Below are 67,534 nucleotides of genomic sequence, written 5' to 3' on the forward strand. Positions count from 1 at the left end.
ATGACAGGTGTTTTTAGAGACAAGAAAGGAGATGCTTTCTGTTTGTAAACTCAAACCAAAACACCATTGCATTGTCAAGTATCCTGCTTCGATACACAAGTTTGGCCCACTAATAAGATTGTGAACAATGAGATTTGAAAGCAAGCATTCCTATTTTAAAAGATGTGTGAGAAGACCAGTGAAAACAACTGTGGTAGATGACAGGACATCTTTTCCAGGTAAAGAAAAAAAAAAAACATTTACAACTGGCCAAATCACAAACACCCGCCAGGGCATAGGTGTGTCTGTGTCTGTCACAATCTACAATTAAAATGCATACTTTGGTTTACTACCAGATGCAAATGGAAATATTAAAAATTGGAAGTGCTAGAATTGGCTAAATATATCTAAAAACAAAACACAATGATTGTGGTCAATCATTAGGCAAGCAAAATATATATTTTTTGTGTGTATGATTTCTATTGCCAGATTCTTTGAAATGATCTGATGCTATGTTGATGAACAAATCATAATTTCCAAAACAATCCTGTTTAAGATATTTATCTGCTTAGAATTTTGGTATAGGATTAAATCTCACAATGTGCGCCACACAGAGCCCTGACCTCAACCACACTAAAATTCTTTTGAAGAAATTGTAATGTGTCCCAGACCTCCTTATAAAACCTCAGTGCTCAACCTCAGCAGTGATCTGTGGCTTAATAGACAAAAAATCTTCAAAGCAATGCTGCAAAATCTAGTGAAAAGTGTTCATAGAAAAGTTGAGGTTGGTGCAACAGTGAAGATGCAGTGTAGTAGTTTTATTTTAAGAATGGACAGTACAGTTTTTGCATTTTATTAAGAGCTAAAATAGCTTTTATTTCCTTAAAGTGTAGAAACAAGAAACTTTAATGGACTCATTTAGAACAAAAATTATGTTCTTATATAAAATATTCCATGTTATTTAGGTGAACCACAAAGGGATTTTTGTATCACTCTTTGTCCATCTTCACTCAGATCATTCAGTGCAGATTTGAGCAGGAAGTAAGAGGCTACAAATGAAATACCACCCGCAATAACATAGCCAAGAATTGGGACCCTGCTCTCCAGCTCTTTAGCCAAGAATTGATGTCCTGAGGCTACCTGATGTAGCAAGTCTTGCACTGCATTTGCTGACAGCTCTCTGCCAACTGTGGAGGTTATCTCACTCTGAAGCTTCTGTAGAAAGACATAGTGTGGGAAATTGTAAGAAATTTAAATTACTGGTGAAATATAGACATGTAAATAGATATTCAAAGTAACACCTGTTATTTGGGTTTATTTAGCTTGCTTATTCATCTAGAACAACTTACAATTGAGATGCAACTAAAATAAAAACTAACTGTGGAACCTTGTAAAAATCTGGCAGATTTTCCTCTAAATGTGATGCAGTAGCCAATACCCCAAACCACTTCTTTCTCATACAGTAACCCACTGCATTTTGTTGCTTGCACTAATTATCTTTTAAGAACTAAAATCGAAATAAATAAAAATATAATTCAAAGTACTGTACCTCAAATGATATGCCTGTTATATTCGCTAATCGATGAAGAGAATTTGCATCTAGACAGAATGCTTGCTGATAATATTTTAAAGTCTCCATCAGTTTGGGAACAATAGAATTGGTTGAAGCTCCCCCTGTGACAGTGCTCAAGCACACCACAATTGCTTTCTTCCAAACATCTTGAGCAAGTGCTTCCTGTTTGCTTTGTATAATCGATGCACTAAGGTTGGGTAGTGACAAGAGCAGAGCATGTCTCTTATGTCCCTCCAGTTGCTCTAGCAAAGTCATCTGGAGTGCAGGGAAGTCATAGCACTGTGGACGAAAGCAGGAGAGCAGAAAAACCTGTGGTTGTTCTATTTGACCATTTCTTAGATTCTTTTCACAGTCTACACGGAGTAGGTTCAAGACGTCATCATCAGACAAACCTCTCTGACTCCTGCGTCTAGCATTTGCCTTCAAATCTCGATCCACTTTGTTCCTGATTAAATAAAACTTCTTTTGAGCTTTCATAATATATTTAGCCAGTGAAGAATGACATTCTTGAAATCTATCAGATGTGACAATGATGAAGAAGTCATATTTTAGCAGATCAACATCCTCCAGATAGGTTCCAGGCTGAAAAGAGGGGGTCCCAATCCCTGGTAGGTCCCACAGCAAGACATTACTAGCAGTGGGATGTGAGTATGGTAAAGCATTCTGAGTGGTTTCTGTTACACCTGTCTCTGCTGCTTCAGGGTCATCATCAGAAACCCCACGGAAAGCATTGATAAAAGAGGACTTGCCTGCACCGGACTCTCCTGTAACTGCAATGTTTAGAGTAACAGATTTCATCTCTAAAATCATGCCTTCAACCTGTGCCACAACATCCGTGACCCCACGGGAGTGCATTAAGCTGTTCATCTCATTGATCTCCACTTCACTTATTGTACCCTGGGATGCCATGATAATGCTGAGTGGATAAAACCTGCCAAATAAAAAGGTAAATAAATGTAAACAACAGAATGGTCCCAGTTTATTATACATTCTTATATATATATATATATATATATATATATATATATATATATATATATATATATATATATATATATATATATATATATATATATATATATATATATATATATATATATATATATATATATATATATATATATATATATATATATATATGCATTCCACTTTTAGTCCAATTTTGCTTCCCTTCACTCTTCTGGGAAGTTGTTTCACTAGATCTTGAAGTGTGCTAATGGATATTTGTGTTCATCAGCCACAAGCTATTATGAAAGGCAGGTGCTGACGTAGGTGAAGACGCCTGGGGCGCAGTCAGCATTCCAGTTAATCGCAAAGGTGTTCAGTAGAGATTAAATCAGAGCTGTATAGCAGACCACTCAAGGTCTTCCTCTCCAAAGCCTGTAAACCATATTTTCATGAAGCGCACTTTGTGCCCAGGGGCAGTGCCATGCTGGAACAGGTTTGGGTTTCAAAGTTCAAGTGAATGCATAATGTATGCTTTCTCTATGCAAGACTCAAAGCACTTTTGTACGTCGATCTGGATAAGGGCGTCTGCTAAATGCCGCAAATGTAAATGTAATGTTATTATACCACAAAGACGTCCTGTACAATTGAGTGCCTTCAGCTTTGTGGTAACCGATTGGAAATGAACCACATATAGCAGGGAATGGTCAGGTGACAGAATACTTTTGGCAATATAGTGTGTGTGTGTGTGTGTGTGTGTGTGTGTGTGTGTGTGTGTGTGTGTGTGTGTGTGATCATTGGCTTGGCCGTTTTGCCTCTACTAATGAAACTGAAAATACCAATAACCGATTATTTTCTTTCATTTTCTTTCTGTCACACAGATTTCCCGTTTGTCTCCTGTATCCTGTTTTGTGTTTTGAGCTTTTAAATTGTTCGAGTTGCATTGCGTGTTATTGGTTACTGCGTTTGTTCTGCGTTAAAATAATTGTTAGTTTTATTTAAATAGAGTGTCGCATTACTCAAACCAATAACAAATAGACTTAAAAATACGTTTTAATATATGAACTAGTACCAAAAATTATAGTTCTATCCTACCTCTACACTGGAGAACAAATACGGAAGAATGCGTCTCCGACAAGTGAGAAATTCTCTCTCTCTCTCTCTCTCTCTCTCTCTCTCTATCTATCTCACTGACACACAAAGAGAAAGCGAAAGTTGCAGGGAGAAGAGGTGATGAAGTTGGAGGAGTTCCTGGTTTGGAGACCGCTGTGGCGACCCCTAACGGGAGAAGCCGAAAGAAGAAGAAGTAGAAGACTGTATTGTATATATTAATAATTTAACAGTTTAGATTGGTTAAATAGCATAAAACATTGACCCCTCTGCATAAGACCACTCAATTTAAACCTAAATTAAGATAAGATAAGATAAGATAAGATAAGATAAGATAAGATAAACCTTTATTCGTCCCACAGTGGGGAAATTTCTTTGTTACAGCAGCATGAAAAAAATAATAAAAATAAATGCAAATATATAAAAGAACAGACGAATAAGACATACTATAATATACAACTATATACACGACACAATGTATAAATACAGATGAGGGAAAGTACGTATTGCAGGTTGTATTGAACACAGGTGGTATTGCACGTATTGCAGGTAATATTGCACGTATTTCAGGTGATATTGCACATATTGCAGGTAATATTGCACTTATTGCAGGTAATATTGCACACAGGTAGTATTATTAAATAGTAAAACAGTAAAAAACAGTAAAAAAACGGTAACTATTACACCATTGAACAGTAATAGCAGTGTGTATTTTGGTTAATGGTTCACTGGGAGCAGCTTTTATTGTACAGTCTAATAGCAGCAGGGGGAAAAGACCTTTCTTTATCGCTCCTTCAGACACTTAGGATGTAACAGTCTGTCACTGAAGGAGCTGCTCAACGAGGTAACAGTTTCATACAGGGGGTGGGAGGCATTCTACAGTAATGATGATAGTTTTGCCACCATCCTCCTTTCTCCCACCTTCTGTACAGTGTCCAGGGGAATCCCCAGGACTGAGCTGGCCTTCCTGATCAGCTTGTCCAGTCTTTTCCTGTCTGCAGTAGAGATGCTGCTACCCCAGCAGACCACTCCATAGAATATGGCTGATGCCACAACCGAGTCAAAAAAGGTCTTCAGTAGCTCTCCCTGCACTCCAAAAGACCTTAGTCTCCTCAGCAGAAAGAGTCTGCTCTGCCCTTTCTTATAGATTGCCTCAGTGTTGTCAGTCCAGTCCAGTTTGTTGTTTAGGTGAACACCCAGGTATTTGTGAGAGTCCACTCTCACAATGTCCTTTCCCTGAATGTTTACCAATGGAAGTGATGAAGTGTGTTTGTGTCTGTAGGTGACAGGTTGCTGAGCTAAACATGAAGTCTGCAGTGTAGATGGTGAAGAGAAACGGGGCAAGAACCGTTCCCTGCGGGGCTCCAGTGTTGCAGACAATAATGTCAGACTCACAGACACGAGTCCTCACATACTGTGGTCGGTCTGTGAGGTAGTCCAGTATCCAGGCTGACAGATGATGGTCCACTCCCATGTACACCATCTTATCCCTCAGGAGCACAGGTTGGATGGTGTTAAAAGTACTAGAGAAGTAAAAAAAACATGACTCTCACAGTGCTCCCAGCCTTTTCCAGGTGTGAAGTAGCCCGATTTAGGAGAAAGATGACTGCGTCTTCCACTCCAATGCCAGGTTGGTAGGCAAACTGAAGTGGATCCATTGATGGGCTCACCAGAGGTCGGAGATGAGTGAGCACCAGCCTCTCCAATGTCTTCATCAGATGGGAGGTCAGTGCTACTGGTCGGTAGTCCCCAAAGTCTTTTGGGCGCGACATCTTTGGAACAGGCACCACGCAGGATGTTTTCCATAGCTGTGGCACCTTTCCCAGCTTCAGGCTCAGGTCAAACATGTACAGCAATATGCCACACAGCTGGTCTGCACAGGTCATTAGTAGCCTGGAACTGATGCCGTCTGGGCCCATAGCCTTCCTCGCTTTGATCTTCCTCAGCTCCATTCTTACCTGGGCTTCTGTAAGGGGCAGTGTGTATTGGATGGAGTGTTGGCTGGAGGGAATCGGCAGGGGGGGGAAGTTAGGTGAAATAACTTGTAAATTCAGTTACATTTTGTGGCTGATCACTGTTTTTCAATCTGGACTTCCAAACCTCACAGCTGATGAGTGGTTTGCGTCTCTATTTTTGCTCCATGCCTTCTTTGAACGTTGGATTGTTGGAACGTTACCTTCAACCCTGCGCCGTGGAGGTTGCTGGTGATGTGTGACTTGCTGACTTTTGTTTTGGGAGTTATCTCCTCACAATGTATCTGTGATGATGCATGTGGTGTCTGTCGTGTTTTTTCTTATTATTAGATTTTTTTAGAACATTCTAAGCTGTTATTGGTTTTGCCCTATCTCTGTGCCATAACATGCCATAACTCAGATTGAGTTTACTTCTTTTCACAACTTTAAAATAGCTGTTTTTTCTTCCAAAGACAGCTCGCTGTTCTTCAAGTTGGCTTATGCCTTTTCAAAAGTAGTAGATGTTCATAGTTAAAAAACACCTGTTAGTTTCAGAGGGAACTGTACATAATTTTATGCAGTCTACTACTATATTCCAAAAGGTGGCAGCCTAAGCTCATATATACATTTGTTGGCAAGAACGCAACCACAGGTGGTGACATGGTTTTAGTAGTCTAAACATTATTGATAACAGTAGTACAATGAGAGTGAACTATTTATCAACCATGTATCATTAAGTTGTATTAATGAAACTTAAAAATAGATTTAAAAATTTATTAACAAATACAGTATTTCTTTTACTAACTAAACAATTAACATTAATCTATTTTTAATATAATCTAAATTCAGTCAAGTTTATTTAAGTCAAGTTTATTTCAAGTCAAGTTTATTTCTATAGCGCTTTTCACAACAGACATTGTCTCAAAGCAAATTAAAGTGTAAACTATCAGAAACTAACATTTAATTTTAAACAATCTAAAGATATGAATAATATGCACTATATTCATCATCAACAACTTCTTTTTCTTCTACTTTATGTCCTTTTTAATTGTGATCAGGGTCACAGTAGATCCAGGTGTTAATTTAATTTCAATATATTATTTATTCAAATAATTTTTTAAACACTGCAATAAGCTGGCATCATGCCCATACAGTATTTCCCCCTTTACACCAGATCCACTGCAACCCCAAGCAAGGTAGCTTTATCTTGTAGATTATTTAATAATTATCTTTCCATAAGGGCACCACGTTTGTTGCAGCAGGCAGCATTTCAGTCACACAGATCAAGGAGCAACAGTTGCTGGAGATGAATGCCTAAATTACATTTCCACAACAAGAACTGAGTGCTGTAACTGGGGACCATTTTCTTTCCTAATCATGGTCATTCTTGAGCAGAATTTTTTCTTAGCTGTTATCTTAGCTGAGTTGGTATTTAGGAAATAAATCTATTTGTAAATGTACCATAGTTAAATTACATTATTTGTTTGTGTGTGAGTATCTTTGCATGTATTTGCATGAGTATAGATGAGGTGTGATTAGTAGTGCTGATGAGTCATAAAAAGTCAGATGACTTGGCAGGAAGTGATAGAGAACTATAATGATGACACACAAACATGCTCATGCACACATGCATGTTGAGATTGGAGCAGCTTTTTATTCTACTAAATTGTTATGCTGTTGATTATATCACAGATAATAAGGTGTAATTACAGTATATTGTCAGTATTATCAGACAAGTGATCACAGATAGAGACCACTTCCTACTACTCTCTGTTCACTTAATCTATGCACAGAGCTGAGAGAGTACTATAGTTAATCTATATTGCATCCTTATTCAGTATGTCATCCAAATGGGTAAGAAGGAAGCATTTGTTTGAATTTAGGGATAAATTTGATCAAGCAAGTATTATTGCACACATACATATACACACCCACACAAACAGAAATTATTAACACCTGGTGTAAAAAAAATAAAATGAACTGTCTATTCACAGACAGAATCAATAGTTGAAAACAGTGAACACCTTTGGCAACACCTTGGCTGTCAGTAGGTTGGTACCTATGTTCATTTGGAGGAACATGAAAAAGCATATAAGGGCTAAAACTTTAACACTGCTTTGTAAAATTATCAATTGTTACAAATGCTATACAAATCTAATTGAATACATTTGAATTGAATATTCCTCCATCACCTTACATTATTCATGGCCAATAAATAGGAATGACCTAAAACTTAAATGAGTGTACAATTTAGCTATTCATACAATATATTACTTATAACCCAGCCATTAGGGTTGCACAGTGCAGTCTTATTGCCAGTTACAAGCCCAGATAAATGGGGAGTGTTGTGTTAGGAAGGGCATCCAGCATAAAACGTGCCAAATCAAATATGTGGATCACAAATCATATTTTCGAGACCTGGGTTACCAACGACCGCCACAGGTATTGTTAGCCAACAGGGTACCGGTGGAAATTGGGCTGCTGGCTGAAAGAGGAGAAGGAGAGGAGAAAGACGTCTACAGAGACAGCAGGAAAAGAAGAAGTGTAGGAGAGTGGAGGTTCGGGTTGGTACTTTAAATGTTGGAACTATGACTGGTAAAGAGAGAGAGTTAACTGATATGATGGGGAGGAGAAAGGTAGATATGTGTGTGTTCAGGAGACCAAGTAGAAAGGGAGTAAGGCCAGGAACATTGAAGATGGCTTTAAACTGTTCTTTTATGGTGTGGATGGAAAGAGAAATGGTGTAGGGGTGATTCTGAAGGAGGAGTTTAGTAAGAGTGTAGAGAAGGGCAAGAGTGTTTCTGATAGGGAGATGAACGTGGAGCTGGAAGTTGAAGGGGTGATGATAAATGTCATCAGTGCTTATCCTCCACAAGTGGGCTGTGAGATGAAGGAGAATGAAAATTCTGGAGTGAGTTAGATGAAGTGGTAGAAGGTGAACCTGGGAAAGAAAGACTGGTGATTGGGGCAGATTTAAATCGCCACGTAGGTGAAGGGAGCAGGGGTAATGAGGAGGTGATGGGTAGGTATGGTCTTAGGGAGAGAAATGTGGAAAGGCAGATGGTGGTATATTTTGCTAAAAGGATAAATATAGCAGCGGTAAATACTTATTTTTAGAAGAAGTTGTATGGTTTAGAGACAGTGGCATTGAGTAAAAGACAGGAGGTGGAGCTGGAGGTAGCAGAGCTGAAGATGTTGAGATTTTAATTGGGAGTAATGAGGATGGACAAGATTAGAAATTAGTTTATTAGAGGGACAGCGCATGTAGGACATTTTGGGGATAAAGTGAGAGAGGCCCTATTGAGATGGTTTGGACATGTGCAGAAGAGGGGTATGGGGTATAGCGGTAGGAGAATGCTGAGGATGGAGTCGCCAGGAAGGTAAAGAGGAAGGTCAAAGAGGAGGTTCATGGATGTATGCAAGTTTGCAGGTATGACATGCAGGTAGTTGGTTTGAAAGAGGCAGATGTAAAGGACAGAGGGGTATGGAGTCGGATGATCCGCTGTGGCGATCCCTAATGGGAGAAGCCGAAAGAAGAAGAAGATAATATATCACTTATCACTGTATAAAGATCTATGCCATTTTAATTAGTTTTATTATTGGCACAATAATATAATGTTATTGGATACCAAGTATAGTAAAGATGCAGTATTTATGAAAATAAATATAATAGCTAAGGATGTTTTTGTCTGTGAGTTCATAAAAACACAAATAAATTAAACAGATATTTAAAAAAGTTTTGTGTGCTATTATGATTTATGCAGAAAAACTAATCATAATTTATAACTTGATCCCACTGAGAATTCTTTGATTCTGAAAGAGGTCACATGGCAAGATTACAGTTGGTTAGACTTTAGTGATTGTGTCAGTTAACTTATTCTGGTAAAACCAGTCTGAGTGTGACTATTCCTAACAGCATTATACATGTAGCTCACGCTGATTTGCTCAGAGCATAAAACAAGCCTTTAAACTTGAATGTTCTTCTTAACTTATAGCCTTGAGCAATGCCACAAAAAAACACACACACACCACGTTTAAAAATTGCCATGTAATTCCCCTGGGGTGCACACGGTGCCTTTGTGAAGTGCTGATATGCCCTACAAAAGTAGCTCAGGCTCACATTGTGTTGTGCTTTTGGCTTTTAAGTATAATTTTGTTTGATTTACCAGGGTGAGTGCTATTTCTGTTTTGACATATTTTTCCACTGCTTTTAAAACTTTTCTTAAAAATACTCAGCCCCTAATTCTGTTTAGTGGCTAGAATGTGTGAGTTTTATTTTGGTGTTTGCTTGCTCTGTGATTTGTGTGTTAATTGCAGCACAGTGTCTCTGAGAGGCACTATAATTATGCACGCTGCTGGGCATCTAAAAGCACATTGCTGGGAGCTGCAGAAAGAGTGATATGCACTGGTATGTGTAGGTGTTTTAGATGATTGTGAAGGTTATACAGGGTAATGTTGTGTGGAAGAGATTTCCTTGGTACTGATAACAAGGGTCTATTTTTTTTTACATATATTTTCAAGGATAAATTTAAATAAGTGTATAAAATTGATTTAGTACAATACTTACTGCTGCCCTATATAGTGTTCTATATAGCACAGTTTAGATAATAAAGAATGAGTAATGGAGTGAATTCAAACACAGCAGAAGATCTTGCAACCTGCTGTCCTCTTTCCTCCATTCCCTCAATAAATTCCAGCACACATACTGACATTCCTGTCTCTGTTCTTTCAGGTCTTTTATCCCCCCACCCTTCCCCCTGTTCCTCTGATGCTTTTTCTTCACCACAATCCTGTGGTCACTCAGTGTGAACACTACAGACACAACTCCCCCTTTTTCTGTGTGTTAAACTCTCAGGGTTCTTAAAGGAATGTGGTTTTGTTTTGCTCCCATTCATCTAACTATGACCCTCAATGCCCAAAACACTCTTACCCAGGGAGATGCTGGAATTAAAAAAAACACACAAATATTGAACCTGTCAGCATCATAAATGCCAGCATCTGCTATGCAGAGGTTGACTGTTTTTTAAATTACACACCTGCCTGACCCCACTGTTATTTTTTTATTGTACCCACACATTATGCTCCCGAGTGAGGATATGTGCACACTGAATATGCATTCTCCTTGTGATATTTCATGGCCATACATGTACAAAATACACAAGAGACTGTGAGAGGGCAAGTGGTGAGAAAGAGACATGCAGGCCAAAAAGTTAAACTTCATGCAATTTAGAAGAAGCAAAGTGATGTTGGCCAATCGTTTCACAGTAAACAAAGTAGACAAACCTAGATGTTTAAACATTATCTTATTATTTATATTTAGTCTAATATTTGCTCTTATATTAAGGTTATTCTAGGTTGTATAATGCATCTGCAATCGTGAAACAAGGCAAGTCATGCAAGTCAGGGACATGACAGATTACGCTCTAAGATGTCAAGGCACTGCTGTACACTGGTAATGTCTTTGTCATTCCTTTTTCGCTCTCTTCACAGAGAAGCCTGCGGAGAAAGCGCTGATACACACCAGAGAATAATGTAATATTGTCCTTTTTTCCTCCCTAACAAACCAGACCTTGAGCTCTTGTTGCTTAGTCTTGGAGGTGAACCAAAACAACCTACGCTTTCACAAACAAGTCAAACAATGGTAGGACTATTCTGTTTCTTTGCTGGCTTCACTATGGGGTGATTTGAACTCTTAATACTGTATCAGCTGTGTAGTCAAACTGTCCTGTGTTGTGTTGTTTTGATTTGGCTTGGCTTGGCACTGCCAACTATAGAATCTAAGCAGCCCGCTATGTAAATAATCAATGCTGCATCACATGATTGTGATGATAGTCACAATGGTAATTGATAACACAGGAAGTGACTGGCATATGACTTATTATTGAAGTAGATGTATTCAGGAAGTGTTAGGAAATTGTAAAGATACCCAGTTATCTGTCATCTTCCTTTTCTAGTTTAATCTTTTTCCTCCCTTTAAATATTACTCTCTAACTGTTTGTTATAGAGAGACACTGTGTTTGTTCTTAGAAGTGGTTTAGCAAGAAATGAATCCATGTTCAATTTCCAAAAACTCTGAGGCAAGATGTTAATTCCTAGACATAGCAAAAATATTTAACACCCATATGAAACAGTCTTGCATACTTTAGCTCTATGGTAACCCCTTTCAGCCACTGTCTTAAGAAATTTTGTTTCATATACAATATCTATTTCATTCAAAATGCTTTTTTCCACCCCTATACCCCTCCTACACACTCTCACTTTCTGTAAAGGAAATGCATATTTCACTCACAACAGGCAAAGAGACATGCAAAGTTGTACTAAACTGTACCAGATGTTCCTTTCATTGAAAACAGTGGATGTCCATACTCAGACAGAACAACAGCTTACACAAGCCGAACATTACACAACACACAAAACCTTATTTAACAACCCACATACACAGAATGCCATATTTTGTGAAAACTTCTTTTAGCATCGGTCTCATGGAAATTGAAAAACAACACTCATTCACTTGTGTATTTTTTTGTCTTTTTAATGGATTTATAACTATTTTGTGTTTAAGTGTGTATGGACATGATTTTATACACAAGAAGTCCACATTATGATGCATGACATAATGACAGTTTAGATCTTTTATTTTTTAAGTTGCAGAATTCAAATTTACTGATATGTAAATCCTACAAAAGATGATTCTGTTCTTCATAGACACCCTTTATTAAGCTAAGGGTCCTTAAATATCAAAAAATATTTTGAAACTTATTGTAATACAAAATGCAGAAGAAACACCTTGGGAAGCTTGTACCAAAAATTTGTGTGGAGAGGAAAGAGAATGAGAGTATGTGAGAGAGAGAGAGAGAGAGAGAGAGAGAGAGAGAGAGAGGGGGATTTCCATTTCATTTATTAAAAATTAGCCCAGTAACATTTACAGTAGTTGTTGTCTTCCATTATTAAATGCATTCAGTGCTATGTAAGTTTACCACAGGGTTTTTTTTTCTGACACCACAAATATGCTACCTCAAAAATAAAATGAAGTAAAATAGAAACAAGACCGTGTGAGATTGTGTGTTTATATGTCTCATGAGGCATGCACAGGAAATGGGATTGGGTGTGGTGATAATGTAGGGTTTTAAGAAGCAGAAAAAGTTCCAAATTCTCAAACTTTACAACACAGCCTAAGAAACAATAAGCACTAATTTTCCCAGAGCAGCACAAATAACTCTATCTGTACATATTTCAACTTTCACTAACACTATTATCCAGAGAGCATGATACGGCACCCCTGGGGCACAGAGGGTTAAGAGCCTTGCTCAAGGGCCCAAGGGTGGCAGCTTGGCAATACCGGGGCTTGAACCCCAGACCTTCCATTCAGTAACCCAGAGCCTTAACCACTGATATACACACTGAATTACAAACTGATGCTTAGTCTATAAGCGTTTCAGTTGGATGCAAAAGAGATCTGCAGATAAAGTATTGTTCATGTTTAACTTTTAAATAGTATCATATCGGTAGAACTTATCCAAGATACAAGAAAATACAGTTTGCATGCAAAATTCTTGGACACACAAGAAAAGTTCACACTGGATCCTGCACTCTACCACACTACAATGCTTTATTTAAGGCCAAGCTGCATATTGTAGTTTCCTGCTCATCAACTCAGGGCAGCCTTTTAAATTTCCAGTTCCAATCTCGTTTATGGATTGGCATCTTTTTGACATTGACATGGATTGACATTCTCTATTTTAAATTAGTTAATAACAGTACTGGCTTTAAAGGAGTTTATATACAGACAAAAGTCTTGGTTAAATCTATAACACTTATCATACTAACTGCTGTTTTGAGAAGGCAATCAATAACAATTGAAAGCATCAGTAACCAGTTAGCCTGTTGTTAAGTCACTCACTATTGGGCACCAGTGGTGAAAAGAGTACTGAAATATGATACTCAAGTAAAAGTACTATTACTTTCCATAGACTGTAGTGTGAGTAGAGTAAAAGTACATAAGTTCTAAAGAATAGTGAGTAGTAAGTATTATACTGTGAATATTATTATAGCCTTAAAAAAAATGTAGCTTACATCAGTGTCATTTTCTTTTACGGATGTTTCTCTGTAAAAAGAAAACCCACAATATTTCTTCAACAGTTATATGACTTCAAGCATTTAAAAAATCCAGGCATGTCATATTTGAAAAGGCAATCAATAACCAGGTAATATTTTGTGACTACAATTATGTGCAGGGCTTCACCTGTTTCCTATGCCCCATGATGCTTTGGGCGAACTGTGGGTGGAACTTCCGTTACAATGTAAACAATCATTTGCTGCAGTGTCGCTACTAATTAATTCAGAGCAAGATGTGGAATTACATGCTGACAGAAAAGGACATAAGCATACCCGTCCCTTCCTTAATTGAGGAATGGGAGGACGATTTAAAAAAGTAGGCATGCATAACCTACTGTAGCAGTTTTAGCTTCTCTGTTGATGCTTGTGAAAGTAAGGCGATGAGCAAGGTGTAAAGCCTTCAAAGTAATAAAGTAGGTTGTGTGCTATTTAATGATAGTAGGAAATGATTTTGTGTACTTGAAAGCTGTTGCAAAGCCTGAATGTGTCACACAATAAAGCTTGGGTTTTAGCGTCAACATCAAGTATCATCCAGATGGCAGGCTGCTCATGTATTGCAGGACAAGAGCACTCATCTAGTCATGTAGCTGCAATACTGTGGAAGGTCAGTAAATTAAGTAAATATTATGATGATGAGGAGGACCCACTTTAAATAAAGTATGTTTACTGACTATCTAATAACATTTTAATTAATTATTTGATGCAACACATTGTGCATTGTGTAAATATGTATTTACATTGTATTTATATTTACCTGCATGTAATTACATCCAAAATTACACATCTGACCATACTTCTTAAACCTACCCACACCATGAAACCTGTGCCAGCCTTACCCATATCACACTTCATTGACATCAAGTGTTTAGCAATACATGAACTCAATTAGTAAATATCATAGAACCTAACATGTTATTTTTTATATAATATATATAATTATTTATATATTTTTTAATGAATGATTTCTGCTGGAAGTTATACCTATAATCATTTTTACAGCATTGGTGGATAAAGTAGTAACGGCAGTTTGAGAGAATGTAGTGCATTAAAATTACTGTTACAGCACAAATAATGTACAAATTTACTGTTTTTTCATCTAGTCAAGTTTTATCTCTATAGCACTTTTCACAACAGGCATTGTCTCAAAGCAGAATGGTTTTAAACTACTTAATAAAGTACAATTCCTGAAAAAAAAATACTATATTATTTATTTGTATTGCAATTTATTTACAAAATAATGCATGAATGGTTGACATTCACTTAAATAAAATAGTAACCACCAACATCTGTAGCTCTCAAAGTAAGTTTAAATATCTTTATGGGTTTTATGAGCTCCAAAAGCTCAAACAATAGTGAAACTTTTGTGCCTTTTCTTTTTTATCACTATGCACATTAAATGTCCCGAGGTGGGAAATTACATTATTACAATTTGCAAATGACAAGGTACCACAAACGCAACTTAGGGTCTGCCTCAACACGCTGTATTGATTTAAGCTTCCTGGAAACTAGCTAGGAAACTGTATTCAATGTGCACAAGGAAACTGACAATGTTTTATCAATTATTTTGCAATACCATAGTTACAATATAAAAATTTTTAGCTTCTGACTTTGGTTGTTTAGAAGTGGGTAGAGATTATTAACTGTAAAGGAACCAGTGTATCTTGTTCACGTGTTCAGACATGTCCAAGCGTTTCAAAACTATTTTCCTTAGTATACACACACACACACACACACACACACACACACACACACACACACACACACACACAGTTAGTCACACTAAAAGTTAGAGCCATGGTGTACTATGAATTTAGACAGTTATACAATGACAAATGCAATATGCTCAGACTTGCCCATAATGACTCAAAAACTTAAAGGGAGCATATGACCATGTGGTTACAGGTGCCTGCAGAGGAATTATGCTAAGAGGCACACACAGATCCAAAAACATGTGATAACATCAGAAATTACTTTTAGATTTCAACAACAACAACAAAAATTCCATGACTCAGGCCACTGTTTTGCTCCACCCCTTTTGACTTGCTCTGCCTCCACAGCCTCACTTGCTATGTCCTCAAATAACAATCTATCAATGCTAACCCTAATTAAATTCTGATCCATCTTAAATAAACAAATATCTATTTTCACAAGATAGCTCCAGGTTACTTTACACCTGTGTCTCTTTGTATGTGATATTCCAGATCCACATAGAGAATTTATCATCATAATTAATTCCCTCTGTTTTCATGTGGGAACAGCCTATAAAAATATTGAAAAATATATTTTGTCTTAGTACAGTGTTTCTAATGAGGCGTCACTCCTTCTCTTTTACATCTAGGAGATTTCTTAATGCTGGGGAGTGGTGGCTATGTAAAGTAGGACGATTAAACTAGGGAAGGTAACTTTGAAACAGGTTTGGATCTCTGCATGTGGGAATTGATTTAATTTCTGCAGAATGCTGATGCTTTTGTCCTCTATAGAGATAATATGAATAGAGCAGTGTCCAATAAGAGCAGAAAAAGCCATTTCGCACTCTATTATCTAAATAACATAACAGCACAGTACCTTGCAAATAAAGATATCACATGTACAGTATGTACTGAATAAAACACAACTGGTGTGCTGTTACAGGAAAATAATAAATGACAGAGTGGTGTAATAGGGTGTTACCAAACTGAAATTGCTAATCTTTTAATAACTGCAGGTACTCATGTGTTTAAATTCTTTTATACCAGAGCAATTGGCTAAGAATCTAATTAATTTTATTTCTTAAAAAGTTACATTGTACTGTGTTCCATTTATAGTTATCACCTGTGTTATAATATTCATAAAAATTTGTTCCTTTTCTCCTCTCTCTCTCTCAAAAATAAGACAAAAGACAGCTTTTCGTGTTACAATGAAAGTCTCATGTCTGTGCAAGTGAATTTGCTGTGGTAGAAATACATAAATTGTGTTCATACAGAAAAAAACTGATTGTCTATCATATGAAAGGACATTTAAACAAACACCTTCACAAAACACAAAAAATTATAGTTACAGTCAGGACTATTGCCAGAGCCATGCTCTTATAGACATTTTCAAAAATAAACAGCACTTCAGTATTCTAAAGACCATTAGATTTGTAGATGACAGGAGAAAGATGATGCAATAATAGGGATGCACCTCAAATTTGTATGCAAAAAAAAATACAACAACAAAAAGCCTCTGGATTGAAATCACACCATCCCTGTTCTGTAGGCATTTTATTTACAACTGCTGATTGTATTTTTTAGATTCTGAACAAACTTTTCAAAAGGCAAAACAACACCAGTTTGTATTTGAATACAAAACCCCATTTACAACCACATACACCATACAAAAGTTCTTTAAGGCTGTGATTTATTTTCAGTTCATTCTTTTTTCCCTCTTTCCTTCCTTTCATTCCACTCACACAGAAAGAAGTGCTGGGTGCGTCAGTTACCTCCACCCTTCTTCTCCCGCTCTACAATTAGTGTAAGTATAGCACTGCAGCTGTGTGTATATATGTGTGTTAACAAGGAGTACCCTGCAGTGGAAGGTTGCACTGAGACACTGAGGTGATGTAATGTGGAGCCCTAGAGGTTCTAATGGCACAAGATGATGATGTAACTGAGGAATTGTTGTTAGAAGCTAAGCAGATATATAGTACACACTCACAGTGCATATGCATAAAGACAATTTTTGCAGTTTGAGATCAAAGATTTTTTTGTACACATTTACATTAGTACTATTAGGTATTATTTATACTAAAATAACACCTCTATCTCATAAAGACTACTACATATACTGTACATACGCACACTTGCAAACACGGAAATAAAGGATGGCTTATAAACTTAGCTTTGTTTACATTTACATTTACATCTGCGGCATTTCGCAGACACCCTTATCCAGAGCGAAGTAAAAAAGTGCTTTAATACATACTTACATGACTCCTCACAAAACCTGGGAATAGGAGTGTGTCTTTGTATTTGTGTGCAATATATTTTAGTTTATATGAGAATACATTGAAATACACTGCTGCCAAATTATTTATTTGGGACCCACTGTCTCACTCTAACAGATATTCTACTAACTTGACTAGTATTTTTTTTCTCAGCTTTACTCTCTTTACACATCTTTTACTCTCCAAACTATGAGCAACTGCATATCGAAACTCAAACACAAATTTTGTCAATTATTAACTTTCTTGCTTTTTTTCATCTGTTTGTACTCCATCATGTTCACATGATGACACCATACTGAATCACATTCCTATGGAAAGAACATTTAAATGACCTTCTTACTGTTATATACTTCAATATCCCAATACCAACAATTGAAAAATACATTTATTTTTCAGTTTAGAAATTTTCGGAAAGAAGAATGGTACAATATTTGGTATAATTAATATCAATTCTACAAATGTATGAGTCAAGATAATTCATTATTGCTTTTTCCCCTTTTAAGAGTTAAGAATAAAGTGTAGATTTAAAGAATACGATGCATTACTGCAAGTCAGAAAAAAAACGCTGTCTAAGCGCTGCTCGTTCATTTTTACCCACATATTTAGCATTAGGACTTCAGAAGTTGCTTATATTGCCATTAAAAACACCAATCATTCATAATTCCCCCAGGTTTTAGTTAAGAGCTCTAGATTGTAGGTATGGATATTTAAGTCTTAAATCTACCACTGACAAAAAGCAATACTTTGTATTACAACGGTTCTAACATTTGAAATCATGTTGACAGGGTTTTTAATTATTGTCCCAGAATGACAAATACCAACATGGAACTGAAGAACACTAAAGAATCTCACTTTTTATATAGTTACTGGACTGCATTGCCACATGCTGGATGCCTGTGTTCCCCTCTGAAATTATCGAATGACAAAGCCAGTTATTTGTTTTTGTTATGTACTGAATTAATTTGGGTTTGAAAAAAAAAGCTTAATAGGAGACAACTGATAATAATTTAGACTTGAATAAATAATTAAACACTTTTCTATACTAGCTTCATCTGTGTATCCCTCCTAATTAGCAGCAAAAGTATGATGATGATATACTGTAAAGCATGGTACATTTCTAGCTTCTCTGTATGTCAGAGCACTATGGATCAGTGTTTACTCTTTGCGGCTCTGTGGAGTCTCATGCCTCTATCTGGTTGGCCTTACTGATAATTGCCATTGCTGATAACTCATGGAAGGTTTAAAAGCATGAAGATCTAAACAACAGCTGCATAAACATGGGTCTTATCAAACAATTTCTTCTGTCTAGAAAGCTGGTAGATGTGTTCAGTAACTGAATCCATTGTGTATATGTGTATTCATTGTGCATGTTGTGTTTTATCAATTTTTTCACTCTTTGCTGGTGCCTGACAGGTTTATAATGCTGCACAATACAGTGGAGGTCAGGCCAAACAAACACATGTGATGAGTGAGCTCAGTAAGCCCTGGGAGTAGCTGCAGGGTTTGGCAAACAAGTGTGATCTCTGGTTTTATTTGTCATGTCCCTCTAATCTAACCACATATACTAGAATGAGATTGCATGCTTCTGTCTTAGTTTTTGAATGTGTGCATGTACTCCCTTTTGCTACTTTTCAAAACAGATATTTATACCTTCACAGGGTTGTGACCTGGAATTGTCTCATTTAGTTTGTTTATTTTCCATTAGTTCCTATTTCCACCCCTCCTCCAACCCTCTACCCATCCACCACTCTCTTCCCTCAGGGTGTAGCCTTAATCTTTTACCATCTGTCCTGCAAAGATCTCTGAGGACCCCATTAAACCCAGTTGGGTGCAGTTGAGCGATGTTTAGTGATGTGTGCTTATGTATTTGGGTACAGTATATTTGACAATGTGGGAATTTGCACTCCAGGGTTTGTGTGAATGAAGTTTTCTGGGGCCTCATATCTCTGCTGTGGTTACCTCCCTATGAGATTGTAAAGGGAATAGCAATGTTCTACTACTGTATTATGATGGTAACAATATGCTTAATCTGGCTCAGCAATGTAGTGCTATGAACTGAGAATAATTAATTTGTACCTGTAAAACTGAATGTTATACAATATTCAAATTATTTTGAAAAGAGTTGAAGAGTTCCACTAATGTATTGTATAGTGTATACAAAATGCTTTTAGCTTGATCTACAAATTTCTATGCTCAGATAATTTTTTAGATTGGAATTTTAGTATAACATTAAAAATGTATGTGCCATTTAATTTAATCAGTATTTATTGAATAATGGCCTTCATCCATTTACATGTTCTTCTCCTCATGGTGGAGGCTGTGACCGCTAGCATCCATGAGCATCAACACTGTTCCATATGCCATTACCAACACACAAATGATCAGATGTCCCCTGAGTCTGCACATCAGACTCATTTGCTTTCCTTTGAAATGTGATCCACAATTTTAGCAGGTTAGCTTTGAACAACTAAAGGAAGTATGCTTCATGCTATCTTTCTAAGGCTTTTAGCTCTACACTGAAATAGAACTGCTCTCTGGGGTGTTTTCAAAGACGGAGGGATGGAGGGAGCTTACACCTGTGCATTTTCAGCAAGATCAGCAAGCACAGACTTCAGCAAAATTTACAGATTAGCTTTTGTGTCCTATATTGATGTTTTAAAACAACATTTATGTGCCCTCTATGCAGTCTAGGTAAAGGCCCTGTTGGTCAAAGGACAGTTATCTGCTTATATTATCTAAGATAAATATAATATCACTAATAAGCATCAGTTGGTCACTATTATGACAATATGGCAAATACATATTTTTAATCATTTCCATTTAAAATATTTTTTTTTGCACTACACAAAACTGAGATGGGATTGCTCACACTTGCAAATTAATGCAAATTTACACCACATTTCCTGACCAATTAAAACATATTTACACTTGCTTATTAATCCAAGCAACCAATCATATTGTCACAGTGCAATGCAAAGAACTGTGTAAAGACTGGTCAAGAGCTTTATTTTAAATGGGCAATAGTGCAAAAGAATAATGTAGAAAAGCAAAAATCATCCAGCGAGTGGCAGTTCTGTGGGTGGAAACATCCTGTTTATGAAAGGAGCCAGTTTGGACTAACAGGAAGGCTATGATAACTCTTACAACTATAGTGTGCCATAGAGAACATCTCAGAACACACAATATATCAAACCTTGAGGGAAGACTGGCTGCAACAACAGAAGGCCATATATATATATATATATATATATATATATATATATATATATATATATATATATATATGTGTACACATACACACACATCACATCACTCGAGTGTGTATAAATGTGTCTCTTGTGATTGCCTGCACTAAGTATATACCATCAGCAACGTTTTTGGCGAACTCCCCGAGAATCCAAGCCAACACGACACAACCTACTATTTAAGCGTGAGGATGACCGAAAATCTCAAAACTTTACTTCTGCGTTTACACACCCTATGAAACAAAATCAACTGATCAAATCCTCGGCTTGTCCCTGCAGTCTGTCCGAGCCCACACTGCTCTCGCTCGGAAGGCGCCATGTCTCCCCAAAATCAGCGCCGCGTTGCTCCATTCGGGACGAATGGAATGACAAGCAGCCGTGGACTCTACCACAGTGCGCTATTTGGGGGAGGATGGGAGAGTGCTCACATGCCCCTGCTGGCTTTTAAAGTGCTTAACGCAAACAACAACAAAACAGTCTTACTATTTAAAGACCACACGTGGAAATATGGTCTAAGATTCCATCCCGGTATTTCAGTCTATATTTTGTCTCCCTTTCCCCGTGGACTTGGCACATTCCGCTGAGCAGCTCCACATGTATCGTAACTTGTTACCTCTCCTCAGCTCACTGTGCCCTTCCTCACCCCTGGTGTGTTACTCTTCTCCGTAAAGAAGAAACGGCGGAGGGTTTGATCTTACTTGGGATTATTGCGGATAAATCACTGTTACGGGATTGTTTAGCCCGATGTTACAGGAAAGAGGGGTGAGTTTGAACACTGCTGAATGTCCTTGTATGTTTTATACTATTTGCTTCCATACTGCAGTATGTGTAATGGGGAAGAAGAAGAAGAAGAAGGAGGAGCAGGGGGGCAGCCTGAGCGACGCTGGAACAGTTGTTTCCCCACATCTGAACATTCAACGTGGCAATGTTTAGACCCCACTGCGTGGATTTTTATTAAATAGACTATTATTTTTGGCAGTGATGAACTCTTTAGATGGGTGAGTCTGAGCATCTTCATGATGCAGTAATAAACCCAAGGCCAACTCTGCGTTAACTCCAGTTGGGTTCAGAACAGTAAACCGACACTTTCCATGCAAATATGGCCTTTTCGGGTTGGAAGACTTGAGAGCTTGTCGTGAAAGCGAGTGCACTGGTTTTCAGCATGCACCTGAAAATTACATTGTTTCTGCCCGTTTCTGAAAACCAGTCTTTCTTCTCTTAGAAACGTGAGACGCGCTGTGTGCTCTCTGTTCTCTACACCTGCGCGGCTCTTCTTCATCCACATCAAACTCTTTAAGTTATTTATACACTTCTCTTATAACTGGTTCCGATATTGACCTTTACATTGTTGATTTATTATTAGGTAAATTTATTGTTCATCACAGTTTCACACATCATTCAGATGAAGAGCTTTACATTGTTTTGTTTGATTGTGTATTTGTCCTTTGAAGATCAGACTCTAAATGACTTAGTACTACTATAAAACTGGCACAAACCTAATTTCCCAGTGTTGCCATTATTTCTCATTCTGGGCTTTAGATCTAATCTCTGGCTTGAGTCTCGTCCTGTGCAGCCAAATGGCTTCAGGAATGTTCACCATTTCCTCCTGAAATCCCAATACTTAACAAACAGAAAATCTCAACCCTGCTCTCTAAAGGCCCTCATTGATTTCATCTTAGGCCTTCAATGTTTAAACTGTAAACACATCACCATTTACATGTGGGTGAGTTTCTAATGCCGTAAACGTTTTTTTTAAGCTTCTTGGTTGCCAGGGGCCGGATCTTGCAGCTGAGTAATCATCATATGTATTAGAATTAACCGTGACATCCTCATCACGTCATCATCCTTGATCTCCTTCCAAGCTGAGATGGTCCTGTTTAATGAAATTGTTGTCCTCACATTAACTCAGGATATCCTGAATTTAACTTCACACCAGCCAATAATATTCCTGTAATTGATTTTTTTTTCTTGTTTGTGATCACACTGTGATTGAGTTAATGTTGATTGGGATTAAACTAGTATATTATATACATTTTTGTTGGTTTTGTGTACTGAGGTAGTCTAAGAGCACTGTGATCTTAGCAAAAGCATGTGGAGGTTCTCTTGGTTTCAGGAAGTTTTTGAGTGTGTTGTCGTTTGAGGAAACTGGAGGAGAGAGAGTGTGTAATTTTTGATTGAATGTGTTGACTAAGGAAGCAGTGTTATGTCTGCCATGGGAAAAATAGCATGAACCTTTGCTCAGTGATTTAACCTTGACTTTAGATTGGTGTTAGAGTGTAGTGCTCCCTGACTTGTCTGGGTGAGAAAGAAGGGGTCTGTATGGATGTTAGGTTACAAGTAAACAGAAGTATGGATTCAGTTTGGTACAGTACATAGCGTTGTATATCATATGTATGTTTGTGTTCTCAATTGAATGTGCTGTAATTCTTTGTGTGTGTGTGCATGCACCATGATCGCCACCTGTGTAAGAAACTATGCAGGAAGTGGGTCACTCTCCATCCCTTCTCCTGTTTTCCTTTTTTTTTTTTTCTCGTTTCCATTTTTTTTTTTTTAGCCACAGGATGTTTTTCTTTGTTGCACAGGCCTCCTTTTGTGTTTGAAAATTCTTTGTGTATGTGCGAGTATGTATGTGTGCACATGCACACATTATGTGTATTATATGTTTGGTCATCATGTCTCATCCAACAAGGAATCTTAAGCCCAGCAGTGTTTAAAAGAAAACGCATGCAGATTTGGACCAATCAGGTGGCTTGTATCGGGTGAAGGGATTTAAACCAACACAGGCTGTGTTTAGCTTAAATGGGGCGTAACAAACTGTTTTGTTGCTGGTGTTTCAGAATGTGGCACTGTGGTGTGGTTCAAGATAATTTCCTAGATGTTGGAGCTCATTGGTAGACACAAGCATGTTTAAATGTTTTCTAGTATATGTATCAAATCATTGTATATGTCCTAATGATTATATACCATAATTATATAATTATTTTCATCCTTAGAATGAGTTTTATCCATGTTAAACTGTGTAACAGGATTATCCTGTTTAACTGAATGGCAATCAATAGGAACATGTATAGCACTATTTTTACATATTAGGAATAAGCAGCCTCAGCAGTAAGCACATAAACATCTTCATACATTGAACTCTGTAGGTAAAGCTCTCTGATATTTAAAGTTCACTGATATTGTTTTTCAGGATCCATTTAATAAAAGAATCTCTCTAGAGCAGTGGCCAAATTGTGCTGTTTAAAACATGCAAAAAGAAATGAGCTTTTTCGTGCCACTGCCTCCCCCATTAGCACAGTTTAATACTATGCCTGGTATAGTTCCCCTCTGTTTTCCAGTCACACACAATCACCTGTGTCTAATTAAATCCTACAGTAGACGCTGGCTGTGGCGAGTCAAGTTTCACTTTGTGATTGGTTAAGAGAGTTGGTTTGGTTGGTGGGTTTAAGACTGGTGTTTCATTTGCCGCATTTGTTATTGCTAATTGCATGTGTAGCATGTCTGAACTGAAAGCCAAACAGGAAATCTTATGATCGCTCAACAAAAAAAGGAAGGCATTGCTGTTACTGCTATCCTGTTATTCTTCTTTATGACTGGAGAAACAACTTTAAAGCATGTATGTATGTATGGGAACAATTTAGACAGCTGTATTCTTATTATCGGCAAACCACTTTGCTTATTTCTAGTATATTCGTGGCATACCGTTCCATAATTCATGGCAGAAGTCTAGTGGACAGGGTAAGGTTTAGTAAAATTACTAGAATAGCTGTTTAACAGTAACTTGGGATTGGCAATATTATGATGTGTAATTCATGTAACGATAAACTATTCCACAATAGAAACGATGCGTTTTTTTTAGAATATTGTGGATCTTGTGACGTGACCTCAGAGTAAGAGTTTGGATATTAAAGTCTGTTTTTATATAATTCTTCAAATATTCACCATCCAAAAAAATGTAGTTTTTGAAAATGCATTTGTGTATTAGGGTGTGATTTACCATTACCAAAAAATGTGCAGCTTGAAGCATCTTTTCGATCACTGAGAATTTAGGGTTGTATCTTTTTTTTTTATTGAAAAGGTAAGTGCTATAGTGGGAATGGCCAAACCTGTGTGTATACATTTGTGGAATTTTCGGGGGGGGGCTGCTTGGGAAGGGAACCACAGGGTGTCATTTATGGTGTGTTCGTTTAAAAAAAAAAAAAAAAAAAAAAAAAGCATGTTGGGACGTGTTGTTTCAACTTGCACGTTATTTCCATTTTTCCTCCTCCCTCCCTCTATCCCTCACCCTCTTTCTCTTTGCCGTCTACTCCACATGGTTGCCAGATGTCTTTGTATTAAGTCACATGCTCATACTTGGCTCCTTTATTGTTAGCAGAAGAGCGGAGAGAGCTGCAAATAAAATGTCCCAAATAGTCTGTCTCATCTGTGGCACTGGTTTCCATCTGTGTTCACTGTGGTTTGTTCTGTTCTGTAACTTATTCTAGTCTTGCATTTAAATGAGTATGTAAAGTTCTTTAGTAAATAAGCAAAATGTTAACGGTGATGACAGAATTTACATTGCTGACTGCATAATCAGCAATGAGGGTTTACGCAGTACGGCAGAAAGTAAATGTGGTTAATTTGTGGATTTCTTAGGTATGGTTTTCAAATAATTGTTTTTTCTATAATGTTTTTAATCCATGCTAATACACCTCATGCACATTTTTATTTTGTGCTAAACAGTGCTGTTTCAAGGTTTCAAGGTAACCTAACCTATTTCAAGGTAATTGTGTTCACATTACATGTAAATGTATTCAGTTTGTCCACTGATTTGACATTGGATACAAGGATAGAAACAGATATTATACCTTTACACTTTGTATAGTGCATTATTGGACAGAGCTTGTATCTGTTGAAATCTGGTGCGGTGGTTACGTTCATTTTATTTTTATTAATAAATGTCATTATTTCAACATAAAACTCCATAAAAACTATTCCCCAACATGCTATCTGTGAGAGACCGGGAAAATAAGCTAAACTAATTAGTTACGTGGCAAATGCAATTCCTTGATAAACCGGGGGCGTGATATTCGAACTACAATACAGAGGGTGATTAATGTATAAGCTAAATGATTAAATAATGTTTTACATTATTAACTCAATCAAGTTCAGTTATTATTTTATTCTTGACAAGGACATAGTGTTTCAAAGCCTGTGAGCACTGGGCATGAGGTGACCGACCATACAGACTCAGTGAGATGCCTGGCCAAATTTCTAGCCTAATTTTATAAAGGGATTTAGATACAAGACACCATGCACATCAGAGATAAATAGATTGCTGTTTAGGGGAAGGTCAGCCAGCAATAATCAGAGAACATACTATGATTGTGACTTAAACCTGAGAAATACACCCACACCAGCAGCAGAATGAATATTAACAAACAAATGCTTCCTGAGGTTTGAGTATTGGCTAATACCAGCCTTATGCTGACTTCTTTACAGACACAAAGCCACAGTCAGCAAGCAAGTTTTTGAATCAGCAAGCAATGTATTTGAAACATCATGGATATTGTATCAGCATTTTTAATGACAATTCAGTAGATGAATGTGTCTGTAAATATAAGCCCAGATACTGAACAGTGATTGGTGCTTTGCTCAGCAGTTCTTTGAAAAGGTACATATTTCTCCTGCTGTCAAATAACTTCCAGTGCAAAAGTGTTTACTTGGTTAAAAATGTGTTTATTCTAAAGCTGAGGATCCAGTGATGGAGAATGTGAGTGATGTTATTTCGTCGACAAAAGCAGCTTAAGACAACAATTTTAAAGATGAGAACAGTGTGAAATTTTGCATATTTTTGTTTGAAACATTTAAATATTATTTTTTGAAGGAAAGAAAAAAAAAATCACAATCTGGAATCAATAGCCTACAGGTTTCTGGCCATAAGGATGTTCAAGATATTTCACCATTGTATTCTATGCAGACCAGCCAGTCTTTGTTTGGTTTCATTTAATTTTTTTGTTGGTGGTGATTTAGAGAATGTGGAAAGGGGTTGCCAAAAAAAAGAGTAAAGTTTTATTAGTAGATTCAGCAAAATGGTTAATAAAAATGTACCTGTTATTTCTAAAATGGGGAGGGGTCCACAAACATTGAGAAAGCATATTTGTGGATATAGTCTAGAGAGGTTATAAAGGTCAACAGAACATAGCTTTCTTTATTTAGATACATGATCAGAATTAAAAACACAAAGACGTGGCTACAAGTCATTTTGTGCATAAATATTAAACTGTAGGTTTGTTCTGGTTGATCGATTAAGACTTTAAAATCAGGTTTACACTTGGCATGCCAAAAGTAATAAAAAAAAAAAGTACTATTTTCTAAAATTGTGTTTATTTTAATGTTTAGCATTATAAAACTTCTAGTTCTTATTGTGTAATGATGAGGCCAAAACCTGGTGTAAACCTAGAACAAATCTCAAAGCTTAGGGGTTCTTAAAACCATCATTGGGTTTTGGTCCACACCCCTGAAATGTGAGTCAGTGCTGGAACCACTTGGGTTAAAGAGCAAAAAAGAAAAACACAGGATTAATGAGGCCAGTAGGAGATTAAAGTGAACCACAGGTTTATATATTGCTTACATATCCAAATTTTGTCAGCTCTAGGCCTCTTTCTACTGCTCAAAGCAATGAAACCATTTTTGTACCAAACTTTAGGGTCAGGTTATTTATTTTGTTGCCTTTACAAAGTAGGTATGTTCTGATAACGTAAAAGCACAGTTGTTGTCATGGAAACATGCTTTGTCAAATATGCATCTGAGAAAAGTACGAGGTAAAATATTACACATTAGGGAAGTTTATGTAAATTAGGTGCATGTTCAGTTCAAATAAACAAGTTAATTCTTTTGACTATCAGTTGTTGGTGAACAGTGGAATCTGACTCATATTTTTAAAGAAAGTTCATTTAAAAAGAGGAAAAAAAGAATATTAATATTCTCTATTACTGATACTCTGGTGCTGCTAATCAGATTAAATAAATCCATGATTGTAAAGCATCCAGTGAAACTTATCTACAACTGTGTTGTTGGCACAGCATCTTGATTTCCACGCCAGTTCTAGTGACAAACTTCAACAATCTGTGTTCGAGCCTCATCTGTGTGTGACTGACTTCACTGCTGCGTGTTCTGACCTGTAGGGTATTGTCGAGGTTGATGGCTATCAGAATGAAGGTATGGTGTTTTTCAAATTGTGCAGACACAACAAGAGCAATATTATTAACTGTTTAGCCTGTTTACTCTGCGTCAATGCAAATACATAGCTGACTTTAATATTGATTAAACACTGCACAATGTTACAATGCTAATGCTTTTGTGCAGATAGTAAAGGAAGTTGTCTATTGCCTTTATTGCTCAGGCACAACAGATCTAATTGGTTTGAAGTAAACCGAGCAAAGGATTTGAGTTAAAAGAAACAACTTTTATGTGTGAGCTAAGCAGATTTCTCAATAACACATCCCATTGCTAGAACATAACTGGAAGTTGAATAACTGTGAATTACTAAAATGCCTATTGAAGGAATATCAATAACAAATTACAGATGCTTTACTGATTTGTCCAGCAGCATAAAAATGTTGCTGCTCAGTTTCCTTTGACAGCAGTATTTCATTAAACATTTATTATATTGTTCTATTTATTATATGATAAATATCTTGTTTAAATAAGATGAAGGAACTTTGCTATTTCTTGAGCTCTATAGTGCTTAGTAAAGGGTTGATGTTCTTGTGTTCGAACAATGATCTGCAACACAATCAAATTATGCACTGTGCATAAAGTTGCTAGCATAGCTATACCAGCATGTAGCATTGCCACCTAACAGCTTTAGGTTCCCTGGTTTGATTTTGATCTTCGATTACTGTCAGTGTGGGGTTTTGCATGCTCTGTTTGTGTCCATGTGGGTCTGTGTTTTCTAGTCTTTCAAAACCTGCCAGGACATGGTTTACTTTGAAAATGTGCGTATTGTGTTCATGCTACACTTTGAGCAACCTATGTCTCATCCAGGGAGTGTTCATGCTTCACCAGAGTAGGTTCTGAAACCACAGTGCAAGATAAATCAGTTATTAGTCATATATAATGAGTTATCATAGTTATATTTTAGTTTTTACTAATTTGATGAGTGAACTAAGAATCCCCAGATGATGTATTATATTTGTGAACAAAGAAATGTACGTGCTATGTGTTAAACTGTGCTAAAACCATTAAGAATCTGAAGTGCTGGTATGTGGCATAAACATCCTGGCTGGGGATTTGCTAACAAAGCAGGACGTGCTGCAAAAGCTTCAGTTCGCAATTAGCCATGTATTGCATTCAGTGAACAGTGTTACTATCTGTACAAGTTGGCTGTACAATACTGCCCAAATAAGGCATATGGAATTATTTTATGTTTTAATGTAAGCTAGCACAGTCTTGAGAATCTCCAGCATGTTCTGCACATACAAATTCATGCAAAGGCACACATTGTTGGAATGAGAAGCAGATGTCGGGTTGGAATTCTCCTGACTGCAGCAGTTCTCTCTTTCATTCACTCTCTCTCGCTTTCTCTCTCACAGCTTTCACCACAGCGACTGTCATTTTTCTCCATTTTTTTTTCTTCCTTCTTTCTTTATTATTTGTATTTTTTTGAAACTGTTAAATGCATCATAAACTCCTCAATATCATTTAAAACTGAAACATACATATTTTTATTGCAGGTTATTCACACTTACTTAGTACATCCTGGCCATGGCGTTACACAGATGTCATGAACTTGTTAGAATATGTGTGTAATTTTCCTACTGAACCTACACGGTAAAATTGAAATGACTGTCCGTGTGTGTGTTCTGCCACGTTGTCAGAATGGCTGAAACGTAGGAAGTGACTCAGGCTCAGTCCATTTTAACATTGCTGCCCCTCTTTTTCTCTGTCTCACTTTTACTTTTTTTTTCATGCAGTGTGATGTATTTCTAGAAAGTCATCTGCAATCAATTGAATAACAAAGAATGTTGTTTTTAATGTGTATATAAATATGAAACTGTTGCTTGTTGTGCATGTCAGTGAGGTTGGTGTCTGGAAGGCAGATGTTCAGATTGTCCGTCGCAAGCAAAACATTCTTAGCTGATGAGATCAGGGCAGCGGGACAAAATGTGTGTGCCTGTGATTATTTGTAACAACCGTATTTTGAATGCATTAAATGAAAGTCTCTTGTTTCTTTCTTTCTCTTTTTCTAGGGCGTGGATGTGTTGTGAATCAACTAAGTCTGTGTGTGAGAGACAGAAAGACTGTATATGTGTGAATTTACTAAACCCAGTACAGTGAGAGTGTAAACGTGAAGGCGCTCTTGGGGGCGGAGCTCCACAAAGGGGCAGAGTTTCCAGGAGGAAGCCAGACAAACATGAGCAAATTGACGTTCCACAACAACAAGACCATGCAGGATCGCCGTTGTGTGTGTGTGTTTCTCCCAAACGATGAAACACTCAACGTCATTGTCAGTGTAAGTTAATCACAATTCCAAAGCACTCACTCATACACTCATTTGCCACTTCCTGGCGTTCTTTCGGCTGGAATATTCCAGTATTCCCCATCTTCAGCCTTTATGATTAGATTTAGGTGTGCTGAGGTTTGCATATGGATTTGAACTGAACAAGAGTCAGTGCTGTATAAATGACATTTCTTAATCATTTACAGCATGATAAATGATGTGCTAGTGGGTGATGTATGTAACTTTTTTGTCATTATGCCAGTATATTTGCTGTGACTGCTTTTAGCTACTGATCACCCCGAGAGGCAGAACTAGAGTTTAAATGGCAAAAGAATTAAACAAAATAGTATCATTGCTGAAAGTGCAGTACTTCCACAAGCTCATAACGTCCTTTGTTGAAACAGCTATGAGCAGAACCAATGTCAGGGCATCAACAGAGATTGCAGCAATGGCAATAGAGGTGCATATTATTAGGATGAAACGCAGACGGGGCAGGTCTCGGCACAAAGGACGGGTTTAGGAATTCACACTCACACCTTCTTTTGCTTCAAAGTTTTTCTTTGATGTATGCTGCCACTTTTTGTTTTTGGGCATCATCTATGTTGACATCTGTTGAAAACTTACAAGACATGTTTATAAGCTTTAAGACAAGTTGTGTCCGATTCCCATCGTTAGTGAAATCTGAATATATATACACTCACTAATGGCTAAAAAGGTGTATGTTTATCTTCTGTCAATCAGGTGAAGACTTTGTGTCAGGAATTGTTGGAGCAAGTGTGTGATCTTCTCCGTCTTAAAGATTGTCACCTATTCGGCCTCAGTGTTGTTCAGAGTAAGACACGTTCAGAGTATTCACATGTTCAGACAATGCTTTTTTTATTTTTATAATTCCATATTTTATGTCTTTTTACATATGATGTATTCTTTTTCTATAGATAATGAGCACATCTATATGGAACTGGGACAGAAGCTGTCCAAATACTGCCCTAGGGAGTGGAAACGAGAAGCCAGCAGGGTAAAACTCACCCAACATACTTGCAAAAACACTCACATTTAGTAAAAGGCATATAAATCCATATTAACTGATGCTTATCTATGCAAAATCACTTTAGGGTACTTCCAAAAAGGATCTTTAATTCTTAATAATGAGTGAAAGCTAAATCATGTTAATGTATGTTTAACACAGGGAATTGATCAGTTTGGGCCTCCAATGATTGTACACTTCAGAGCTCAGTACTATGTGGAGAATGGCAGACTTATCAGGTATATTTTTTGCATATGTTTTTAACATAATATTTATGTGTTTATAATGTCGTTTTGTTGGTTTTTACCAATATTCATATTATTTACCAACATTTGTAATCTGTCTCGCTCAGTGATCGTATGGCAAGGTATTATTATTACTGGCATTTGAGGAAGCAAGTGATGCAGTCCCAATGTGTCCAGCGGGAGGAGGCCTATTTCTTGCTAGCTGCATTTGCTCTTCAGGCTGACCTGGGAAATTACAAGCGAAACAAACACTTTAGCTCCTACTTCCAGCCCGAGTCGTACTTTCCTTCATGGGTAAATTCTAAAGCCTTTTTGTACCTTAATGTTAGGTCTGTTAGCACTGCAAGATTAAAATTAAAATTACTTTTTACTCTTTGTATTCATCTATTTATCTCTCTCCTCTCCAGGTCATCACTAAGAGGGGGAGAGACTACATTCTCCGACATATTCCGAATATGCATAAGGAACAGTTTGCTCTCACCGCATCAGAAGCTCAGCTGAAATACATCAAACAAGCAGCACTTCTGGACGATGTCACTGTCCACTACTACCGCCTTTATAAGGTTAGGGAGAAAGTGTTAATTTGTGCATGTCTGTAAGTGAGCTTGGCTATAACATCAGGAGCGAATTATCTCGCAGCTAACCTGCTGTAAAATATTTTTTCAGGATAAAAAGGAAGTGGAAGCATCTTTAACCCTTGGGCTTACTCTGCGTGGTATCCAGATCTTTCAGGTGTGTTTGTCTGTCTTGTGTTTTTATCTCTTTCACTGCTAAAATGTTATTGATCTCATTACTAGCCCTTAATGTTGGAATAAATCAAAGCAGGCATCACCAAGTTGTGCTCATTTTCATCAGTGTTTTACACTATTTACAATAAGATATTTAGGAAGCCTCATTTAAATGCAAATAATGCAAATACCAAATGTTCAAATTGTGTATCTTTATAATAAAAATGGTTGTATATTAAACTGCATTATTCTCATTATTCCGCAGAATGTAGGCAGTGTCCGGCAGCTTCTATACGATTTTCCCTGGACCAATGTGGGCAAACTTGTATTTGTGGTCAGTAGTATTATAACAGCAGAACAATTCAAAAAGTGTCTTAATTGGACATGGTGTTAAATAAATAAAATGTATTTAATTTATTAAACTTTATTTAGTTAGTTAATACTTACACTTCACATACATTGCTACATGGTCTCTACCTTACATAATTATAGAAAATCACATTTAAAAAATGGCTTTAAATAGGGTTTGACATTAATCCTGCATGATGGCCTGTGTCTAAGATTCTATTGATGTTCTTTCTCTCACTCTCTTGCGCTCAGGGGAAGAGGTTTGAGATCTTGCCCGACGGCTTGCCCTCTGCCAGAAAGCTCACCTACTACACTGGCTGTCCGCTGCGTTCCCGCCATCTCCTACAGTTGCTTAGCAACAGTCACCGCCTATACATGAACCTTCAGCCTGTGCTTAAGCAAGTCCGACGCCTGGAGGAGAACGAAGGTACTTCTAAGTTTGTGTACATATTAATGATTTGACGGCAATGAAACCTTGATTACAAAACTACAGAAAGGACTGTGTGATCACACCCAAAGCAATACAGTGGTAGGAAACTGAAGTAAACAGTTTGAGTAAATAATATAAATAACAAAACTGCAGAATCTATAACCATCAAAAATCTTTGTTTAGCACCAATTTATTTTGAATAGATTTAGAATGTTACACATTTAACATCAATTCCACTTTATTTTGTGTCTTTAGACTGTGTCTACATGTAGATTTTCAGCTCCTTTTCCCATATGAGTCTGTTTAGTTTAACATTACCGTGAATTAGTTTTCTTTGCCATTCTCCCTCCACACTGGTGAAAATCCTAGCTTTGAAGAAGGTCTTAAGTCTTGACTCATTTTTAGATTATTTTTATATCACTATAAATGCTGCTTTGCTTTATTATAATGTAACTATTAGTTAAATACAACTAAATTGCTCATATTATCCATAACTCGTAACAATAAGTAACTCAATTTTGTCTATTCAATTTCATGATCTTGAGAATATGCATGTTTTGTAGAGAAGAAGCAGTATCGGGAGTCATATATAAGTGATGCACTGGAGTTGGACATGGAACAGCTGGAGCAGCGATCTCGTGCTAGTGGAAGCAGCATGGGTAGTGTTTCACGCCAGAAACGATTCTCGCGTCACTCTACAACCAGCCACAGCAGCTCTCACACTTCAGGCATCGAAACCGACAGCTTTCGTACCCCAGCACACACACCGCACCGGCCACTTCGCTCACACTCCTCCTCCAACACCAGCCATGCCAGTACACGCACCTCTGGCATTGAGAGCAGTGGCAAGGAGCGAGGTCTGGATGATGATGGTATGAAACACCTGCGCCCACACACAGACTTCATAATCTCTAGATATTTATTAGGCTGTTGTTTTGTAACACTGAATATGTAAATATGCAGCTGTGTAATCTGCATGGTTTATTTTATATATACTGTTTGTTTACCATTTGTGTTTCTGCAGAGATTGAGATGTTGGTTGATGACCCTAAAGACTATGAAGAACTCACTGATTTAGCATTGGAGCTTAGTCAAGACCTCTGCATTCACATCACCGAGGACATGTTAACATCTGCCCAAAGCAATGGCTACTCAGGTACAAATATACACATGAGCAAGTTTTTACGTGATTCTTGTTTGGATTTTCATGTTGTGGTGAAAAGGAATACTGTTCATGATCAATATGTTAAGACTTTGTCATTACCGTAATTTCCGGACTATTAAGCGCACCCAAATATAAGCTGCACACACTGAATTTTACAAAGATTTTTATTTTGAACATAAATACGCCGCACCTGTCTATAAGCCGCAGGTGTCTACACTGAAACTAATGAACTTTACACAGGCTTTAATAAAAGACAGTGTCTGTTACACGACTTGTATCTAAACAGTAGCCTACCAAGAAAGTCATTGTTCACTGTCTTCCTTCTTCCTTTCACAACAATTTCTCTCGGGAGTTTATCTTTTGGCATCGTCGTGCCTTTAAAAATCACCATCTGTGAATCTTTTCTTCCGATGCCGTGCAGCTCAGAACACAGGTGAAGTGCGTTTTTTCATGCCCGGTTGTTTTCAGCGTGATGAATGATTCACATTTCCTGTTGCCAGTCCGAGTGAGAGGCAGGTCAAACATCAGAGGAACATCATCCATATTTATGATGTGGTGCGGCTCGATTCAGTGAGAGCGCGATTTAATATAAAGAGTTTCATTGGTTCACCTGAACCCGTTCGGCAGTTTCATTGGTCTAATGTTATGGGGCTCAGTTTTTTGGTTTGAAGTTTGTGAAACCGGGAAAACCCAAGGAAAAATCCATAAATTAGCCGCTTCATTGTTTAAGCCTCGGGGTTCAAATCGTGGGGAAAAAAGTAGCGGCTTATAGTCCGGAAAATATGGTATATATTATCCAAATTTGCAATTGTGATTACTGAAAAACACATTAAAATGAACAATAATTGCTAGTGGTGGAAATATAAATACACAAGAGTTCAACAAATAATGCAATGAATAATAGTCTTTCTTTTGACTTGTATTAAATAATAACAATGCTGCCGATGTGCACCCAGGCTTAGTTGTAAAGGAAGTAAGCTCATCAACATCCAGTTCATCTGAGACCGTCGTGAAGATGAAAGGCCAAAGCATTGAATCACTTCCTCAGGTCACACCCACATTCACACTCTGGCATAATTTTATCCTCTAACAAATGCAGAACGTATTGTTCTTTTAAACTAGATTCTTATTTTTATATTTTTATGTGTATTTATTATTTAGATGGTGTCTGGCAGGAAGTCTCAAAACTCAACGGACCGGCATAGCCAATCACTGGATGATATCCGTCTATTCCAGAGGAATTCCCTGGAGTGGGTAGAGCCCTGTCAGGACTCTGCCCACAGTTACACATTTGGTTGTGTGGAGGAACTTAGCAATGGTTACCAGGGAGTTATGGAACAGAGGGCTGGTATCTGTGATGAGCAACACCCTTTTCCCATCAAAAGAACCAACAAGTACTTCTCCCTGGACCTGACCACAGAGGAGGTGCCTGAGTTTGTGGTGTAAGCGAGAAGGATAATAAGAAAAAGCTTAAAGACACGACTGAGGACCTTTATTTGTATGTGTATGCGTGTACGTGTGTGCTTATGTTAGTGTGTGTTTAAGGTTCATAAAGAAGCTGCTGAATTTGGGACAAGAAAAGAAAGGGAAACTGCTTCAGTCTGGCTCAGCTGCTCAGCTGCTGCGTGTCTGTGTGTCTTTCTGTGTCTGTGTCTGTCTGTGTGTGAGAGAGAGAGTGAGTAAGAAAAATATGTGTTTTAAACATACAGTATGAGCTATTGACCAAAGATTAGCAGTCTTCAGTGTTCAATAAGCAACTGAACATACAAGCCATATCATAATACTCAATGGACAGGCTTGGTACTAGTATTTCCATTACCAGGAAAAGTTTGGACACCCTAGAAGTTTTTTTCAAAGTTTTGAAGACATTGTGATTACTGCTATTGGTTATAACTGTTGTACAAGACCCATGTAAAAAGTAAGGTTAATGCCTGTTAAATTTTTTTTTATTTTTTTATTTTTATTTTTTAAATACTTCCCCAAACAAATACCTTTTCTTTAGAACATTTGAGAAACAACAAATATGTGCTCAGCTTAGCTAGAGAATTCTTGGTGATTTTTTTAAACAATAAACCTGGTGATAAAAATACAGTGTGTAAATGATCTGGATACTGTTGAGAATCTAAAATGTTTAGGTTTTTTTTGTTGCCACTGCATATTTTCATACATGACAATGGTAATGACTTTCTATTGTACAAAGAAACATATGATAAAAACCCTTCTGTTAGGTGTGTCCAAACTTTTGACTGGTATTGTGTGCACTTGTGTGTAATCTGTGCTTTGTGGTGCCGGCTGCTCTAATTGAACCGCCTGTGCCTTTGTTACACTATGCAAATATGAGACCCTGTCACTGGGATTCTCCAAAGTCTCTCATCTGTGCACCAAGTACATTTTTACCATCTATGCCAATTAAACAAGCAGAGATGGTTAGTGTCTGGTTGGTCACACAGCTTGAGCAGTTTCTTATATCCAACCAAACCAAGTTATGGTGAGTTGCACAAATGCAATCATAATTTGTCTTTATCCCTCTGCAGAATAATCAAATCACAGGGTTCTTGTGTTTTAAGCCAGGGAGGACAGTATAATGATGTCATATATATGTAGAATACTGGACCTCCAAATTAAGTCCTCCAAATACAAACATGGAGCACAAAGGTTGTTTTTGCAATAGCCATAGTTTGGTGTTTACACTTGACCAGCTGTCAGACAAAGTTAAAAAAAAAAAAAAAAAGGAAAATAAAAAATGGCTAAAGCTGGAGTTTTAGCCACAGGTGTTATAGTGGGAAGGATCATAAAAAAAAAGCCAAATTGGGGTTTTCCAAGCCATTGCAACCCATGTAGAAACCCACTAATGAGATCTTTCCTGCTAATCTGTATTTACCATAAAGTCTCATACGCTTTATGTTTGTCTTTTTTTGGCTAAGTGTTGGTGATGTTTCTTTTAAATATTTTTTTTATTAACTGGAACTTTATTTTATACATATTTTGTTAAACTGTTGTTGTCATTAAAGTGGGAGCCATGTCTTTTTGTTACGTTTTTTTGTTTGCCACATCATCAGTATTACTCTTGAATGGAGGTCAGTATTAGAAATCCCTGTTCTCCCACTTTAACCATTGTGCTTGTGTGTTTGTTTATTCTCAGTATGATCTCAGTAATCTATAATCAATAACAAATCAATAACTAATGAAGATTTTTATATAATTCAAATGAACCTGTGAGATATGAAATGATAATGTTAAAGCTGCATTGTGCTTCCCTTTTGTGTTCTTTCAGAGTTTTTCTGTTTTGGGGTTGTCAGCAGCACTTTTAAACTCGCATGCATATGGGTAGCTATTCGGGTCCATGTGCAGTTTTTTGCATTATATTGAAACATGGTGATTTCCCTCATATTTGCAATCACAGTAATACTTCACATTACTAAAAAGTAATTATACATGTCTCCCTTTGTATTTCTGACAACTAACAGTTGTTAACACCGCAATCAATATTGTAAATGTTTTGATAATATATTGTCATTATTTAGTAATTAAAACTGCAGTTTACAAGTTAATGGCATATACATGAGATGAAACACAACATCTCAAACTCAGTAGTGATTTACAAGCAAACATCAATGGACTGAAACAGGCCTACCAATAATGTCCTTTATTCTAAACCTTTTTTTAATTTGTCAGTCTGCAGTTATTAAAGTCCTTTCTATGAAAGGAAATGCCCTAAAAATATTATTTTTCATTTTGTAAACATTGTTAACTACTTTTTTCCCCATAATGAAGTGTGGTGCGTGTCTTGCAGGTACTGATGTCCTCTAATGTACGCAATAAAAGGTACCTTTGCAGGAATATCGGTGTTCTTTTTATGTTGTGGGACTTTTTTTTTGGCATGTTTGCTGATGAATGAGTAATGAATCATTTTCCCCCTGACCTCATATATGTCTTTTTACAGAAACTATTTGATCTTGAAATAATTGATAATCACTCCAAATGGTTATTGATGGTTGGTTTAAAAAAATGCAGATACCTTGTCAAATATCCTTGTTCCTTCTTATAATAATCATGAGAAAAGGTCAATAAATTACATTCACTATTGCCAACTTTGTTCTGAGAAAGATTAGATACATAAAATTGCTATATGACATCATAGATCAATCTGCTTATTGATTTATCCATTGTGACCTCTGGCATAACAATCATAAAGGGTGAAATAATAGTTAATAGTGAATATAAATATATAGATAATGTAATCTAGGAGCTAGTTTTACAAGAGTGCTGATATTTACTCTAAGACACTGTGTTTCCTACATTAAAGTTCCACCTGTTTTTTAGAAAACTTTTTTTTTTTTTTTGTCAGTACTGAATATTAAATGCTTGTTAGGAGCACTTTTGTTTGACAGCAATACCACAGGCATTTTAGCTGTTGTGGTGAATATCAGCAAGGCTACAACTGCCACCTGATATTCTCTACAACAGTAGTCTTGCTTGTTTGATATTGCTTAAATATGTTAATAACACAGGATGGACCCTGCTGTTTTTTAAGCAATAAAACATTTGTTTTTTATATTAAATAATAATAATTAATTAAATTAAAATTAATAAATTCATGCCTACTAAAGAATTACAAAAAACATTTTATTCATAAAAGCATAATATTAATGACATCATCCTTTAGAATTTAAATATTAAATGTTGCAAATTTCCATTAGATATAAATGAATTAAACATTTGATTAAATATATACATTATTTAATGCACACTGTAAAAACGCACATATGTTTGAAGAAAGCATTGTGCATGGTTTTACAAAGTAGTACAGTTTTGTACTTTGATTTTCTGCTGGAACCATGAATATAGCATTAGGTTGTTTAATGGCACCATCAGTTACAGGACATTAAATGCAGTGTCTACAGTGCTGATTATAAATTAACAATTCTACATTAAAAAAAATAAAATGTGATGTGAAATATATCAGTGTTGCTTCATGCTGTGTTAACATTAGCATTTGAGGTATTGAAGCATGAAGATGACAGGATCACACAGCTTACAGGAATCTCTTTATTGAAATGTAAAAGTTTCACAGCTTCCAGTAGGTGATTTACAATTAAAATCTCTCCCATTTCTGGTAAGTGTTATAGCATAATTCTTATCATTTAGATTGTGTAATTGGTAGCTTACTTTGATCCTGGTGTCCAGAGTTCAACATAGAAACTCGATCACCATCACTATTTTTTATTCACACTTTTGAACAGAAGCAGTGATGTAAGATATGGATTTATCACTGAGATTTCTGTAAACCATAAACAAGTTGCATGACCATGTTTTACAGTGACAGACATTTCCTTGTGTATTAGACACAATAAATGGAATGGACTGGTATATATAGCACCCTGGGAACTTCATTCAACAGACTGCTCTCAATTTCTGCTAGACAGATACAACCTGAAACATAAGAATCGGTACTTCCTCACTTTCTTGTTTACACTGAAATGCATTTTCATCCTAGACTGAAAATACTAAAATCACAAGGAGAGACAATAGTAAGGTTGAACTGAAATTGCTATAGAATTTTAATTAATTCTATTTATTTTTCTTTTAAAAGTAGCTGCAGTCATCATCCTGATCATCATGAAGGTTTGGATTGTGTGTGTGCTGCTGTGTGCTACCTTTACACTGAGGACTGTTACAGGTAAGCAGCAAGAAATACAACAAGCAGTGTGAGGATTTTATGAATCATTGTGACTTGTGTAATGTTTGTAATGTGATTTTCATGTTTCTGAAGCTGCAGCAATTGAGACTGGACCTGAGGAGGAACAGGTACTTCAAGGTTAGTGACCACCAGCAGTAGTCTGGAATTTAAAGAAACTCTCTAAAGCATTCTTACATATTTGTTTATTTATTATTATTATTATTATTATTATTATTATTATTATTATTATTGTTGTTGTTGTTGTTGTTGTTAAAATTTTGCCAAAATAGATACATTCCATGCTAATTCAGTGAAGAATAATTATATATATATATATATATATATATATATATATATATATATATATATATATATATATATATATATATATATATATATAAATAATAAAATATAATCATTTTTGTCTGTAGTTTGCTGGTAATTTGGATAACTCCTCAGTAGAAACAACTGAATTGGCTGTTGAGTTGATTAATAATTTGTCAGCATATTTGCATACTGGTGTTGTTTTTTGTCTGTACTTATATTGATGTTGGGTGTCAATAAACAATATTAAGTAATACATTATCACTTGTGATTTCAGTTGAGGAAAAAGAGGAAGCTCCCAAAGTCAATACTGCTGAAGGTAATTTTATTATACAAGTCAATAAAGGGGCTGATCAATTTAAAAAGTTTTTACAATAAATTCTAATAATTCTAATAACACAGAAATGAACATAAATGGAGTAAGCATAGAACAGAGATGTGCATTATTTTTTACAGTTAAATCAGGCATCTGTCCACATGGATGGGTCAAATATGGATCACGCTGCTTTCGACTCATGAGATCAAGTCTGTCCTGGATCGGTGCTGAGGTACATATCAAAATCTTAAGACAAAAGACAGCAGAATAAAGAAAGAAAAAACATAGTTAAAAAAGTTAAGAAACTGTTTTCTCATGACAATCTCTAATCATATCTTGGGCTAATTATGTCTTTAGGAACAGTGTGCAGCTGAACAGGCAAGACTGGCATCTGTACAAAGTCTTGGGGATCATAAATTCCTGCAGAGTTTGCTTGATATGGCTGGTCTGTCACAGGCTTGGATTGGTGCTTACAACTTCCAGGTAACTTAATAATATATTACAGTAGACTCTGAATGTCATTTGAAATTAACTACAAAGTGTACACATCTGAATCTGTCAGATGATCCTTGAAGAAAAAAAAAAGAAAAAAAATTTAAATTAAAATATAAAATATATATAAATTCTACAAAAATAAATTCTACAAAAATAAATACAAATAATATATTAATAAAATGTAAAGCCAGTTATGTTCCTGTGTTACTGATAGATATAGTCATTAGTAAGGCATGTGGTTGTGTATTTTACAGGGAACATGGCTGTGGGTTGACACAGCTCGCTTCTACTACAGTAACTGGTACTCACTGAGCAGTGTGGGCAGCTACCCATGTGCTCTCATGAACAGTAATGGTAATGCTTTCTTTCACATATACTCATATGTTTGATTCAGATATACTGTCTAATTCTCGCGAATGAAATGTAAATTTTTGATTTTCTCATTTGTTTCAGTTGGCTGGTCCAATACTATCTGTGAACGTGGATACCCTTTTATCTGTTCTATTGAGCTAAATACATGTTAAAGTACAGATGAATAACTGTCTATAATTTTAAAGCTGATATGGCAAAATAAATCTGTTTTCGGAACACTTGACCTATAAACACTGTTGATATCAATAAAAAATTTTACAAACAAACAAATGGTTGTGTTAATAAAATGTTGTAACAATTGGCTAGACAAAGGGACTGCGCTGGGATGGATTTGCTGCAAGTTAGAGCAATAAAGGATGCAGATGGAAGTGTGTGGATGCGTGAGGAGGATGTGTTGAGAGGGTGAAGGGGGTATTTAATGCTGATGAGTGAAGAAAAAAAAGAGAGAAGGATGGATGATTTGGAGATGGCGAAGCGGGAAGTGGATAGGATTAATATGGAGGAAGTGAGAGCAGCTATTAAGAGGATGAAGAGTGCTAAGTCGGTTGTCCCAGATGACATACTAGTAGAAGCGTGAAGATGTTTACCAGAGATGACTGGAGTTTTAACAAAATTGTTTAACAAGATTCTGAAAGGTGAGAGCATGCCTGAGGAATGTGCTGGTAACGATTTTTTAAGAATAAGGGAGATGTGCAGACCTGCAGTAACTACAGGGGACTAAAGTTGTTCGGCCACACCATGAAGTTATGAGGTTTTTTTAGTTTTTCTGTTGGGAGAAAAAGAAGTAACATTTGCTCACTTGTGTACCAAATGTTAGATATAAATGAATGAGCTGTGGTTTAACAAAAAAATATTCCTAATCCTTTAATTTACTGCTTGTTTAATGAACTAAAATTACAACAGTGTCACAACAACGTTTGTAAAAAAAAAAAGAAAAAGCGGTAAGAAATTTTAGTGGTTGAAATGGGAATTTTGGGTTGAAATCAATAAAATATAGTTATAGCGTCATCTAGCGGACAAAACACTTTAAAACATATCAAATACATAGCTGTTGCATACAAACAGCTTAAACTTAGATTTAAAATTAGTTGATGTGAAATTGATACAAGGAAATAGTAATAAAACTACTTTGTATGCTATATATGTTTCTTTTTTACAGAATTAAAATAAAAAATTACATCTGTCATGAATGAAATAAAAATTAATCTATAAACTAAATCTGGAGACTAAGATGTTCATTGAAAACATTGTCATAGAGGTGGTGGTGATTTTGAAACTTAATAGATGAAATTAAAACAATTCTGAAACTGCACTCTCTTTGTTCTGCTTTCGGAAAATTCAATATTCACGTGTTAGACAGCAACCAGCACTACCATCAACACCACAATAAAAGTGATATCTTTTGAAAAAAAATATTAATCAGCCTTTAGTACAGTTCCCCTTCAGGAACTTGAGCTGCGTCGAAACGCTATGGGAACGCCCCTGCGTGACCGCGCTCTGAACCACGTGTGTAATCTGACCAATAGGCGTTTGGGACGTGACGTCATCAGCGGGCGACGTCGCGTAAACAGGAAGCTACAAATGGCTGCGAGATGGACCAGACGCTAGCTTTCTGCTCGTTCAGGTAAGCGCTGTTTCGATGTGTTTTTCTGATCGAGTGATGGCTGGCAGACAGGGTTTCCGTAAGTGCGTTCATCCGTGTCCGCGTTTCATTACCGGTAAGGATTCGCATGGAGGGATGGAGTCGGATGAGTCCGCTTCAGCTTCGTCGGCTGAATTGAGCTTCGGCTCTATTGGGGAAGCAGGCCCGATGGCTGCTTCTTCTCCCGGTACGAGCAGCGCGGCATTACATGTCTCTCTCTACGAGGAGGGTGAGCTGATGGATGCTAGCGAGCCCGTGGAGTCCTCTCAGCCTGTGCTGTACGAGGAGCTCCTCGAGGTCGTGACACGAGCCGTTGCTAAGCTGGATCTAGCTTGGCCAGTGGAGCAGCAGAGACAGCGCGCACCCAGTAAGCTGGATGAGCGTTTTCTGCGTCCTGTGTCGCTTCCTCGGCGCCGGAGCCTGCCGTTTTTCCCTGATCTGCACGCCGAGGTGTCCAGTTCTTGGGAAACCCCATACTCAGCACGTGCTTCGTCGCACCACTCTTCGCTTTACGTGAATGTGGTTGGGGCTAAGGCGTGCGGCTATGGGGCGATGCCGCGTGTCGAAGAGACGCTAGCTAGCTATCTCTCTCCTAGCGTGGCATCGCCGCTAAAGGCTCCGGTGTTCCCTACTAAACCGCTACGTGCTACATCGGCTTTAGTGGGGAAGGCTTACGCGGCAGCAGGTCAAGCTGCGGGATGTCTCCACACCATGGGTGTGTTGCAGGCATACCAGGCTGACCTGCTGCGTGACTTGGATGAGGGACTTAGCTCCGGGGCCACCGACATTAAGGAGTTACGTTGCGCTGCCGACCTAACCCTTCGGACCACGAAACATACGGCGCGGGCCGTTGGTCGGTCCATGGCGGCCCTGGTAGCCACTGAGCGGCATCTGTGGCTCACCTTGTCCGACCTCCCGGACAAGGATCGAGCTGTGCTCTTGAACGCACCGATGGCTCCTCCTGGTCTGTTTGGTGACGCCGTGACGGCGGTCGTAAACAGGTTTCAGGAGTCTAAGAAGCAGTTGGCTGCGTTTCAGCAGTACCTCCCTCGCCGATCACGTGGGGCTGGTCGGCGGCAGCCCCAGCCTGGTCCTGGTGCGGAAATCCTGACGATTTTCGGTCGAGGGGGCGGTGTTCGCCTCATGCTACGGTGCCCGTCCCTCCCCCGCACCACCAGGAGGCCGGTTTGTGGACTCTGCCACAGGATGTGCTTCAGAGCACGGCCGCCCTCCAGCGGGTGTCTCCCTCCACTTCCGCCCAAAGTCTCGGTACGGATGGGGGAGCCCCGCCGCCTCTTTCGAGGTGTCTTCAGCTGCAGGGCCCCGCCCCAGCGGGTGTCTCCCTCCACTTCCGCCCAAAGTCTCGGTACGGATGGGGGAGCCCCGCCGCCTCTTTCGAGGTGTCTTCAGCTGCAGGGCCCCGCCCCAGCTGCTCTGAGTGGGTCAGAGGCCAGTCCCGAGGGGCTGGTTCCCCTGAGGAACTTTCTGGCAGCTTGGGAGGTACTGCCAGGAGTCTCCCGGTGGGTCCTGCGGACCATAGAAGGGGGTTACGCACTGCAGTTCGCGTCCTCTCCTCCCCGTTTCAACGGGATGTGTCCCACCCTGGTGGGTCCCGAGCAGGCTCTGGTCCTGGAAAAGGAAGTGCGCACGCTCCTGGGGAAAGGGGCCATCGAGGTGGTTCCCCCCTCGGTTCGAGAGTCAGGCTTCTACAGCCCGTACTTCGTTGTTCCGAAGAAGGATGGCGGGTTGCGTCCCATTCTGGATCTTCGCTCCTTGAACCGCTCTCTCAGGAGACTCAGGTTCAGGATGCTCACCCTCAAGGGGGTCGTGACGCAGATCAGGTCCGGGACTGGTTCGTCACTATAGATCTGAAGGACGATACTTTCACATCTCCATCCTTCCTGCACACAGGAGGTTCCTGAGGTTTGCTTTCGGGGGCGTAGCATACCAATATCGGGTCCTCCTGTTCAGTCTGGCACTGTCACCCCGCACCTTCACGATGTGCGTCGATGCTGCACTGGCCCCGCTGCGGCTTCAGGGCATCCGCATTTTGAATTACATCGACGATTGGTTGATCATGGCTCCTCGAGCACCAGGCGATTCGGCATCGAGATGTCGCCTCACCTACATGAAGGTGCTTGGGTTTCGCTAAACGCCAGCAAAAGCGTGCTTTCTCCTGCACAGAGAACCACCTTTTTGGGCGTGGTGTGGGACGCGGCCAGGATGCAGGCACAGTTGTCACCTGCTCGGGTCGAAGTCATCCTTACAGCCGTCAGGAGAGTGCGGGAAGGCCAGCCACTCACTGTACGGCAGTTCCAGAGGCTGCTAGGGCTCATGGCAGCGGCGTCCAGCATAGTTCCGCTCGGGCTTCTGCACATGAGGCCCCTCCAGTGGTGGCTCGGGGCAGGGGTTCTCCTCAGGGAAACCCGATCGCACTATCAAGGTCTCGCGGCGTGTCCTTCGAGCCTTGGATGTCTGGAAAGACCGGACGTTCCTGGCCCGTGGCCCGGTGTTGGGGGTTCCGTGTTGTCGCGTGACGCCACGACGGACGCCTCACGGGTGGGAGCGGTCATGAGTGGCCACTCCGCCCAGGGTTTGTGGAGCGCCCACGCCTCGTGGCACATAAATTGCCTGGAGATGATGGCGGTGTTTTGGGGTTAAAACACTTTCTCCCGGACCTGAGAGATCGCCATGTGTTGGTCCGTACGGACAATACAGCGGTGGTCTCCTACATCAGGGGGGTCTCCGATCTCGCCCCTTGTACAAGCTAGCACGGGCGGTCCTCTTGTGGTCTCAGGACAGGTTCCTGTCCCTCAGGGCCATTTACATCCCGGGTCGGTTGAATGTCAGAGCAGACGCCCTGTCGAGGCAGGGGCCGAGGCCTGTGGAATGGCGTCTCCACCCCGACGTGGTGGAGCTGGTATGGCGGCGGTTCTACAGAGCCCAAGTGGATCTTTTTGCGACCCAGGAGACCTCGCACTGTCCCCTCTGGTTCTCTCTCTCTCACCCAGCCCCGTTAGGGCTGGATGCCATGGTGCAGTCGTGGCCGAGGTTACGTCTGCACGCCTTCCCCCCGATCGCTCTGCTCCCTGGAGTTCTGGAGAGAGTTCGCCGGGAGGGAGTCCGTCTCCTCCTGGTGGCGCCTCGATGGCCGAGCAAGCCGTGGTTTGCGGATCTGGTGCCCCTACTCGAGGGCCCTCCGTGGGAGATTCCACCCAGGAGGGATCTTCTCTCTCAGGCGGGCGGGACCCTGGTTCACCCCCGCCCAGAGTTGTGGAGGCTGTGGCTGTGGCCCCTGAGGGGGCACGGTTCGTGGCAGCCGGTCTCTCCGCCGAGGTGGTAGAGACGCTTCTCCACTCCAGAGCTCCCTCCATGAGGAGGTCGTACGCCACATGGTGGCGACTGTTCACGTCTTGGTGCGAACACCGTGGCCTGGATCCTGTTAACTGCCCGGTTGGGTCAGTTCTGGAGTTCCTACAGGAACAGTTTGCAGCAGGGTTAACCCCCTTGACCCTGAAGGTTTACGTGTCGGCCATCGTGTCGGCATATGGCTCCCCGCCTGCGGGGCAGTCGCTGGGTAGACACCCACTGGTGACACGTTTCCTCCGTGGCACCCGGAGGCTGAGGCCCGGGACGCGACCCAGAGTGCCTGTCTGGGATCTGGCTGTTGTGCTGGCGGCTCTTTCTGAGCCCCCGTCGAGCCGTTAGCCGATGTGGCCCTTAGGTTTCTGTCGATTAAGATCACCTTTCTGTTGCCGATTTCCTCCCTGAAGAGGTTCGGGGATCTGCAGGCTCTGTCCGTGGCCCCGTCTCGCCTGGAGTTTGCCCCTGGCATGGCCAAGGTGTTTCTCTATCCGAAACCTGGGTACGTGCCTAAGGTGCCTACGGCTCCCTCACGTCCTGTCGTGTTGCAGGCATTCTGCCCTCCTCCGTTTACTGCCCCCGACCAGGAGCGACAGCACCGACTGTGTCCAGTGAGAGCGCTGGATGCTTACCTCCGCAGGACGAGTCCTTGGAGGAAGTCGGAGCAGCTGCTTGTCTGCTATGGCCCTAATAGGAAAGGTTTCCCGGCCAATAAGCAGACATTGAGCAGATGGGTTGTGGATGCAATTATGTCGGCTCACGAGTCCTCTGGCCTCCCCGCACCGCTTGGGGTTCGAGCTCACTCCACCCGGAGTGTGGCGGCCTCTACGGCCTGGTCCGCTGGAGTCCCTCTCCAGGACATCTGTGACGCGGCGGGTTGGTCCACCCCGCTGACCTTCGTCAGGTTCTATGACCTTGACCTCAGAGCCACCCCGGGCTCCTCTGTTTTGCGTGCTGGTGCCGAGGCCCTCACTCTCTAGGCAGGGTCTGGTCAGTGTGGCGTGATTGGACTCTCGTTCCCATAGCGTTTCGACGCAGCTCGAGTTCCTGAAGGGGAACGTCTCTAGGTTACGACCGTAACCCTAGCGTCTGGTCCATCTCGCAGCCATTTGTAGCTTCCTGTTTACGCGACGTCGCCCGCTGATGACGTCACGTTCCAAACGCCTATTGGTCAGATTACACACGTGGGTCAGAGCGCGGTCACGCAGGGGCGTTCCCATAGCGTTTCGACGCAGCGTCTCGTTCCCTTGGGGAACTAGGGTTACGGTCGTAACCTAGAGACGTTCTTCTCACTTGTAGAAGCAATGCCCAATCTGTTATGGAGGCTTATGGTGGTTTGTGTGCAGTCTTCTTTTATTGTCTTTTTATAATGTACAGTCAACATCCAGAATTTATGCTAATGTAGTTTTGTTAATTTGTCATTAGCGCAATACACAGTCTGCATTAAAAACATTCATGAATGACTACATGTATTCTGTGAACATTGCTGTTTATTCACGAAGGAACTAAATCTCCAGCTGGGCCAGTAGTGACAGTTATCAGGTGGTGTTTGTGTCTAGAAGGTGACACAAATTTATATGATTTTGAGCTAATATGTCAATTGTTTTTTTATGTATTTCCCGGTTAATCAATATTCAATAACCTGTTTTAGTAACATATCAGCTTTGTTACATTTCTAACAGTTTCTAATTATAGGTTAATTTTCAGCTGTGCCTATTTCCATCTAAAGTGCACCAGAGCTCCCTCCACGAGGAGGTCGTACGCCACATGGTGGCGACTGTTCACGTCTTGGTGCGAGCACCGTGGCCTGGATCCTGTTAACTGCCCGGTTGGGTCAGTTCTGGAGTTCCTACAGGAACAGTTTGCAGCGGGGTTAACCCCCTCGACCCTGAAGGTTTACGTGTCGGCCATCGTGTCGGCATATAGCTCCCCGCCTGCGGGGCAGTCGCTGGGTAGACACCCACTGGTGACACGTTTCCTCCGTGGAAATATAGTGAAATGTCTGTAGATTTAGACTAAAAATGATTCCACTGTGGAAATACAAGAGTCAATAACATTAGTGTTAAAAGTATTAGTATTTTAATTCATACGATATATTCCAGTCCATTTCATCAATTGTGTCTAATACACAAGAAAATGTCAGTAACTCTAAAACATGGTCATGCATCTTGTTTATGGTTTACAGAAATCTCAGTGATAAATCCACATCTTACATCACTGCTTCTGTTCAAAAGTGTGAATGAAAATAATAATAGTGATCGAGTTTCTATGTTGAACTCTGGACACCAGGATCAAAGTAAGCTACCAATTACACAATCTAAATGATAAGAATTATTTTATGCTATTGATGTGCTGTAACACTTACCAGAAATGGAAGGAATTTTAATAATAAATATCAGTTTATTTGGAAAAAGCATTGGTCTGTTGATGTACTGGATGTTTTGCGATGTACAAATAGCAGAAGTTCTACTGGTACCATAATGATTAAGTGAAGCTAATTAATGACAATATCACACAGCTGTATCACACGTCTCTTTATTGTTATGTAAAGGTTTCACAACTTCCAGTATTTGATTTACAATTAAAATCTCTTCCATTTCAGGTAAGTGTTATCAATAGCATAAACCAATTCGTATAATTTAGATTGTGTAATTGGTAGCTTACTTTAATCCTGGTGTCCAGAGTTCAACATAGAAACTTAATCACTATCTTACTATCTTTTTCACTTACTATCTTTCATTCACACTTTTGAAAAGAAGCAGTGATGTAAGATATGGATTTATCACTGAGATTTCTGTAAACCATAAACAAGTTGCATGACCATGTTTTACAGTGACAGACATTTTCTTGTGTATTAGACACAATTAATGGAATGGACTGATATATATAGCACCTGGGGAACTTCATTCAACAGACTGCTCTCAATTTCTGCTAGACAGATACAACCTGAAACATAAGAATCGGTACTTCCTCACTTTCTTGTTAACACTGAAATGCATTTTCATTCTAGCTTAAGCTTAATTGGAAATGTTAAACATTAAACAATGAAGGTTTTATTTAAACTGAGAATACTAAGATCATAAGGAGAGACAGAATAGTAAGATGGAACTGAAATTGCATGATTTCAATCAAATTAAAAATCATTCTATTTATTTTTCTTTTAAAAGTAGCTGCAGTCATCATCCTCATCACCATGAAGGTTTGGATTGTGTGTGTGCTGCTGTGTGCTACCTTTACACTGAGGACTGTTACAGGTAAGCAGCAAGAAATACTAAATGCAGTGTGAAGATTTTATGAATCATTGTGACTTGTGTAATGTTTGTAAATTTTTCATGTTGTTTCTGAAGCTGCAGCAATTGAGACTGGACCTGAGAAGGAACAGGTACTTCAAGGTTAGTGACCACCAGCAGTAGTCTGGAATTTTAAGAAACTCTGTAAAGCATTCTTACATATTTGTTTATTTATTATTATTTTTATTATTATTATTAGTAGTAGTAGTAGTAATGGTAGTATGTTGTTGTTGTTGCCACAATAGTTTAATCTCATGCTAATGTACTGAAGAATAAAATTTATTTTTGGCTGTCGTTAGTTTGGAAAATTCCTCAGGAAAAACTACTGAATTGGCGGTTGATGAGTTGATTAATAAAGGTCAGTATATTGGTATACTTTTTTTTTTTTTTTTTTTTTTTTGTCTGTACTTATATTGATGTTGGGTGTCAATAAACAATATTAAGTACATTATACATTATCACTTGTGATTTCAGTTGAGGATAAAGAGGAAGCTCCCAAAGTCTGCTGAAGGTAATTTTACTATACAAGTCAATTAAAGGGGCTGATCAATTTAAAAGATTTTTTAAATAAATTCTGAAAAAAACAATAGAAATGAACATAGATGGAGTAAGCATAGAACAGATATGTGCATTATTTTCACAGTTAAATCAGGCATCTGTCCACATGGATGGGTCAAATATGGATCACGCTGCTTTCGACTCATGAGATCAAGTCTGTCCTGGATCAGTGCTGAGGTAAATATCAAAATCTTAACACAAAAGATGGCAGAAGAAAGAATCCTGTTTAAAGATGCACTGGATGCTAAGCAAAGAAAAAACTAAGATAGTTAAGAAATTTAAAGTAAAAATTAATAATGAACTGTTTTCTTATGACAATCTCTAATCATATCTTGGGCTAATTATGTCTTTAGGAACAGTGTGCAGCTGAACAGGCAAGACTGGCATCTGTACAAAGTCTTGGGGATCATAAATTCCTGCAGAGTTTGCTTGATATGGCTGGTCTGTCACAGGCTTGGATTGGTGCTTACAACTTCCAGGTAAATTAATAATATATTACAGTAGACTCTGAATGTAGTTTAAAATTAACTACAAAGTGTACACATCTGAATCTGTCAGATGATCTTAAAAGAAAAATCTATGAAATAAAACAATATATTAATAAAATTTAAAGCCAGTTATGTTCCTGTGTTACTGATGGACATAGTCATTAGTAAGGCATGTGGTTGTGTATTTTACAGGGAACATGGCTGTGGGTTGACACAGCTCGCTTCTACTACAGTAACTGGCACTTACTAAGCAGTGTGGGCAGCTACCTATGTGCTCTCATGAACAGTAATGGTAATGCTTTCTTTCACATATATGCTTTATCCTTTTTTATGCTAAAATGTCGGACAAAGTATTTCGCTACATGTCGTACTCTGTATGTATGTGTATGTGACAAATACAATTTTATTTGGTTTCATATACTCATATGTTTGATTCAGATATATTGTCTAGTTCTTGCAAATCAAACGTTTTTTTCTAACTGTTTTATTTTCTCCCTTGTTTCAGTTGGCTGGTCCAATACTGTCTGTGGAAGTCGATACCCTTACATCTGTTCTATTGACCTAAATAAATGTTAAAGGACATGGCTGAATAATTTTCCATAATTTGGAAGCTGATATGAGAAAATAAATTGTCTGTTTTTAAAACACTTGAGTAATAAACACTGTTGATATCAATAAAAAAAGTAACAAACAAATAAATGGTTGTGTTATTTAAATGCTCATCTTTTTTAAAGAATACTGTTAATGATCCTTGTATTTCCACAGTGGAATCATTTTTAACCTGAATTTACAAACAGTTCACTTGAAGCTCATAGGATGTAAATAGGCACAGCTGGAAATGTGCCTATAATTAGACACTGTTAGGAATCTAACAGGGCTGAAATTTTATTAAAACAGGCTATTGAATATTGATTAACCAGGCAATAAATCAAAAACAAGTGACATATTAGATCAAAATCATTTCAATTTGAGTCACGTTCTAGACCAGGGTCACCAACCTTTTTGAAACTAAGAGCTGCTTCTTGGGTACTGATTAATGTGAAGGGCTACCAGTTTGATACAATCTTCTGAAATAACAAATTAGTTCAATTTAACTCTAATTGTATGTTATTATTAATAATTAATGATATTCATCTATGTGAAGACACTGATCCTGTTAATGATTTCTCACAACAATTATCAACAATGATTTAACAAGGTAGGAAAAAGATTAATATCAATATGCAAAACTTTATTTCTATAACTCTCTGCAAGTATTTACATTCTCAAATAATACATTTTACAACTTTTTCACTATCCACTAACAATTTTTAACAAATCATGCAAACAAATGCGTTGCATCATGTTTGTACAGATTATCAATTACGTAACATACAAAAATCAACTTGGAGACCAGCTAGCTCTAATCTAATATGAAACATTTCTTAAAGTTTTTTTTTTAATATTGTTATTTTCAAATTCACACTAATGCAAGTGTGATTTAAAAAAGAATCGCAACAAAAAAATGAGATGCATCTCACTGGTAAGTGGCGCTATGGTGAGCTATTTTTAGAAAAGGCCCGCGGGGCAACTCATGTGGCCTTTGCAGGTGAACTGGTGCCCGTGGGCACCATGTTGGTGACCCCTGTTCTAAACATAACCACCACCTGATAACTGCTATACTTGACCAGCTTGAATGTTAGTATGTCTGTGAATGAAAATAAACGCTCACAAAATACATAACTTAATTCATGATGGTAGTGCTGACTGCTGTCTAAAATATGACTATTGAATCTTCTTCATACACTCAATTGAATGAAGGAAAAAACAAATAAACAAATAAATAAAGTGCAGAATTAGAATGGTTCGAAAATAGAATATTATGTTTCATAAATCAACACCACCTGAATGACCATCATTGTTTGACAATGGACATCTTAGTCTCCAGATTTATTTTATATTTTTGTTTTTATTTATTTCATGACAGGTGGAAATTTTCATTTAAGTTCTTGAGTGGAGTGTATTTAGGCTATGGCTCTGACAATCATAAACTTCATGCTTTAACAGGTGATTGCTGTCTGTGTCTAGTTGTAAATTTGGCTCCATTTGTTTTAAAGCATTTCTTCCACTAGATGACACAAACACTAAAATGTATTTCTTTTAAGCCAAAATTCCTCTTTAACTACCAGTCGACTAATTATTATACATAAGCACATTTCTTATGACCTGCAACTGCCTCAGTGTTGCTTCATGCTGTGAAAATTGCTGTTTTTATCTTCTGCTTATCTTTACCATTAACACTACCATTTTACTTACTGTACATATATGTGGAATCCTGTGGAAATGAGATCAATTTTAGACATTGTTCTCCCTTGTTAGAGAACAAAAGTAATTAAACAGGTCTGCCTGAGATCAGGGTGGATTTCTACACAATGGTGGAAAGACATTTGTACAAATTATGCATATTTTTAACTTTCCTACTTTCTTTTTTTTGTGACTGAATTGTCTTGGCTTACAGTATTTATAGATTTATTTATTTTTGGTCTGATTATCTCAACTGATTTATTTAATATTTTACTGTATTTTTGTTTTGGTCTGATCAATGTTTACTGGTTATACATGTTAAATTACTTTCTGGTATATACATGTGTGCTGCCAGAGTGCTCACACAGAGAATTTTGATAGCTCAGTTGGTAGAAGGGAGGACTGTAGAGGTTTATGGAGAGAACTACTTTAACTGACCATTAAATAACAATTTAGGGCACTTAAATATTTTATGTTGAATTAAATGTATAGATATTTGTTTATTTGATAAAAGGTACTGGTAAATTGAGGCATTGAACCAAAAAGATAAAGTGAAGCTCATTAATGAACGTATCACGCAGCTTACAGGAATCTCTTTATTGTTTTTTGAAAGTTTCACAGCTTTCAGTAGGTGAACTACAAGTAAAATCCAGCCCATTTCTGTTAAGTGTTACAGCACATCAATAGCATAAACTAACTTCTATCATTTTGATTGTGTAATTGGCACGTTAAACCTGGTGTCCAGAGTTCACCATAGAAAATCGATCACTATCACCATTTTTCATTCACACTTTTGAACAGAAGCAGTGATGTAAGATGTGGATTTATCACTGAGATTTCTGTAAACCATAAACAAGATGCCTGACCATGTTTTACAGTGACTGACATTTCCTTGTGTATGTTGATTAAATGGACTGGAATATATGGCATATGACTGGTATTTATTGAATATATTAAAAAACTAATACTTTTTAACACTAATATTAATGACTTTGTATTCCCGCAGCAGAATCATTTATAGTCTAAATCTACAGACATTTTACTTGACACACTTAGGATGGAAGTAGGCACAGCTGAAAATGAACCTATAATTAGACACTGTTAGAAATCCAACAAAGCTGATATGTTACCAAAACAGGTTATTGAATATTAATTAACCAGGCAATACATCAAAAACAACTGACATATAAAAATCATGTTAATTTGTGTCACCTTCTAGACATAACCACCACCTGATAACTGCTGCTACTGGCCCAGCTTGAACGTTAGTATGATTGTTCATTGTCAACAGCAACTCTTATAGAATACATAACTTCATTCATGAATATGTTTATTGCAGACTGTGTACTGTGCTGATTTTAAATGAACAAAACTACATTAGAAGAAATACTGAAAGTTGACTGTACATTAAAAATGACAACAATAATACAAGACTGCACACAAGTGAAAGGGAAAGTCTGTAAGTAAGGTGTTTAGTCACTTTGAGCCTCCCTAACAGATTGGGCATTGCTTCTACAAGTGACTGGATCTGTACTGAAGGTTGATTACCATTCTTTTCAAAACATATAACTTTTGTGGTGATGATGGTAGTGCTAACTGCTTTCTAACATGAATATTAAATCTTCTTCATGCACTCAATTGAATGAATTAATACATTAATTAATTAATTAATTAAGTGCATGTTCAGAAATGCTTGAATTTTTTTTCTGGGTTAATTAGGTTTACAAATCAACACCACTTTAATGATCCTTAATGTTTTACATTGGGCAGCTTAGTCTCCAGATTTATTTTATATTTTTGTTTTTATTTATTTCATGATAGGTGGACATTTTCATTTCATTTCTTGAATTGACTATATTTTAGTTTATGGCTCTGACAATCTCCGATTCATCATTTTAATCGAGAAAAATGTACAAATTTTAAGTCATAAACTTCATGCTTTAGGTGGTGATTGCTGTCTGTGTCTAGCTGTAAATTTGGCTCCATTTGTTTTAATGCTTTTTTTTCCCACTATTTGACACAAACATTATAAATCATTTATTTCAAGCCAAAATTCCCCTTTTAATGCCAGTCAACTAATTATTATAAATAGGCACATTTTTTATGTCCTGCAACTGCCTCAGTGTTGCTTCATGCTGTGAAAATTGCTGTTTTTATCTTCTGCTTATCTTTACCATCAACACTAGCATTTTTCTGTCCATTTCTGGGGAATCTAGTGGAAATAAGACCACTTTAAGACATCAATCTCCCATGTTAGGGAACAAAAGTAATTGGACAGGTCTGCCTGAGAGATCAGGGTGGATTTCCACACAATAGTAAAAAAAAAAAAAAAACAGTTGTACAAAGTATGCATATTTTTAACTTTCCTACTTTCTTTTTTTGTGACTGAATTGTCTTGGCTTACAGTATTTATAGATTTATTTATTTTTTGGTCTGATTACATTTCTTTTAGAATTCTTAATGTGTGCTGCCAGAGTGCGGTTTATGGAGAGAACTTCTTTAACTGTCCATTTTAGAGCACCTACATGTGTTATGTTAAATTGACTACATAGATATTTGTTTATGTGATGAAAGCATTGGTGTATTGAGGTATTGATCCATAAAGATAAAGTGAAGCTCATTAAAGACAATATCACACAGCTTACAGGAATCTCTTTATTGATTCACACTTTTGAACAGAAGCAGTGATGTAAGATATGGATTTATCACTGAGATTTCTGTAAACCATAAACAAGTTGCATGACCATGTTTTACAGTGACAGACATTTCCTTGTGTATTAGACACAATTAATGGAATGGACTGATATATATAGCACCCTGGGAACTTCATTCAACAGACTGCTCTCAATTTCTGCTAGACAGATACAACCTGAAACATAGGAATCGGTACTTCTTCACTTTCTTGTTAACACTGAAATGCATTTTCATACTAGCTTAAGCTTCATGGAAAATGTTAAACATTAAACAATGAAGATTCTATTTAGACTGAGAATACTAAGATGATAAGGAGAGACAGAGAATAGTAAGATGGAACTGAAATTGCTTGATTTCATTCAAATTTTAAAGCATTATATTTATTTTTCTTTTAAAAGTAGCTGCAGTCATCATCCTGATCATCATGAAGGTTTGGATTGTGTGTGTGCTGCTGTGTGCTACCTTTACACTGAGGACTGTTACAGGTAAGCAGCAAGAAATACTAAATGCAGTGTGAGGATTTTATGAATCATTGTGACTTGTGTAATGTTTGTAATTTTTCATGTTGTTTCTGAAGCTGCAGCAATTGAGACTGGACCTGAGGAGGAACAGGTACTTCAAGGTTAGTGACCACCAGCAGTAGTCTGGAATTTAAAGAAACTCTCTAAAGCATTCTTACATATTTGTCTTTTTATTATTATTTGTATTATTATTATTAGTCATAGTAGTAGTAGTAGTATGTTGTTGTTGTTGCCTCAATAGTTTAATCTCATGCTAATGCACTGAAGAATACAATTTATTTTTGGCTGTTGTTAGTTTTTAATTTGGAAAATTCCTCAGGAAAAACTACTGAATTGGCGGTTGATGAGTTGATTAATGAAGGTCAGTATATTGGTATACTTTTTTTTGTTTTGTTTTGTTTTTGTTATTTTTTGTCTGTACTTATATTGATGTTGGGTGTCAATAAACAATATTAAGTAATACATTATCACTTGTGATTTCAGTTGAGGATAAAGAGGAAGCTCCCAAAGTCAATACTGCTGAAGGTAATTTTACTATACAAGTCAATTAAAGGGGCTGATCAATTTAAACGATTTTTACAATAAATTCTGAAAAAACAATAGAAATGAACATAAATGGAGTAAGCATAGAACAGAGATGTGCATTATTTTCACAGTTAAATCAGGCATCTGTCCACATGGATGGGTCAAATATGGATCACGCTGCTTTCGACTCATGAGATCAAGTCTGTCCTGGATCAGTGCTGAGGTAAATATCAAAACCTTAAGACAAAAGATGGCAGAAGAAAGAAACCTGTTTAAAGATGCACTGGATGCTAAGCAAAGAAAAAACTAAGATAGTTAAGAAATTTAAAGTTAAAATTAATAATGAACTGTTTTCTTATGACAATCTCTAATCATATCTTGGGCTAATTATGTCTTTAGCAACAGTGTGCAGCTGAACAGGCAAGACTGGCATCTGTACAAAGTCTTGGGGATCATAAATTCCTGCAGAGTTTGCTTGATATGGCTGGTCTGTCACAGGCTTGGATTGGTGCTTACAACTTCCAGGTAACTTAATAATATATTACAGTAGACTCTGAATGTCATTTGAAATTAACTACAAAGTGTACACATCTGAATCTGTCAGATGATCTTAAAAGAAAAATATATAAATTAAAACAATATCTTAATAAAATTTAAAGCCAGTTATTTTCCTGTGTTATTGATAGAAATGGTCATTAGTAAGGCATGTGGTTGTGTATTTTACAGGAACATGGCTGTGGGTTGACACAGCTCGCTTCTACTACAGTAACTGGTACTCACTGAGCAGTGTGGGCAGCTACCCATGTGCTCTCATGAACAGTAATGGTAATGCTTTCTTTCACATATATGCTTTATCCTTTTTTATGCTAAAATGTCGTACAAAGTATTTCGCTACATGTCATACTCTGTATGTATGTGTATGTGACAAATACAATTTGATTTGATTTCATATACTCATATGTTTGATTCAGATATATTGTCTAGTTCTTGCAAATCAAACGTTTTTTCTAACTGTTTTATTTTCTCCTTTGTTTCAGTTGGCTGGTCCAATACTGTCTGTGGAAGTCGATATCCTTACATCTGTTCTATTGACCTAAATAAATGTTAAAGGACATGGCTGAATAATTTTCCATAATGTTGAAGCTGATATGGGAAAATAAATTGTCTGTTTTCAGAACACTTGAGTAATAAACACTGTTGATATCAATAAAAAATGTAACAAACATATGGTTGTGTTATTTAAATGCAATTTTTTTTTGTAACGCATACTGTTAATGATCCTTGTATTTCCACAGTGGAATCATTTTTAACCTGAATTTACAAACAGTTCACTTAAAGCTCATAGGATGTAAATAGGCACAGCGGGAAATGTGACTATAATTAGACACTGTTAGAAATCTAACAGGGCTGAAATTTTATTAAAACAGGTTATTGAATATTGATTAACCAGGCAATAGATAATAAAAAGTGATATATTAGATCAAAATCATTTCAATTTGAGTCACGTTCTAGACCAGGGGTCACCAACCTTTTTGAAACTAAGAGCTGCTTCTTGGGTACTGATTAATGTGAAGGGCTACCAGTTTGATACAATCTTCTGAAATAACAAATTAGCTCAATTTACCTCTAATTATATGTTATTATTAATAATTAATGATATTCATCTATGTGAAGACACTGATCCTGTTAAATGATTTCTCAGAACAATTATCAACAATGATTTAACAAGGTAGGAAAAAGATAAATATCAACATGCAAAACTTTATTTCTATAACTCTCTGCAAGTATTTACATTCTCAAATAATTAATTTTACAACTTTTTCACTATCCACTAACAATTTCTAACAAAATACTCTGATATCTGAACTCTGAAATAGTTGAATAGCTGAATAGCTGAAATAGCCGCAGCGTACGACAGTCGTAAAACACGATTTGGTCATAAGTAGAGTAGGCTATATTTACAGTACTGTGAAGCTGGCACGCACTGCCGCGGCTAGCGATTGTGGTCGTAAAGTCGAATGGTCGTAAGTCGCATAGGTTGTAAGTCGACGACTACCTGTATATCGGTCCCATAACGTTACGTAGAGGCACTCCGTATCAACACAAACAGGCAGTTTCTATTCAAAGGCCAAAAGTCTCACCAACAGTTGATAAGACAAAATCACAGTCCGTTAACACATCTCCTAATGCACAAACAAACGAAAACACTTTTACAATGAAAACAAACCAGTGTAACACGCGTTTAGCGGTTATTTAAATGTTTTTCAGCACGGGCGTTTCTGCTTCGAACTCTCTTGAACGCGACTGCCTCGAGCTTTCTCTCATTTGATTGACTCATTAACCACCAATCACATTACACTCTCATATGCATGGGTGGGTATAAAATAATAAACATCCAATCACAGAAAAGATAATAAAACTAGATAGTAACCAGCACATGTCTTCCAGGTGCATTTAAACCAAACTTTAGTGCATACACGGGGTTTCTTAACTCTTTTGCCGCCATTGACGAGTTAAAGGAATACACACTCATTTTCAGATCACATTAAAAAAATCTCTTTAACCCAGCCATTAGGGGGGCACAAGCCAGTGCACTCTTAGTGCCGGTCCCAAGCCCGGGTAAATGGGGAGGGTTGCGTTAGGAAGGGCATCCAGCGTAAAACATGTGCCAAATCAAATATGCGGATCACAAAGGAGGATTTCATACCGGATCGGTCGAGGCCCGGGTTAACAACGACCGCCACAGGTATCGTTAGCTGACAGGGTACCGGTGAAAATTGGGCTACTGTTGGCCTAAGGAGGAGAAGGAGAGGAGGAAGACATCTACAGAGACGGCAGGAAAAGGAGGAGTGTAGGAGAGTAGAGGTTCGGGTTGGTACTTTAAATGTTGGTACTATGACGGGTAAAGGGAGAGAGATAGCTGATATGATGGAGAGGAGAAAGGTAGATATGCTGTGTGTTCAGGAGACCAAGTGGAAAGGGAGTAAGGCTAGGAACATTGGAGGTGGATCTACAGACATTTTACTTGACACACTTAGGATGGAAGTAGGCACAGCTGAAAATGAACCTATAATTAGACACTGTTAGAAATCCAACAAAGCTGATATGTTACCAAAACAGGTTATTGAATATTAATTAACCAGGCAATAGATAATAAAAGTGATATATTAGATCAAAATCATTTCAATTTGAGTCACGTTCTAGACCAGGAGTCACCAACCTTTTTGAAACTAAGAGCTGCTTCTTGGGTACTGATTAATGTGAAGGGCTACCAGTTTGATACAATCTTCTGAAATAACAAATTAGCTCAATTTACCTCTAATTATATGTTATTATTAATAATTAATGATATTCATCTATGTGAAGACACTGATCCTGTTAATGATTTCTCACAACAATTATCAACAATGATTTAACAAGGTAGGAAAAAGATAAATATCAATATGCAAAACTTTATTTCTATAACTCTCTGCAAGTATTTACATTCTCAAATAATAAATTTTACAACTTTTTCACTATCCACTAACAATTTTTAACAAATCATGCAAACAAATGCGTTGCATCATGTTTGTACAGATTATCAATTATGTAACATACAAAAATCAACTTGGAGACCAGCTAGCTTTAATCTAATATGAAACATTTCTTACAGTTTTTTTTTTAATATTGTTATTTTCAAATTCACACTAATGCAAGTGTGATTTAAAAAAGAATCGCAACAAAAAAATGAGATGCATCTCACTGGTAAGTGGCGCTATGGTGAGCTATTTTTAGAAAAGGCCCGCGGGCAACTCATGTGGCCTTTGCAGGTGAACTGGTGCCTGTGGGCACCATGTTGGTGACCCCTGTTCTAAACATAACCACCACCTGATAACTGCTATACTTGACCAGCTTGAATGTTAGTATGTCTGTGAATGAAAATAAACGCTCACAAAATACATAACTTAATTCATGATGGTAGTGCTGACTGCTGTCTAAAATATGACTATTGAATCTTCTTCATACACTCAATTGAATGAAGGAAAAAACAAATAAACAAATAAATAAAGTGCAGAATTAGAATGGTTCGAAAATAGAATATTATGTTTCATAAATCAACACCACCTGAATGACCATCATTGTTTGACAATGGACATCTTAGTCTCCAGATTTATTTTATATTTTTGTTTTTATTTATTTCATGACAGGTGGAAATTTTCATTTAAGTTCTTGAGTTGAGTGTATTTAGGCTATGGCTCTGACAATCATAAACTTCATGCTTTAACAGGTGATTGCTGTCTGTGTCTAGTTGTAAATTTGGCTCCATTTGTTTTAAAGCATTTCTTCCACTAGATGACACAAACACTAAAATGTATTTCTTTTAAGCCAAAATTCCTCTTTTAACTACCAGTCGACTAATTATTATACATAAGCACATTTCTTATGACCTGCAACTGCCTCAGTGTTGCTTCATGCTGTGAAAATTGCTGTTTTTATCCTCTGCTTATCTTTACCATTAACACTACCATTTTACTTACTGTACATATATGTGGAATCCTGTGGAAATGAGATCAATTTTAGACATTGTTCTCCCTTGTTAGAGAACAAAAGTAATTAAACAGGTCTGCCTGAGATCAGGGTGGATTTCTACACAATGGTGGAAAGACATTTGTACAAATTATGCATATTTTTAACTTTCCTACTTTCTTTTTTTTGTGACTGAATTGTCTTGGCTTACAGTATTTATAGATTTATTTATTTTTGGTCTGATTATCTCAACTGATTTATTTAATATTTTACTGTAGTTTTTGTTTTGGTCTGATCAATGTTTACTGGTTATACATGTTAAATTACTTTCTGGTATATACATGTGTGCTGCCAGAGTGCTCACACAGAGAATTTTGATAGCTCAGTTGGTAGAAGGGAGGACTGTAGAGGTTTATGGAGAGAACTACTTTAACTGACCATTAAATAACAATTTAGGACACTTAAAAATTTTTGTTGAATTCAAATTATAGATATTTGTTTATTTGATAAAAGGTACTGGTAAATTGAGGCATTGAACCAAAAAGATAAAGTGAAGCTCATTAATGAACGTATCACGCAGCTTACAGGAATCTCTTTATTGTTTTTTAAAAGTTTCACAGCTTTCAGTAGGTGATCTACAAGTAAAATCCAGCCCATTTCTGGTAAGTGTTACAGCACATCAATAGCATAAACTAATTGCTATCATTTTGATTGTGTAATTGGCACGTTAAACCTGGTGTCCAGAGTTCACCATAGAAACTCGATCACTATCACCATTTTTCATTCACAATTTTAAACAGAAGCAGTGATGTAAGATGTGGATTTATCACTGAGATTTCTGTAAACCATAAACAAGATGCCTGACCATGTTTTACAGTGACTGACATTTCCTTGTGTATGTTGATTAAATGGACTGGAATATATGGCATATGACTGGTATTTATTGAATATATTAAAAACTAATACTTTTAACACTAATATTAATGACTTTGTATTCCCGCAGCGGAATCATTTATAGCCTAAATCTACAGACATTTTACTTGACACACTTAGGATGGAAGTAGGCACAGCTGAAAATGAACCTATAATTAGACACTGTTAGAAATCCAACAAAGCTGATATGTTACCAAAACAGGTTATTGAATATTAATTAACCAGGCAATACATCAAAAACAACTGACATATAAAAATCATGTTAATTTGTGTCACCTTCTAGACATAACCACCACCTGATAACTGCTATACTTGACCAGCTTGAATGTTAGTATGTCTGTGAATGAAAATAAACGCTCACAAAATACATAACTTAATTCATGATGGTAGTGCTGACTGCTGTCTAAAATATGACTATTGAATCTTCTTCATACACTCAATTGAATGAAGGAAAAACAAATAAACAAATAAATAAAGTGCAGAATTAGAATGGTTCGAAAATAGAATATTATGTTTCATAAATCAACACCACCTGAATGACCATCATTGTTTGACAATGGACATCTTAGTCTCCAGATTTATTTTATATTTTTGTGTTATTGATAGAAATGGTCATTAGTAAGGCATGTGGTTGTGTATTTTACAGGGAACATGGCTGTGGGTTGACACAGCTCGCTTCTACTACAGTAACTGGTACTCACTGAGCAGTGTGGGCAGCTACCCATGTGCTCTCATGAACAGTAATGGTAATGCTTTCTTTCACATATATGCTTTATCCTTTTTTATGCTAAAATGTCGTACAAAGTATTTCGCTACATGTCATACTCTGTATGTATGTGTATGTGACAAATACAATTTGATTTGATTTCATATACTCATATGTTTGATTCAGATATATTGTCTAGTTCTTGCAAATCAAACGTTTTTTCTAACTGTTTTATTTTCTCCTTTGTTTCAGTTGGCTGGTCCAATACTGTCTGTGGAAGTCGATATCCTTACATCTGTTCTATTGACCTAAATAAATGTTAAAGGACATGGCTGAATAATTTTCCATAATGTTGAAGCTGATATGGGAAAATAAATTGTCTGTTTTCAGAACACTTGAGTAATAAACACTGTTGATATCAATAAAAAATGTAACAAACATATGGTTGTGTTATTTAAATGCAATTTTTTTTTGTAACGCATACTGTTAATGATCCTTGTATTTCCACAGTGGAATCATTTTTAACCTGAATTTACAAACAGTTCACTTAAAGCTCATAGGATGTAAATAGGCACAGCGGGAAATGTGACTATAATTAGACACTGTTAGAAATCTAACAGGGCTGAAATTTTATTAAAACAGGTTATTGAATATTGATTAACCAGGCAATAGATAATAAAAAGTGATATATTAGATCAAAATCATTTCAATTTGAGTCACGTTCTAGACCAGGGGTCACCAACCTTTTTGAAACTAAGAGCTGCTTCTTGGGTACTGATTAATGTGAAGGGCTACCAGTTTGATACAATCTTCTGAAATAACAAATTAGCTCAATTTACCTCTAATTATATGTTATTATTAATAATTAATGATATTCATCTATGTGAAGACACTGATCCTGTTAAATGATTTCTCAGAACAATTATCAACAATGATTTAACAAGGTAGGAAAAAGATAAATATCAACATGCAAAACTTTATTTCTATAACTCTCTGCAAGTATTTACATTCTCAAATAATTAATTTTACAACTTTTTCACTATCCACTAACAATTTCTAACAAAATACTCTGATATCTGAACTCTGAAATAGTTGAATAGCTGAATAGCTGAAATAGGCAGTAAAACACGATTTGGTCATAAGTAGAGTAGGCTATATTTACAGTACTGTGAAGCTGGCACGCACTGCCGCGGCTAGCGATTGTGGTCGTAAAGTCGAATGGTCGTAAGTCGCATAGGTTGTAAGTCGACGACTACCTGTATATCGGTCCCATAACGTTACGTAGAGGCACTCCGTATCAACACAAACAGGCAGTTTCTATTCAAAGGCCAAAAGTCTCACCAACAGTTGATAAGACAAAATCACAGTCCGTTAACACATCTCCTAATGCACAAACAAACGAAAACACTTTTACAATGAAAACAAACCAGTGTAACACGCGTTTAGCGGTTATTTAAATGTTTTTCAGCACGGGCGTTTCTGCTTCCGAACTCTCTTGAACGCGACTCGTCTCGAGCTTTCTCTCATTTGATTGACTCATTAACCACCAATCACATTACACTCTCATATGCATGGGTGGGTATAAAATAATAAACATCCAATCACAGAAAAGATAATAAAACTAGATAGTAACCAGCACATGTCTTCCAGGTGCATTTAAACCAAACTTTAGTGCATACACGGGGTTTCTTAACTCTTTTGCCGCCATTGACGAGTTAAAGGAATACACACTCATTTTCAGATCACATTAAAAAAATCTCTTTAACCCAGCCATTAGGGGGGCACAAGCCAGTGCACTCTTAGTGCCGGTCCCAAGCCCGGGTAAATGGGGAGGGTTGCGTTAGGAAGGGCATCCAGCGTAAAACATGTGCCAAATCAAATATGGATCACGCTGCTTTCGACTCATGAGATCAAGTCTGTCCTGGATCAGTGCTGAGGTAAATATCAAAACCTTAAGACAAAAGATGGCAGAAGAAAGAAACCTGTTTCAAGATGCACTGGATGCTAAGCAAAGAAAAAACTAAGATAGTTAAGAAATTTAAAGTTAAATTTAATAATGAACTGTTTTCTTATGACAATCTCTAATCATATCTTGGGCTAATTATGTCTTTAGCAACAGTGTGCAGCTGAACAGGCAAGACTGGCATCTGTACAAAGTCTTGGGGATCATAAATTCCTGCAGAGTTTGCTTGATATGGCTGGTCTGTCACAGGCTTGGATTGGTGCTTACAACTTCCAGGTAACTTAATAATATATTACAGTAGACTCTGAATGTCAAAAGTGTACACATCTGAATCTGTCAGATGATCTTAAAAGAAAAATATATAAATTAAAACAATATCTTAATAAAATTTAAAGCCAGTTATTTTCCTGTGTTATTGATAGAAATGGTCATTAGTAAGGCATGTGGTTGTGTATTTTACAGGGAACATGGCTGTGGGTTGACACAGCTCGCTTCTACTACAGTAACTGGTACTCACTGAGCAGTGTGGGCAGCTACCCATGTGCTCTCATGAACAGTAATGGTAATGCTTTCTTTCACATATATGCTTTATCCTTTTTTATGCTAAAATGTCGTACAAAGTATTTCGCTACATGTCATACTCTGTATGTATGTGTATGTGACAAATACAATTTGATTTGATTTCATATACTCATATGTTTGATTCAGATATATTGTCTAGTTCTTGCAAATCAAACGTTTTTTCTAACTGTTTTATTTTCTCCTTTGTTTCAGTTGGCTGGTCCAATACTGTCTGTGGAAGTCGATATCCTTACATCTGTTCTATTGACCTAAATAAATGTTAAAGGACATGGCTGAATAATTTTCCATAATGTTGAAGCTGATATGGGAAAATAAATTGTCTGTTTTCAGAACACTTGAGTAATAAACACTGTTGATATCAATAAAAAATGTAACAAACATATGGTTGTGTTATTTAAATGCAATTTTTTTGTAACGCATACTGTTAATGATCCTTGTATTTCCACAGTGGAATCATTTTAACCTGAATTTACAAACAGTTCACTTAAAGCACAGAATTGCTTGAAAATAGAAAATTATGTTTCATAAATCAACACCACCTGAATGACCATCATTGTTTTACAATGGACATCTTAGTCTCCATATTTATGTTATATTTTTGTTTTTATTTATTTCATGACAGGTGGAAATTTTCATTTAAGTTCTCGAGTTGAGTGTATTTAGGCTATGGCTCTGACAAACCCAATTAGTTATTTTTTAATGGAGGAAAAGAATACATTTTTAATCATAAACTTCATACTTTAGGTGGTGATTGCTGTCTGTGTCTACTACTGTAAATTTGGCTCCATTTGTTTTGAAGCATTTTTTCCACTAGATGACATAAACACTAAAATGTATTTATTTTAAACCAAAATTCCTCTTTTAACTACCAGTCGAGTAATTATGATACATAAGCACATTTCTTATGACCTGCAACTGCCTCAGTGTTGCTTCATGCTGTGAAAATTGCTGTTTTTATCCTCTGCTTATCTTTACCAATAACACTAGCTTTTTACTTACTGTACATACAGTGAGGAAAATAAGTATTTGAACACCCTGCTATTTTGCAAGTTCTCCCACTTAGAAATCATGGGGGTCTGAAATTGTCATCGAGGTGCATGACCACTGTGAGAGACATAATCTAAAAAAAATTCAGAAATCACAATGTGTGATTTTTTAACTATTTATTTGTATGATACAGCTGCAAATAAGTATTTGAACACCTGAGAAAGTCAATTTTAATATTTGGTACAGTAGCCTTTGTTTGCAATTACAGAGGTTTCCTGTAGTTTTTCACCAGGTTTGCACACACTGCAGGAGGGATTTTGGCCCACTCCTCCACACAGAGCTTCTCTAGATCAGTCAGGTTTCTGGCCTGTCGCTGAGAAACACGGAGTTTGAGCTCCCTCCAAAGATTCTCTATTGGGTTTAGGTCTGGAGACTGGCTAGGCCACGCCAGAACCTTGATATGCTTCTTACAGAGCCACTCCTTGGTTATCCTGGCTGTGTGCTTCGGGTCATTGTCATGTTGGAAGACCCAGCATCGACCCATCTTCAATGGTCTAACTGAGGGAAGGAGGTTGTTCTCCAAAATCTCGCAATGCATGGCCCCGGTCATCCCTCTCCTTAATACAGTGCAGTTGCCCTGTCCCATGTGCAGAAAACACCCCCAAAGCATGATGCTACCACCCCCATGCTTCACAGTAGGGATGGTGTTCTTGGGATGGTACTCATCATTCTTCTTCCTCCAAACACGTTTAGTGGAATTATGACCCAAAAGTTCTATTTTGGTCTCATCTGACCACATGACTTTCTTCCATGATTCCTCTGGATCATCCAAATGGTCATTGGCAAACTTAAGACGTGCCTGGACATGTGCTGGTTTAAGCAGGGAACCTTCCGTGCGCGTGCATGATTTCAAACCATGACGCCTTAGTGTATTACCAACAGTAACCTTGGAAACGGTGGTCCCAGCTCTTTTCAGGTCATTGACCAGCTCCTCCCGTG

At 37.7% G+C, this 67,534-nt stretch overlaps 5 protein-coding genes across 6 annotated transcripts; 4 read left to right on the plus strand and 1 right to left on the minus strand.

Moving 5' to 3' along the window:
• Nucleotides 1-765: 765 nt before the first annotated feature.
• On the minus strand, nucleotides 766-3,689 carry LOC124402071 (interferon-inducible GTPase 5-like). The gene is made up of 3 exons (XM_046874731.1): nucleotides 3,593-3,689; nucleotides 1,529-2,483; nucleotides 766-1,194 (listed from the first exon to the last, which is right to left on the minus strand). Exons 2-3 carry the CDS (start codon nucleotides 2,459-2,461, stop codon nucleotides 937-939), a joined length of 1,191 nt encoding a protein of 396 aa, XP_046730687.1. The 5' UTR covers nucleotides 2,462-2,483; nucleotides 3,593-3,689; the 3' UTR covers nucleotides 766-936.
• A 17,796-nt stretch (nucleotides 3,690-21,485) lies between these two features.
• Nucleotides 21,486-37,329, plus strand: frmd6 (FERM domain containing 6). The gene is made up of 14 exons (XM_046833520.1): nucleotides 21,486-21,645; nucleotides 30,117-30,379; nucleotides 31,109-31,199; nucleotides 31,303-31,382; nucleotides 31,554-31,630; nucleotides 31,744-31,930; nucleotides 32,044-32,199; nucleotides 32,303-32,368; nucleotides 32,630-32,698; nucleotides 32,965-33,139; nucleotides 33,706-34,014; nucleotides 34,167-34,298; nucleotides 35,264-35,355; nucleotides 35,469-37,329. Exons 2-14 carry the CDS (start codon nucleotides 30,281-30,283, stop codon nucleotides 35,751-35,753), a joined length of 1,818 nt encoding a protein of 605 aa, XP_046689476.1. The 5' UTR covers nucleotides 21,486-21,645; nucleotides 30,117-30,280; the 3' UTR covers nucleotides 35,754-37,329.
• A 1,845-nt stretch (nucleotides 37,330-39,174) lies between these two features.
• Nucleotides 39,175-41,735, plus strand: LOC124395730 (ladderlectin-like). Its single transcript, XM_046864526.1, has 8 exons — nucleotides 39,175-39,757; nucleotides 39,901-39,987; nucleotides 40,081-40,125; nucleotides 40,589-40,630; nucleotides 40,768-40,859; nucleotides 40,985-41,110; nucleotides 41,377-41,476; nucleotides 41,576-41,735. Exons 2-8 carry the CDS (start codon nucleotides 39,927-39,929, stop codon nucleotides 41,644-41,646), a joined length of 537 nt encoding a protein of 178 aa, XP_046720482.1. The 5' UTR covers nucleotides 39,175-39,757; nucleotides 39,901-39,926; the 3' UTR covers nucleotides 41,647-41,735.
• Nucleotides 41,736-55,569: 13,834 nt separating this feature from the next.
• LOC124395602 (ladderlectin-like) lies at nucleotides 55,570-63,829 on the plus strand. 2 transcript variants are annotated; one of them, XM_046864277.1, is made up of 8 exons: nucleotides 55,570-56,297; nucleotides 56,390-56,434; nucleotides 56,653-56,694; nucleotides 56,817-56,858; nucleotides 56,990-57,081; nucleotides 57,258-57,383; nucleotides 62,944-63,043; nucleotides 63,256-63,829. In XM_046864277.1, the coding sequence occupies exons 1-8, from the start codon at nucleotides 56,237-56,239 to the stop codon at nucleotides 63,324-63,326; spliced, it is 579 nt and encodes a 192-aa protein (XP_046720233.1). In that variant the 5' UTR covers nucleotides 55,570-56,236; the 3' UTR covers nucleotides 63,327-63,829. The 2 variants fall into 2 exon arrangements, with proteins under 2 accessions (XP_046720233.1, XP_046720224.1); XM_046864268.1 differs by having other exon boundaries at nucleotides 62,944-63,829.
• A 1,070-nt stretch (nucleotides 63,830-64,899) lies between these two features.
• On the plus strand, nucleotides 64,900-65,921 carry LOC124376294 (ladderlectin-like). Its single transcript, XM_046835310.1, has 4 exons — nucleotides 64,900-64,940; nucleotides 65,117-65,242; nucleotides 65,429-65,528; nucleotides 65,741-65,921. Exons 1-4 carry the CDS (start codon nucleotides 64,908-64,910, stop codon nucleotides 65,809-65,811), a joined length of 330 nt encoding a protein of 109 aa, XP_046691266.1. The 5' UTR covers nucleotides 64,900-64,907; the 3' UTR covers nucleotides 65,812-65,921.
• The last annotated feature ends 1,613 nt before the right edge of the window (nucleotides 65,922-67,534 follow it).

This window comes from Silurus meridionalis, chromosome 2, assembly GCF_014805685.1.
Source record: "Silurus meridionalis isolate SWU-2019-XX chromosome 2, ASM1480568v1, whole genome shotgun sequence".
In the NCBI taxonomy this organism is placed as follows: Eukaryota; Metazoa; Chordata; class Actinopteri; order Siluriformes; family Siluridae; genus Silurus; species Silurus meridionalis.

Excerpts from the sequence above, each read along its gene's own strand:
- LOC124402071 (XM_046874731.1), bottom strand. The coding sequence starts at position 2,461 with ATGGCATCCCAGGGTACAATAAGTGAAGTGGAGATCAATGAGATGAAC. Across the intron at positions 1,195-1,528 it reads TAACAGGCATATCATTTGAG|AAGCTTCAGAGTGAGATAAC; the intron begins GTACAGTACTTT and ends GTCTTTCTACAG.
- LOC124376294 (XM_046835310.1), top strand. The coding sequence starts at position 64,908 with ATGAGATCAAGTCTGTCCTGGATCAGTGCTGAG. Across the intron at positions 65,243-65,428 it reads TTGGTGCTTACAACTTCCAG|GGAACATGGCTGTGGGTTGA; the intron begins GTAACTTAATAA and ends TGTATTTTACAG. Across the intron at positions 65,529-65,740 it reads TGCTCTCATGAACAGTAATG|TTGGCTGGTCCAATACTGTC; the intron begins GTAATGCTTTCT and ends CCTTTGTTTCAG.
- LOC124395730 (XM_046864526.1), top strand. The coding sequence starts at position 39,927 with ATGAAGGTTTGGATTGTGTGTGTGCTGCTGTGTGCTACCTTTACACTG. Across the intron at positions 40,860-40,984 it reads TGTCCTGGATCGGTGCTGAG|GAACAGTGTGCAGCTGAACA; the intron begins GTACATATCAAA and ends TTATGTCTTTAG. Across the intron at positions 41,477-41,575 it reads TGCTCTCATGAACAGTAATG|TTGGCTGGTCCAATACTATC; the intron begins GTAATGCTTTCT and ends CATTTGTTTCAG.
- LOC124395602 (XM_046864268.1), top strand. The coding sequence starts at position 56,237 with ATGAAGGTTTGGATTGTGTGTGTGCTGCTGTGTGCTACCTTTACACTG. Across the intron at positions 56,435-56,652 it reads GGAGGAACAGGTACTTCAAG|GAAAAACTACTGAATTGGCG; the intron begins GTTAGTGACCAC and ends AAAATTCCTCAG. Across the intron at positions 56,859-56,989 it reads CAAAGTCAATACTGCTGAAG|TTAAATCAGGCATCTGTCCA; the intron begins GTAATTTTACTA and ends TTATTTTCACAG.
- frmd6 (XM_046833520.1), top strand. The coding sequence starts at position 30,281 with ATGAGCAAATTGACGTTCCACAACAACAAGACCATGCAGGATCGCCGT. Across the intron at positions 31,383-31,553 it reads GGAAACGAGAAGCCAGCAGG|GGAATTGATCAGTTTGGGCC; the intron begins GTAAAACTCACC and ends TGTTTAACACAG. Across the intron at positions 34,299-35,263 it reads CCAAAGCAATGGCTACTCAG|GCTTAGTTGTAAAGGAAGTA; the intron begins GTACAAATATAC and ends ATGTGCACCCAG.